Genomic DNA, 72,089 nt, shown 5'->3' on the forward strand with positions numbered 1-72,089 from the left:
CATAACTTGCTAGGGTGAAACTCAGCAACTGCTGTGCCCACAGAAGAATATTTAATTCACACAAGTACCATCACTGTATTTGAAGTGTCTATCTGAGTGACCAGGGATTTATTAAATTGACTAAAGTCTTCCCTTTAGTGAAAGGTAAGCACTAAAGAGCTTAATGTCTGAGACGGAATTCTTGAGCCATTCACTGCATCATACGTGTGTGCTAGCTTAGACAGGGAGTGATCTTTGGAAAAGGCTTTCCCAGATATGTCCCGAACCTGTGCTTCAGATCACTTCAAGAAATGATACACACACATCAAGATGCACTTGAATGTGAGGGATTACTTTTGGTTGAAACTAAATGGAAGGGTGTGTTCCAGCAGCACCTCTAATGCACACCCCAGTCACAAACATGGGCTTAGAAACCAGCCCACAGGACCTCAGTATTGAAGCTGGGCTGAAATAATGATGACTAAAAGCCCTGGAATGTGTAGAATGGAGATACTGAGTCCTTCACATCACCTGTTTTTCCCTGCAGATACACTTTCTTTATTCCTTGCTACTTGCTGATGTAAGTAAGCATAGCCACGGAGCACAGCACGCCATGAGTGAGGGTAATGTTGGCACAGGAGATCTTTCCCAAAAGTCGATGTTCTGCAGCATGTAGGAATGGCATTACCCTTCTTGAGGTCTCATGGCTCGCCTCTTTCTCAGAAGTCCTGTTCTAGTCTGATGCGTTTTTCTTCAACTCTTTTCAGGTCTTTCCCCTCAGCCATAATCTCCCAATGTTCTTGGTCCCACCTTGCCCCATCATTAATTTTTAATTAAAATATTTTCATGAAATATTACTTCAGGGGCTTTGTTGTTTCCTGAAGTTAATCCTTCTACCTGAAATTTTCATCACTATATGGCACAATCATTTCCTCTTGTTAGTTTAAGTTCTTGCATGGAATACCTATTGCTATGAAAAGCAAGAGCAGTTGACCCTATTACTCTATGCAAAACAACATTTTACTGGTTGTCACTTTCTGGTTCCACAGGATGGAAAGACTGGTTGATCCTTTTGGATTTAGTACTCAAGTCTACATGTTAATATCAATTTGAATCTGCTCTCACCAGCTTCGTCTCCATTGTAGCAGCCCTTTGTCTCCCACTGCATCTTTCACCAGTCTGCACACTAAAATGGGCTGGGACCCACCTGGGCCTCAGCCAAAATGAGATAAACTCTGCTCAGCCTTCAGGTTCTGCTAGTTTGCTTCCTCTAGAGAGGACGAATACCTGAAGCTGAGCATTTCCTAACAGGAAAAGCAGGTACAGGGAGACAATACCAGAAGAGTAGGGTATGGTTTCATAACATAAATTTATTAATCACAGAATCACAGAATTTCTAGGTTGGAAGAGACCTCAAGATCATCGAGTCCAACCTCTGACCTAACGCTAGCAGTCCCCACTAAACCATATCCCTAAGCTCTACATCTAAACGTCTTTTGAAGACTTCCAGGGATGGTGACTCCACCACTTCCCTGGGCAGCCTGTTCCAATGCCTCACAACCCTTTCAGTAAAGAAGTTCTTCCTAACATCTAACCTAAAACTCCCCTGGCTCAACTTAAGCCCATTCCCCCTCGTCCTGTCACCAGGCACGTGGGAGAACAAACCAACCCCCACCTCGCTACAGCCTCCCTTGAGGTACCTATAGAGAGCGATAAGGTCGCCCCTGAGCCTCCTCTTCTCCAGGCTGAACAAGCCCAGCTCCCTCAGCCGCTCCTCGTAGGACTTGTTCTCCAGGCCCCTCACCAGCTTCGTCACCCTTCTCTGCACCCGCTCAAGCACCTCGATGTCCTTCTTGTAGCGAGGGGCCCAAAACTGAACACAGTACTCGAGGTGCGGCCTCACCAGAGCTGAGTACAGGGGGACGATCACCTCCCTAGCCCTGCTGGTCACACTGTTCCTGATACAAGCCAGGATGCCGTTGGCCTTCTTGGCCACCTGAGCACACTGCTGGCTCATATTCAGCCGACTATCCACCATCACTCCCAGGTCCTTCTCTGCCTGGCAGCTCTCCAACCATTCCTCTCCCAGCCTGAAGCTCTATGTGTATAAGAAAGATGGTAGAATACAATTTAAGCTGGCAGTTTCATCTGGAAATGCAAAGTTGGAAATAGACCTCATGAACTGGTAATGAAGTCTTCTGCTCATCGGGAGGCAGAAGTGCTGGAGAGCCACGTGTCCTTCAGCTCACCCTTGAACTCCAAGGAAATGCAATTCCCCTGTGCAGCAGGGTCGGCTCTGGTACGTGGCCCTGCCAATCTGCAGTTGGTATGCATCCATTAGGGAGGAGGAGGGACAGAACAACAGTGTGACTGTACACACACGTAATTACTGTCCCTGTCCCTGACCAGGCCTGCCAAGGCAGGCAGCAAGCCCATTGCTTTCGCAAGACTGCATGGGGAAGGGTACTGAAATGCACCGTCTAAACAGTTAAACAAAAATAAAGGCTGTAAGTACAGCTTGTGGCAATTTATAATTGCCATTTCCACATGGCACTAAATGCTAATGTAAAAAATACTGAGGACTCCTTTCTAATACATTTTAAAACAAAATTGGAAACATATTTCTGTGTAACAAGTCACTAGGCACAACTTCTTGGGGAATAATGGTCAACGTTTTATGGGATTGCTTGTTAAAGTTGTTTCTAAATGGGAAGGACCCCGGGGAAGCTGGCACGAACAGTAAACATTCAAAGGAATAATTTGTGGTGACAAGTGATTCCTTCAGTATTTATTTAACATTTAAAATTTGTCCGAATGGAAAAGGAGGCCAAAGACCGGCAAGGTCTGCAATCTGCTCCTGACAGCCTGCCTCTGCTCCACTCGTTGTGGGTGTCTCCAGGTTAAGGGAGCCCATGGGACGCTGGCAGGAGATGTCCCAGCTGGTTCCTGGAAGCCGTCAAGATGGTGCGATTTGCTCATGGTCCTGTGTGGCTTGCTGTGCTCACCCAGAGCTCATACACACCACGGTTTGGGCTGTTCCCCTTCCCCTGGTGAACAACGCAGGAACCGCTTTTGTTTCCCCGGCCCTTCACGGACAGCCTGTTCCCGACTGCAGATGTACTGTGAAGAGCCAGGATGCTGCGTTGCTCCCAGGAGGGTGTTTCTGCAAAAGGTGTGATGAGAGGAACAAAGAACCACGATCCAGCCCCTGCCCCATTCACTGCTGCCCCCCTGGGCCTGCAAGTACTGCACTCGGACCACCAAGAGCAGCACCCTGTGGGCAGGCTGTGGCAAAATGTGTGGCTAACCAGAGGCAGCAGCCCATCAATTAATTCCTCCACGAAAGGTTTCGGCACATTTACAAGCCCCACATTCCCTCTTCCTTCCAAAATCTGTGCAGGGCTGCCCCTTGTCCCCTGGGCCAGCCCAGTGTCTGCCACCTCACAGCATACTGGAAGGAAGACTTCTGTCCACTCTTTCAAATATACTGTATTTCTTCTGCCAGCGCCAAACAGAGTTTGATGGAAAGAGAAAATGTACATGACAAATATTATTTCTTCTCAGAATATACCCCCAAACTGATTAATGTTGACAGTCTTTACAGAAACCCTGAGTTCTGAATGGCTACATTTTAATCAAATTAAGATAAATAAAAAACAGACGTGGAGTGGACAGCAAATACAGAAAGGTTTCTGCAAGGCCAAGTGAGATTCATTTTGAATTTGTAATTAATAGTTAGAGAAGAGTTTTATCATTGCCCTAGATATACAAATGCAAGAAAATAAACCTGAATAAATGATCATCTTCTGAATCATTGGAAAATCTACATATTTAATTAACATGGGTTTACAGGTTTTGTGTTTGTTTTTTTCTTTCATGTGACTGTTATTTTCCAAAAGTTTTCTGGTTCCAAATAACTACAAATTTGTTGGGTGTTGACTTTCTAGTCTGTCTCACTACCTATCCATCTCTCTTCCAGATTACTTGCCTACTTGAACACTATTTAGACATCATAAACAAAATTCAAGTTTAGTGCTTGCAGGGGCTTGTGGTATTTTTTATTTTATTTATTTATTTATTTATTTATTTATTAAGAAAAAAGACACAACAGTGAATCTTTTTTTCAGTTTTCATCAGGACTAGAGGTCAACTGGTATTTGCATCTCCTTTATGTTCAAATTGTCATTCCTTCTGAATTAAACTTTGAGGCTGCTCACAGGTTAGCTTCTGAGCACTTCATTATATTTGTTAGGCAAAAAATCTAGATGGCTAAGTCTAGATGGCTTTTCCTATGGTAACAAAGGACATTTCATGCTCTTTGTCATTGTTTGGTAATTAGTCTTAACTTTTGAATGACCAGAAGCCTGAATAATATTTGGACGGCATGTTCAGAGGGCCACATTTGCCCTCTAAGTGGCAGCCAGAACTTCTGCCCTATGTGCATGCTGTTGAGATACCTGTGTGGAAGGTTTGACCCCATGTAGAGTTGACTTGTCCTCCACTGAAACCTCCCAACATGTGGCAGAGTTATGCAGGAGGGCTGGCACAAGTTCCTCACTGAGTGTATTTTCCAGTTGGTAGAGGCACAGCATTCTCTGAACTACTGTTAGGAACACCAGTAGTGGGGATATTTCTACTCACAGTCCAATCTTCCTTCTCCCTTGCTTTAAATGGACAATATTACACTCACATTTAAACAGGGCACCATGTAACCTGGAATTTACTAAAGATTTGGGTTGAAACCTTCCTCCTCTGATGTCAAAATTGTCCTTGCTTTTCATGATATGAAATTCCTTTCACAGGTAGCCTGCCCCATCAACAGAGAAGTGCTGTGAACATGTGATATGAAAGTACACAGATTGCTTGGACGATATGTGTATGCAGAGAGCCACACAAAGCTCCACTATAATTACCATTAAAGGATATTTATAGTTGTTGCAACTGTAACATCAAGGAAGTGATAAAGATAATCTCAGCCTTTGGCTAGACAGAAAAAGAGCAAAGGAAAAAAATCAGATAAGAACATATTCAGGACTCTGTTAATACCTATCTCACTGTTATGCTGTTATTTTCTGGCCCTGCAGAAAGTCACTTGGACGTATCTGAATAAATAGGGGGCAGAATGGCAAAAGGGAAGACAGCCCTTGGGCTGTCAAAGCCAGCACTTCTCAGGTCACTGAAGGTACAAGTCAGAACAGCCCTGCGCAAACCATGCAGGTATCCATTATAACCACACACATTGTCATCTGTTTTTGCTTCCTCTCCGCACAGACTCCATGGCAGCTCTCCAACATCCTCTCCATGTGTTATTGTACTGCTGCAGTCCCCCGTAGCAGAGTGTGAGGTTCTTTCTCCTTTGAAATGATTTCCCATGCCATTCCCGGACCTTGGTCATGTTCCAAGCCCTCCCTAATCAATCTAGCATTGTAGGATGTCAGCTCTCATTTTCTTTCCTATGAGCTTATGTGACTACACATTTTATATTTGTGGCATAACAGTCTTCTTTCTGTTCCCAACTTTTGTTCATTAGTTCCTTTCTTCCCCGAGAGATTTTCTTCTCTTACTCTTTGGCCTCTCACTGAATCATCACCACCTCCTTCTTCCTCTGTGTAGCAAATCTGTGAGAATATTTTTAAGCAAAGACAAATCAGCAAAATGTGTATTTCCTGATGTTATTGCACTTATCAGAGGTCCTGTGCTCTGTCTTGGGAAAAGGTACATAACAAAAGGAGTAGTCTACAGTTTTACTTCAGGCACACTGCAGTGAAGCCAAAAAGACATAAATCTAGAATAATACTAAGCTTGTGTCAGGCTTTCTGGTGAAAAGGTCGACAGCAACTTGAGGGACAGACTGTGCCTTAGAGAAGTGGGTTCTGTAAAAGCTTTGAGGAAAGGCCTTGGTTTACTTTTACTTGCATTTATTATTATTATTATTATTATTATTATTATTATTATTATTTATTTTCTTCTGTCTGTTTTTATGGAGACAGAAATTCTGTTTCCAATTGTGTGTGGAGGGCAGCAGTGAAATGAGTTCACCTCTGCCTAGTGACTGTGCCAGCAGCAGTGTCACCCCCAGAGACCCTGAAGGACAACAGGAACTTGTATCTTTCTGCTCTCCATCACACCCTGAGGTTGGGCTCTGACCCAGTGCAGAGGGTGCATAAATAGGACCTAAAAATAAGGGGAAAAGGTACAAGCTGATCTGAGAAGGGCCCATTGTCCTGTCTGCCCTTACCACTCACATAGAGATGGCATGCTGTAACACACAAGGCAGCCGTCATTCCTTCTGCCTCCTGCCTCACTGTGCTGCCAAGTGATGGAGTTAATGGATTTTGTACTGGGAGCTTCTCTGCTTCCTGGCTGATGTTGTATGTCTGAGGTGGAGCATTAGGTCAGATGGGTTAATTTTGCAGAAGGCAATCATCAGCCAGCAAGCACTGGGTACAGCGTGTTCTGGCTCTGATCCTTTTCTGCTTCTTTCTTGACTAAGTAGGACTGGCAAAAACAAATATTTTCATTACTTTGTTTGTCTCCACCCCTCCTCCTTAAATGTGTGTAAATAACGTTTCTCAGGATGGTGTCTCAGATCCAAAACTTGATTTTTGCAAGGGAAAAAGAGGCTAGTTTGTTCAGATTCAAATAGCATAATGGAATAACGTTTTGCTTTTCTGGAACAAATTTTATTAGCAAACATTTTCAGTTATCACAGGAGAGAAATAATTGCACCATCAGCATGTATGGAATGAGACATTCATCCCTGATATGATTTTTTATTTTTTTTAACTATTGCATTTCATTTGATTTAGAGCCAATGTATACTTAACAGGGAATTAAAGGGAGGAAATGAGCACAAAGCAGGAGGACTGGTCAATAAACACCATGGTGATAAGGTTTCATGTTCTTCTTCCTTGCTTGGCACATCACTTTGCCGAACCCTGTGTGATAAATTGTACCAAGGAGGACACAGCTTTCATTGTAGTCACAGAGATGTGTATCCTAAGCAAAACTGACATTTTGGCAGGAGGAGAGATGAGGGGAGACATACACCAGCATGTGACGGTGCTTTGCATTAGACAGAAGTTTCCTTCTGTAATCCAAAAAAAATAGTCATGAATTTTGTCCAAGAGAAAGGTAAGTCTCAAGAAGGGCTAAAAGGAAACAATGCAAGGCCTTTTTCACCCTGGTTCAGATTACATACGTCTTTCATGAGCAAATGTTGTAGTGAAATAGTGAAAGCCATGGCAACAGCGAGCAGTGTTGCTGGCGTTGCTAGTGGAAGCAGGCGGCGTGCTCCCAACATGACTCACTGTCCTCTGCAAACAGGCTGACCAAAAGCATCATTCATGCCTGGAGGTGCATACCTGGGTGGGATAGGCCCTTTTCACTGTTACCCTGGTAGTTTTCCATGCCACACACACCCAGGGTGGCTTCACTGTTGGTTGGTGAAGCCCAACAAATGCCTGCACACCAGCTGATGCACGTGACATTGCATGACCATGCCCCTTCCCTCTGCACCGTTAGCTCATGTGGCATCTGTGCTCGGATGCAGGGCTTTTGAAGGACTGCCACAACAAAAAGAAAATGCCCCTTCAACTGTTTTGCTCCTGTTTTCTGGCACAATTAAAAATATTTTTCTTGGACAAAATAATCTGCTTTACCTCCTAGACAATTTCTGTGTTTTTCCCAAGGGCAGCTCACTCCCTTCATTGACGATCTATTTTTTATCAGTGGCAATGCAAGGAGTACCAGAGCCAAAGTCAGTACCAAAGTCAGCTCATGTGAAACCATGTGCTAGATCCTGCCACCCAAGGGTGACATGGATCTGCAAGTAATCTGAGGCTGCTTGAGCCTCAAGGTGTTCAAGAAGTGCAGAGAGCCTGGTCTGGTGCATCCTTGTCCCTGGGGAAAGGGCTAAGGACAGCTCATGGATAAAACGGTTGGCATTGCACTAAAGGGTACCCAGCCAAATAACTAGGATATTGGCACTCACTGTTTTCTACATGTATACATCCATAGGTATCCATACACACGTGTAGATATATGTGCAGGTGTGTAGAGGGTGCATCATCTTTCACCTTGCTTTTTACTTCCGCCACAGTCTATGGACGATTTTTGTCCGTAACGTTACTTCCTCTGGCAGCCATGAGATGGGCTATGTCTGCTTCTTACAGGGTGCTCTGACCAAGGGGAACACTAAGATTGGAGCTTTCTCATACAAAAGGTCTGGGAGAACCTTTTCACAGGAGGTCTGGATTTCATACAGGTAGTGTTTCAGGTAGTGGAAAAGCAGTACTACCAGGCCATGTAGATCTATTTGAGCTCCTTGAAGCTGGGGTTGCAGAACAGTCCAGTAATTCACCTGTAAGAAAAAAAGTTTTTTCTGGTTCCTTGAAAGTGACAAATAAACAAATCTAAATCTTTTGTGGCATATCCAACATCCACACTTCCATGCTTTCTGTTAAAAAAATAAACTAATTCCTTGTAAATAGTCAAGCACTATGCATCACTGTCTGGAATTCTGTCTGAAAGCATAGTATGATCTGTTCAATTGAACCAATTCTGCTCTTCCATCTGCTGCTTTAAATAACACTGACAGAACTTTCATTTTTTGTTCACAAGTGAAGTCATAGTTCCTTACAGACTTACATGTCTGAGAGTTTTCTGGGTATGTCCCCTTTTTATTGACCAAGTCCTTTTTTCCAGTTTCAAATTTCAAGTTTTCTTTGAAGAAAGGATGATAAATCCTAAAATGACACAGGCTGTCATATGAAAAAGTGAGTTTTTAAGCTAAAGCCACAATGAAGCAAATGTTTCTATGCCTCTGAATGAGATATGCATTGATTCTTCATCTTCTTGTGGTAGCATATCAGTTCTAGAAACTTTGCTCTTAATAGTAAGTTTTTAGACATTTGTTTTGACTGAATGGCTCTCGATTATGGACTTAGGGATCTTGGCCTTTCTGATCAGGAATTTATTTTGTTCATCAGTTCAGTTTCTTGGGTGAGAAGTTCAAGCATGCAGGGAACTGCAGGACCCTAATGTGTCTGTATTTATCTCAGTGGCTCAGTTGTTGTGGAACTGGGAGCTATCTGATCCATTGAGATGGCATGGTGCACCACCATGAAGAGATCCTGTGTCTGTAGCCCCTTTATTTTGTTGTCAATACTGCAGGTCTAATACATTAAACATTATATTTCACAAGGTCAGTAAACCTGCTAAAATAATGAGGAAAAAAAATCCAAAATAAATCAAAGTAGTGTAATGGCAAATGTACAAGTGCAAGCCCATATTTCTCACTCATATTCTAATCCAGGTGGAATAATCTATTAATAGTTGTTGCACTGTGAAGATATTCGGTTCAGCAGATTTTCATCACAAGACCTTGAATTTCAATTAGGATGCTATGCCTCAACAAGCATCAGGTCTGAGGCATTCAGAATATTAATAACTATTTCCCAAACGCTCTGTTTGGAAAAATCTTCCACATTTATCACAATAAGAATGAGAAACGTATAAAGGAAAATAGATTCCATTTGGGCTCTAATTTGGTCTGTAATTTATTCCTCTTTTATGATGCAACAATTATCCAGTACCTGTGCCTGCAGGTCTGACATTATTAATATGAATAGTGGTGTTTTAATAAAATATTTCAATTAACTCTAGTCTTTTTCTTATGGCTCATTTGTAATCCTGATGGTGAATAAACCTGAATGCTCAGCTCGATCAATCTGCTGCATCCTGCACATTGGAAATCTCACAGGCAGTACATTTGAAAAACTGCTCTAGTTTTAACGACATTTCTAATTTACTTGCAGTATGACCTCAGTGGTAGGGCCAGTTGTGTGTACTCCCAAACTAAACCAAACATAACTCCCACGTGCTTTTGCTGCGTCTGTTTCCGTACAACTCTGTTGTTTGAGACCCAGACTCTTAGAAACAATGGTCTTTGTTCCCTCTCTTATTTGCATTCTGCTTTTCTGGGCTACTAAGTGTTAACATGTGGGATGAGAGAAGGAGGCTTATGAAGTAATATACCATAACTATGCATGCCAATACACTGGACAGATGTTCACAGAGATAGCTGCAGTTTAAAATATAAGCATTTTTTTCCCTCTGTGATGGGATATACATCTTTATATACATTTTTTGCTTGATAAAATTCAAGCAAAATAGGGAAAAGATTGAAATAACTTTTACAGCACCTTATCAGGATGGTATTTTAAAAGAAGATAAATCTCAGGATTTATTAAAATTACCTTAAGGACTTACTAGAAGGACCACAGCCAAGCTTGTTTATTATGGTGATTTATTTATTTATTTATTTAAGTAGAAGTGTGGCTGCTGCTAAAAGGCTACTTCCCTAATACCTATGTCTTGCTTTAAGCAGACCCCTCTGGGATGAGGGACAATGATCTGCACATCAGGGACTTAAAGTGAACAGGTCTGAAGCTAGCGAAAATGCACATTTTCATTCACTGATATACACACACAGGGTAAAGAGATGCATGCAAGGCATGCATAAAACCTGTTTCTATAACCTTAGTAATTATTTTGAATTTCACCACAGAAATAATTTAGAAAGTGGTAGATCATGATTTCAACAGATCTTAATACTCTTATTCTTAATACTTATTCTGTGACATCTTCAGTAACATCGCAGCAAATTTAGCTGATGTGTATTTCCAAGAACAAGAGAAAAAGTAATTTATATTCATATTTATTCAAATTACGCCACCACTAATTACTCAAAGTCATTAGGAGAAAAGGCATAGTATAATTCATTTGTTAATTGGCAAACCACTGTTTGCCATTTGGATGGCTTAGCTCATTGTAGGCTCCATACAGTGCAGAGATTTTGAAAACTGCTCTGAAATTTGCATATTGATACAGTTTGGAGAACTGAAAGTGAGACAGCTTCTTCTGGTATGTGTAACCATGGATCAACTGGGTTCATAGAAGAAGACTCCCTGAATTAAGTGAGGCATCTCATGTTGATATCTCATAACAACTTTCATATGAGGTATACTGTGCTTTGAGCTAGAGTTTTGGCTTGATGAAAATTGAAGTAATTCTTATTTTCTGTTTCATCTGTATGGCAGTTTGGCATATTGCTTTCCCAAGTCTTTTAAAATAGAAAAATAAGATTTATTTATTTACTTATTTATTGTATCCTAGTTACAGAAATTAGGATTTCAGCCAGGGCACAGCATGGATCAGACTGAGTGACACTAGTTTCTGCATCAAAAGTTTGAAAATAAAGAAAATGAGGGCAGAAGTGGACTCCTAGTGTTGCTTTCCCTCAAGGCAATCCCAATCTCCAACTGGAACTAAACCAGCTAATTAGAATCCTCTCTTTGAAATATTGACTGATTCCCAGATAGTCAAATGTGCATAACAGGCCAGAATAAATTCTTATTAAAAACATATCGATCGCTATTTTAATCATATTGAAATATGGCAGTATTTCAAAGGAAAATGAAATTACCTGCTTATGTGGAAAATAAAATATCAACTGTTTTTATGTGCAGCCACATCTGACTGAATTTGGTTTGGGAAGGCTTGAAACTGCAAAATACTGTTGAGAAAGAAAAAGTCTTAAACAGGAGAGTAGCCAAGGAAAATGTGTGAACATTTAGAGGAGAGAATGATTTGTGAAAGCTATAATTCATAATATCACTGTTAATAATAGTGTTTGTCTAGTGCTCATTCTGTTACTGTAACTATCCTTATCACTGGGGAAGTGTAAGGTTTTAATAGTATGTTGAGAAAAATTTCAGTATACATTTGGTACTTGTGAGATGTTTGTGCAGAAAGATATTTAGTTGATGTGTACACTGATGGTCACTCATGCTCATCCTTTGGGAATGAGCTATGATGAAAAAAAAAAAGAAATGGTACGGGGGAATACCCCTAAATAAATACCCCTAAACAATACCCCTAAACAAAGTCCTTAATCTGCCCTTTCCTCTTAAAAACATTGCCAGTAATGACTGTGAATCTTTGATAAGTTGAGGGCAGAGTATCCTTCGTGTATGGCTGCTGGGTTTATCTCAGTGTCTCCCAGAAGATCCCCTATTTCTTCATACTCCTGATCAAGAGCATAAAGACCAAGAGAGCTGTGACTCAGCTACCACCCCATCCTGGCCTCAGTGTGGAGGCTGAGGCCGTGCTAGTGCTGAATCCAGTGAATTTTTTGGTGATCTCTGTAATAACTTGTTTTTTCAATGACTAGTTAGAAAATACTATCCTGTCCATTAGAAAAAAATCAGATGGGTTTTTCAGGGGCTGATGCAATATATGTTTATTGAGTATTTACTCAGTATTTATTTTTTGCTCAAAATATATGACTGTCAGGCAGAAATCAGAAGGAATTCCTCCCAGGATGGGTAAGATGTGAATCTCCCCCAAGGAAGGCTGAAGGAGAGGTTTTGTCTGTTCACTTCTGGTTCAATCCATGCACTGAAAACAGGAAAATGGAATTGATTCCAAAGTTTATCAGAAATTTTTGAAAGTTTTGCTTTGGGTGGTAAACAGCTTCATGTTTACCACCTGTTTTGCAGCCTTTTGACAAAGGCTGAATAAACAAATGGCAGTGTGAAGAACAAGATGGATTCATAACACAAATGGATGTTGGTTGTCAATTAAAACTGCTTTGTATACAGTTCAAAGGACACTGATGCTGAGATCCAAACTGCTGAATACTCAGAAAAAAAACAAATCTTTTTATGCTTGTAGAGGATAGTTCTTTCCTGGGTTTAATTTTGCACTCCCCACTCCCTTCCTTTCCTTCACAGATATATACCAAATATACCAGATATATACCATTTACCCAAATATATGTGATAGCTCCAGGAAGATGACTGTTATAGACAGCTCAATGTCTTTGGCCTGAGTAAACTTTCTCCTGGAAGCAGGAAGCTGATTTGTGTGGTCTTGGGCTGGAGGCTGTTCTTGCTTAGCAATGGGAGAGATGGGGAGAGACGCTGAATAGAAGATGTCCTTATTCCTTTTCCAGTAAGTGGAAAAAAAATTACAAAAGCAATAGTGCAAAATCTGAAATGACCAACAAGTAAGAATTTCTTTGGCCCACGAGAGCATGAATCTGAATACGAGAGTCTTTCTGAATGGGAATCTTCATCTGAATATGGGAGTTTTCCTAAGAAGCACAGAACTGATGTACAGAACAAGGTAGACTACATGGCTACAGATTACTCGAGGATGTGCTACACTTTCTGCTTGTGGAATCAGCCCTCATTTCCTGACATTTCCTGGTCCATGGGAAATTCTGAATGTCTGAATATGTTTTCCTGAATAATTCATTAAAACCAGAGATATATTCATTGTTCTATAGTAAATATTGCTCATAAATTTGTCAAAAAGGAAAACATTAGTTTTATGATTTTGTAATTTTAATCAGAAAAAAAAAGAAAAAAAAAAGAAAAAAAAAGCATACATCAAAATAACTACCCTACCTTGAGCAATCTTCTGCCCCCGCCCCCAACAAGTAAAGCAGATGAATATCTGGAGTTATCAATCCTGTGAAAGAACTAAAAATATTTCCTCAGCTCCTGGTCTTCAAATATTATCACAAAACTGAACTTCAGCTAGCACAGGTATAGCCTGGAGACCGGTGATAGTTCCACAGAACAGAACAGTTCTGTCCACCCTGTGCTGGTGTCAGTCTGGCTACAGTGACAAACCCAAATAACTGTGCTACATGTTTGGGTTCAGATGCAGACTTGATAACATCCTGAACCTGTCAGAAGAGAGGAATTGCAGAGGCACATTTTCTTTTGATATGTATTTTTCCAGCCCCATTTCTTACCACACAGAAAGCTTTTATACCTAAAAAAAAGTCCATTTCTACTGGAGAACATTAATGCAATTTTCAATGCTGACTACCACACAGCAGCAGACAGGTGACATCGGGGTTAGACTGCAAGGGTGGCACAAACATCCCGAATGGAGATCAAATGCAAAGACTGTCTCCTTTCTAAGCTTGATGCTAGATAACCTTGATAGAGAATGTATTACTCCACAGAGGAGGCAGATCAATGTAAAAGAAGGAAGACCATAACCTCTAAGCCTATGTGGCCTGCAAACTACTAATGCTTGTATTTGTGCCAGTTCTTAGGGCTGTTCGGTAACCGCTTGATCCTAACTCCACTGACAAGCAGGGTCTAAATCTCTGTTTTCAAGCACCTCCAACAACTCTCCCAGTTTATTACTGATTTTTCTGTGTTCCAGCTCCACATTGTCTGCTCTGATTTATTCCATGTGTCTTAAATTGAAATATGTCATGGTATGGAGGAAGTCCATAATCCCTCTCAGGTTTCTGTTGAATACTGCCCGACTCTGTGCGCTGTCTGTTGATCCACACCACTACATCCTGATAAAGGCTGCATTGAAATGGGCCCAAATAGCAGCTGCTTCTTTCTTTTTAGCTCTTGCTTTATCTTCTGATAGTCTACCTTTCAGTATTAAATGCTATAAACCCACAGTCTGGCTTGTATGTAAAAAGACAAGACAAGAAACACCACAAAATCCTTACAGCTAAACCCCATGTTTATCACAGTGCTAACATCAGTGTGGCAATTATCTGCAACCTCAGGAAGAAGTGCTGCTCCCCTGCTGCCCTTCTCCCTGCCACAGCAAGATCAGTGCTTCGAGTGCTGTGGGACAGGGATTGTGCTCACTGCACGCCAGGTAGCTCGATATGGAGCACTGATGTTGCACGTCGTGAAATCCAGCTGCTTGGCTAACAGGGTTGTAGGCATCTCCGCTGTTTCCTTACTGTATGCATTCACTGTTATGCTGGTAGAAAAAATAATACTTTCTGGGCTCTCTCATTTGGAAAAGAAAATATCAGTCCCTACATTACTGCAAACCTATTTTTAAAGTCTTACTTAAAAAACAATCTTAGTAATATTGTTTACCCTGTTAACTGGGCATATAACAATGTATTTTTCCATCCTGGTTATGATCTAGAGGGAACATTAAGGTTTCCCTAGCTTTGAATGTTCTGAAATGGTTTGTAAAGGCCCTTTATCTTTTTTTTTTTTTTTTTTTTTTTTTTTTTTTTTTTTTAAGGAAAAAAGGACTATGGCTCCTGCATAAAAAACTGCTTGTAGGACTGCACTCTTCTATTTGCATTCTCATTTATTCAGGCTATGTGTCCAGACTGACAGCTGGCAAGGGCAAAATGCAAGGCACAGCGCTTTCTCAGGGACTAGTCCACGAATGCAGAATGAACCAAGGGCCTTAACAAGACCCCACACTTGCTGTTCAAAGCGCTGGAGCTGTAACTTTGACTTTCCCTTCTCTAGCAAAAATACTCCACTATTTCCTGGGGACAAAATGAGAAAAATAAGAACAGGAGGGATGTTGCTCCTGTTTTTTAATGCACAGCCAGTCTTGCCCCAGGTGCTCCAGTAATGAGAGCAGTAAGGCAACATGCTTAGAGTAGACCAGAACAAGAACCACAAATATACCTGTTCAAACCACCTAGCATTAGAAGAAGAAATGTCTTATTTAAACATTATTAAATGCAGATGATATTGCCTCATCAATCATCTTGCTGAAACCTATATTAAACTAGCCTTTATCATGAAAGGTTTCTCAACTTGCCTAAATAGATGTTTAATATAGATTGTTATAATATCTGTTATTATTCCATATTTTATTTTCTTCTGAGTTCTCTCTCTCTCTCTTTTTTTTTTTTTTTCCCTATTCTAGGTTTTTCTATTTTAGGTATTTATAAATTTTGTTTCCTTTGGGGGTTGAATTCTGGATTATCATATTCTATTGTCATCACACTTTTGTACATTTTCCCTGATCTTTTTAAGAAACATATATAAATAATAAAGATGAAAACAAAAGTCCCAGGTTGAAGACCTTTTTCTACAAAAGGTCTTTTAATCTGGCATTGAATTTCAGATGGGCATGACACTTCTCTTAGCCCTCCATATTACATCTATTTTAAATGCAGTGCACATGCAGAAGCAATGAATGAAAGACTGTTTTAAATGGATTCATGAAAAACAAATGACTTCGGGGGAAGGCAAGAAACCCCTCAGTAACTTACCATGCATCATAAGAAATAAATCCAGACAAAATCCTCCTGCTATGGTTATTGCAGTCTTTCTTTATGCATTTATTTATTATTATTTGAATAAATCATAAATGGTGATCAGTTTATAAAAAATTAGGACTAGGACAAACAAATTTAAAAAAAATACAAGCCACGGACAGTTGCATAGTAGTCAGTGTTGACAGTTGCTTATGGATCCATAGCCTATTTATCAAACCTGGTCAATTTACAGATCCTAGAATCCATATCTAATTTCTGCGATTTCTTCACAGTGTATGTGAAGGACTGGACAGGAATCCACACAAAGCTACACCTATACCTAACCTTGCTGTTATAGATTATTTAACTAGACGCAGAGGGCAATCTGTTAGAAAAGGTCAGAATTTTTCAGCATATTGCAGCAAGTTAAGCCCATCAAGGAGAGAAAACTTTGGTCCTTATAAACCCTGACATAATTTCTTTTACTCCTGGTAGTAGTTTTTGTAATCATGCACACTAAACTTCTCTACTTTTCATCAAGTATTTTCTCAATATTAAAGAATCCCTTGTAACTCCTTTCAATTAAGGTTTAGTTTAAATCAGCTTGGCTAATTTGGGATCAGCTGAGAAACATTTTACTCAGTGTTTTCCCTTTTTCCAAATTAGTTATGAATATTTGTAATAAACTCATTAAAACTTTCCATCTCTTTTATGTAATATGTATTAATGGACATTAAACATTTTGTGCTGCACTTTATAAATAATTAATATTTATGAAAAATGAGATTTATAAATTGAGAAGATGCATTTTGTGTAACAATGACCAGCATTCTCTTAAGATCATATCGTATAAGATTTATAAAACATAGCATTCTTTTCCTAAGCATTATTCATAACAAGGGTGAGACCTTTCTTCTTTGCTTTAAGTGTTATGTACTATTTTAAGGTGCAGCAGGGGTGTGGTTAGAAAATTATATTTTTATATAATTTATGTTTGTTATGATAGCTGTGATACTCATTCACCATTAAAATGGTTCTTCTCCAGATCCTCTTTGCAAGAATACAGAGACTGTGTAGCTTACAGAAGAAATATATATATATATATATTGATATATATTTTGATATTGTGACAAAACAGGAAAATAAAGGGACATTAATTCCTCCTTCATGATGTCACTTTCCATTTCTACAGCAACACCACTAAATCACTTGACTGTTTTATCAATAAAACTTAAAGGACTTCCTTAATTCCTTACATTTGTGAATTGTTACCTGAGAGGTTGGCTGCAGGTGACCCTTGAAAGCATACAGTTTTATTGTGAAGGATTAATAAAACCTGATGTCTGCTGCAAAGGGCTTGCTCCCTGCAGCTTTTAAAATCAGTTGTTGATATCTAGGCCTGTAGCTGCTGAGAAAAAGGGATGAGGGAAATGTGAATAATTCGTCCTCTCATCCTCCAGAATTCTTGCTATATTTGAAAGAAGGAATGTGAACGTTCCCATTTGTTGTTGTTAGTGCTATTCTTACCTACAGTGAGCAGTGACAGCACACCTGCTCCACTAAACAAGGACACAACAAAGAAGCACTCATGATCATAAGAACAACAGCTCTTCCCTCAAGTGATGCTTCTTATCCTTTGGTTTGAAATAACCTTATTCTCATTCACTGCCTTGATTTCAGTAGTACTCTTGTAAGGTTATATTCTTGCAGTGTGCAAGGACTTCACAGTCTGGCCTTCACTTTGTCTGACACCACTGCATAGCATAATAGACTTAGCAGGTGAGACAATCTAACACTTTTTTTTTTTTTTTTTTTTTTTTGTGATCAAGAAAATCTTGTACATTTTTCTCAGATGTACTTGTTATTATTAACAAGTATTGTTTAATACTGAAACATTTAATGCATATCTAGTTTATTATAACATAGTTGTCCCTAGTGTAAGATACTAGGCTCCAATGCAGGGAAATATAGGAAAAGACAGAGAAATGGGTAAGGCACAAAAAGAGATTAAATTAAATCAAACAAAATCATTACTGTTTAACAAATCAATCATAATTTTTTCAATATATTTATTTATACAGGTTGGAAAAATTGAGGTCGTTTCAGTCTTTTGTCCACACACTAGTGTGCAGGGAACTGAAGCTCTGTAAAATGACACTAATTAGCTGAAGAATGCTAAGGAGAAAGAGCTTTCCATCCACCAGGGAAAGGCTAACACAGCAGCCTGAGCATTGCCAAGACCCAGCACACTGCTGCTCAGTAGTGCTGATGAGTTTTATTAGTTTACAGTATCTAGCTGTGTTTTTATGGTTTGTGAAATGAATGAATAGTATTTAAACTTCACTTTAACATAACAAGATACCACTGTTCTTCTAGTTTGCTTTCCAGGAAAGAATTCTCAGATGTTCTCTTGTAAGAAGTTTTGTTTGTTTTCTGTGGGCTACATCCCAGCTTCTTGGACAGTCCTTCTTATCACTGCTATAGAAGAAGTGCAATAAATGGGGTCGTTCACATTATTATTAGTGATGGACAACAGTCAAAACCTCTAAAAGTCTGGAACGGCTTGGACAGCACTGATAAATCTAGACTTTCTAAACTCCAGGAGGCTCCTTTGACCATCTCTTTAACACCGCACTTTGTTGTAAGCTTCTAGAAAGGAGCTGTCAAAGTCTGTTTGTTTTTACGCTCTTTGACTCACTGGCCTCGGCTTGTTTTCACTTGTTTTCTATGGCAGATAGATTTGGGTTTCAATTGTTGGGCACTGGTGTAAGGCAGCATTGTTTCAGATTCATGAATCTCAGCCTTTAAGCATTTACAAGACCATTACTCTGAGTTAAGACTCTTGTACAAGACAGTGGAAAGGATAACTACAAAACAATGACGACAATGTGGCTTTGCTTACGTAAAGTTACCTGGAATAGCATGAGAAGAATTGACACGATGGCCTCAGCGTACCAAGAAAACGCTGTACTGTAAAAGACTCTGCACATGCAAAACATAAAACCAAACAAAAATGAAAACAAAAATAAACAACAATAACATAATCAAACAAAGCAGCTTTTAAAAGGTCTTGCTTTCAGTTTAGTGGTAAAGTGTTATATGTAGCAAATAGGGAAATAAAAATATTACACATTTATTTTTCTTTGAATGTATTGGAAATGAATCCTAAAGCTTTTTTTTTTTTTTTTTTTTTTTTTTTTTTTTTTTTTTATCTGACTATGTTTAACCTCTCTTATGCATGCTTAGAACTTTTAATAAGTTAGAGCCCTCTATCCGTGGAGTTGTGTGGAGTATCCGTGGAGTTGTTTCTATTTTTAATCAACTTTATGTGACTTAGAGATAGAACAGAAAGATGTTCTTTTCACCGTCTATACGGTGTCCTAAAGGCTATCCTAATGACTTGATTTCAGAGTCTTCCTGAGGTAGAAGAACTTTAGGTGCAGGCATCCTTCTCACTTGCACCTCCTCACATCCTCCTCAATTTTAAGGAGCTTTGCATTTTATGAATGTTCAAAATCTCTGCTGGTCTGTGGTATTCAACAGATTTCAGAGAACTGTCCCACTGATTTTAGGAGAAAGTTTATTATGGATGTCAGAAATTTAAATCACATTATTTCTTCAGTTGGAAGTCATAACATACTGTAAATATTAATAATTACCACTCTGAATCCTGACTGTATTTTTATCATTGGAATGTTGGAACTGGAAATAGCAATGCATGCACACATGCATACATATGAGACAACCAAGGGAAACACTTTCAGAATAAAGCAGTACCAATGAAATTGGAAGCAGTATGTCATTGAGTTTAGATGACGAAGTGAATAACTAACAACCTTCTACTGTCTTTTCTACTTTACAGAATTCAGATTCATTGCTAACATTTTCCTCCTTTTATTTATTTATTTTTCTTAGTGGTACAGTGTAGAATCTAAGATTCTAAACCAAATAAAGTGGTAAATATCTCACCAAAATTACCTACTACTCTACTTTCTCTCTCACCTTCACTTGTGTGATAAATCTTTCAGTAATAGAAAGTTGTTTACATTCAAGATACCTATTCCAGCCTAAGATCTGGTAAATCTTCATCTGTTTAAAAACAAAACAATACAACCCCAATACCAACCAACAAACCAATGAAACATTCAAACCAACCTTACCATTTAAAATATCTCTGGAAAATGAAACATTAACCAAAACATTTATTTTATAATTTATTTTATCTGATTAGATCCAAAATCATTGATATTTTCAGGGGAAAAAAAAAAAAAAGAAAAAAAAAAAAGAAAAAAAAAAGACTGTTTGTAGTAAAGACTTTTCCCCACATGTCTTGATGCAAAAATTCTGACATTTACTGGGGCTTAATAAGGCACAGAGTGGGTACAGTGATTTATTCAGCATTCTCCTTGGGGACATAAACTTTCAAATCACCAGCTAAGAAGAAAACAAAGTGTAAATTCTCTGTTCCAGCAGTGTGTAATAGCTTTGCAAACCACTAGAATGCAATTTCAGGTTTGCATTTAACCTCAGAATCAGGCTGTGCTGAGAAATACACCTTTTGTTCATAACCTATTTCTGCCTTTTGGGAACAATCAATACACATATTTAGTGATAGTTCTACCTGTTCGTAGCATTGGATTTGTTTGCAAGCAAGCCTTCTGCCATTAGGAGCACACTCACCCTGCCCACTTTTTGCTCAGCCGGGATAGTGATCTTGTAAATTCTTGCAGTGCATGCAGTGGCAAGCACAACCCTGCCAACCCCAGCTGCAAGAGTTATAAGTGTGCATCAAAAGGTACAACACCAATAAGCTCCATGTACCCTGACATCAGGCCTCAAATCATCTAACTCGCACGTAAGATTAAATGGTAGACGTGACATTCTGTACCTCAGCACTCTGATACTTCATCACCATGAAGGTGCAAAAGAAAAAAGGCAAGGGGTCAGACTGCAAGGTGGCCTACCATCAGGGGAGAGGGCTGCAGACCCACCCCGAGCCTTCCCGATCCCATACACCAGGTGACTCTCCAACACAGGACAGGGCTCCCAGACCTGCACGCTGCAGGTCTGGGCTCTCTCGGTCCCTGCTCATCATTACAGCAGCTGGCAGAACTGCTACAAATGCACCATCTTGATGAGTCCCTTGTGGGGGCTGAGCAACTAGAGGAGATTAAATCTGAAGAAAGATCGACTCAAATAGCCTTAAAAATGCAGGAAGAGAAACAGAGAACACCTAAGATCACTCCCAGTGATGTATTCCTCACCACTGCAATCTCTCGAGCTGTCACATCCTATTTTGATGATGCATTGGGGAGAAGCAACTAATTAGGCTTAAGCATAGGCTGGATTGCACTTATTAGTCACAGGTTTATATAAACCTTCTGGGGAGGCAGCTGCTCACTGTTTCAGGGTGCTCTCGCTCAGCTTTGCTGGCTGATTTCTGTGGGAAAAGCATGAGATGGAGGGCAGGCTCTCATCATCTTGTTTTTCTGGGATCACTTTAATTGCAAGCACTCCTGAGTTCAGAAGCAGAGACTAGAAACAGGAAATTGTAGCAGGACTGGCAGAAAGAGACACAGCCACATTCTGGCACCTTGTCTATACATATGTGCTGGAGAAACACATACCTTTGAAGATGAACTCCATGTGCTATTTTAGAATGTTTATATATGAAAAAAGCAGTTTCAACACTGGCTTTGGTACCTCTCAAATAAATGAGACAAGAAAGTAAAACACTACTGTTTCACAAGCTAACTAATCTGATTCTGATTCTAGGCACTGCAATATATTTACAAAACTTCACAACATATGGTGTCTAGAGGAAACGCTACCTTCTTTCAACGGTCTGGCAAATGTGTTTTAAGATAGTCTAATGACAGGAATGATTCAAGGGTTTTCACTGTTTTGCTCTGGCACATGGGTAGTCTGGACACAAGTGCTTTTAACTGGCGTATTCAAAACATTCCACAAGATAATGGTGGTTCCTACAGGGTTTACTTCAAAGCAAAACAGATATCTCCATCCTCTCTTACACATCTGAAGGCACCACGTCATACTCTTTACAGTGTGTTCCATGCATCAGAGTTAGGTGGAATAATTCATCTTCCCAATGAAAAGGAATGGTGGGAATTTTGAGGGTTTTGAACAAGCACATCACGCTTGAATCTGAATAGAAGTAATGTTTCCTCTTATTGACACCACATGTGCTGGCTGCTGTGGGAGGTGACAATATATAAGCACACGAGAACAATCATCAGGCAGAACTGGGTTCAACATTGCTGTCATCTGACTTAGCTCAGTTCATGTAAAAGAGTTTTGGACTGTAGATTGTAGCAGCTGGCCCCATTATAATTAGAATTTGTTAGCACCATTGATGGCGCATTGTCTATTTTTATACCACTGGTTTTCTCACTGGAATGTCCGAAAGGTGTTAGCATGTTGGACTGCTCCGTCACCGCCTTGTGAAGGTGAGGCGTTGACGGATCATAAACTGGGTGCCAGTCTTATAATAGGAATCATATGGTTTGGGAGACCTAAGACCACTGCTGGGAAAAACAGAGATGAGATGATCATGGACCCTTTTGGATAAGAAAAGTAAAGAAAAAGCCATTTACAGGAAATATTTTAAGCCTGCTAATTGCTTGGCAATCTGCAGCAGACTTCCATTTGATTACACATTTGGACTGCTTTAAGGCACATACTGTTTCAGTATCTTTGACTCTCAGTAGAGCTCCGATGATGACCTGATGTGTAAAGTGCTGGTTTATTAACTCACACACTTTGCGAGCTCCTGGGAAGCTCAGCAAATCCGCAGAGGGAAAGGAGACGTGCAACAATAGGCAAGATGGGCAGATATGCTGTGTTTTTTAAAAGCACCCTGGGTGCCAGGGATGTCTCATTTGGAATAATCTCTATTGGTATGCTGCTTAAAAGCAGTGTAACATTTGCATACCTTTTTTAAAGGTTTACAGCAAAAGTCAATCCAGTTTGTGAGCAAAGCTGTAGATTAAGCAAGTTTTGTCCCTGTTTCATTTAATGACTTGGGAAGTGCCTAATGAATTTCCCAGTCTGAGTTTCAAATGAGGTGTTGCTGTATCACAAACACAAATATCTCACAGCAAACCCACTAAACTAAAGAACGGTAATGAAATCTCTTGTTTACTGAGTCCAATGCTCTGCTATCACAGGTGCTGAGCCGTATCATGCCTTGAATAAACTCAGGATGATTTGGAGCTTTTGCCTTCACTATTCACATCCTTGAAATTCACTCCTCTGAAGGAAAGTGTTCCCAACTCACTATATCTTTTAGACAGACTTGCACAAAGAAACACACACCAACTTTATTTGAATTAGCTATAAAACAATTGAAATCCATTCTATAGGTTAAGAATTTCTTAAGCATGAAACACTTAGACAAATACCATAAAACAGACAACTAAATGACCAACAAAGTTAAGGAGCATTTATAACTCAAGAAGCTATCCTGAGGCTCAAATACTAAATCTTTGTCAGAAGTCATTGGAAAGGCCATAACAACAAGACATGCATAAAATGTTTCTTTGGAGAAAATGTTTGTAAAATCTTCTTAAAAGAATCAGCCTTCCTCACTTCATTAAATTATTATGAAAATAATACTGTAACATCACGATGGGTTTTTCTGTAAGATGTCAATGGATAATTCAATATGAAATCTCTGTCTTTTATGCTTATGCATTACCTTGCCAAGACATTAGTGGAAAAGTGTCTGCAATAATTACTCTACATCAGTTATTGCATATTACGAGGATTTTTCTCTGTTTGAAGATAAAGTGCACTTGTTGAAAATTAAATATTGCTTTGAAACTCAGAAGAGGTAAGAAAAAAATGGTTGTTGAGATACTGAATGCATTATTTTTCCCCTTAGACATATTCAAGAAGGATATTACTTGTTAATAAAGCAAACAAGCAAACAAGACCATCAAATACAAAACAAATATAATTAGTTTGCAGAGAACAAATTAATTAAAAGACATTGACCGCTTATGCTTCTTTTTTTTTTTTTTTTTTTTTTTTTTTTTTTTTTTCATTCCTTCTTCTTTTGGCTTGGTCAGTAATGTAGCATGTGGTAGATCTTTTATCACCCCAGTTAACTGTATATACTAGAAAGTCAACCTTCCTTGCTGGCATGGATAATCTTGCCAAGTGGAATTATTAGGTCTGGTCAGCTGCCAGAGTTTACTCCCAGACTTCATTATTTAACTGTTTCTTTGTATAGAGCTAGGTTGTCATTGAAGTTGGCACAAATCACTATGCTACTTTTGTGCATATATTCACCAGGGCTGTGGGAACAAAATGAAGGACCCTGCATACACACAGATATTACAATAAGAGGCCTCATTTCCTTTTGCAATAAGTTAACAGCATGTAGAAAGAGAAGCATAGACTGTGCGTGAAGAGCACAAAGAACTCAGGACTCATTTTAAGCAAATGTAGATTTTCTATTAATTTCCTTAAATGCTTTCAAATGCTTCCTGTCAAGGTAGCTCTCTGTCACTTGAAACCTTGCTGTCTGATGGGTCCCTGTTGCTACACAGTGTGATGTATATCGGCAGACAAAACAACTTCTTGCTCTCTTGATTGCTTAAAGAGTTGCCTTTTGAAGAACCCACAGTTCTACAGTAGATAGTCAAAACATTATCCTGGTAATGCTGATGCACTGCAGAAATCTCATAAAACTGCCATGCTGAGCCAAGCTCTGCTTTGTGGTCTTCACTCTAAAGCTTACGCCAGCGCTGGAGGACACATGGCTTATCACTACACTGAGTAAATGGAAGCTCTCTTCCCCAAGCTTCACTGATACTTCAGAAGCTTAAAGCACAGAGGTCCACCTGGAAAATGGAGAGAAAGAACTGATATCCCCCCACTCCTTGCATCTTTATGCCATCGTCTCGTCTTTTATTTTCTTATCACTCTTCTTATTTAAATAACCTCTGTAAAACAAAATCTCCTGGTGCTCAATGTAAGGCATAGAAAAGCAGTTCTGTGAGCTCAGAATATCTCCCACAGATGCTGAGCTCCTCTTTCTGGTCTTTCAAAGCCTTGTTGTGGTCTTCATGTTTCTGGAGCAGTTATTTCAGTCACACAAGGAAAATAACTTATTTAAATTTAGTTCTCTCTCTCAAGGAAATAAAGTGGTCATTTTAAGAATTTTCTTGTTGTATTATTATTATTATTATTATTATTATTAAAAAAAAAAAAAAAAAAAAAAAAAACAAGAAGCAACAAGGAATTGCTGAGAAAGGCACAGAGGGAATAAACGCAAATGCAGGAGCCATGAGCTCATGCATCTTCATGGCTCTGAATTTCTCGGAACTTCAGTGCAAGACTCAGTTCTTGTCCCTCAGTGTCCCTACCTTTCAAAACAACAATTTCAAGTTTAAGTAAAAGCTTTGCAAGGCAACTCATTAGCTGATGAGAAACAGTTCACTAGCTGATTTTTGGAAGGTGGTGTTATAATCACACTGTAGAATGTCTGATTTACCTCGCCACAGGGAAGGCTATTACAGATCACAACTTTAGCATTTTGCTGGCCAGGTTTGCAAGTCTCCGGGTCTGAAAAGAGCTGTGTAGTGATTTGAAGGCTGTTAAGACAGGCACTCAAATTTGTGTGAGCATCAAGGCTTCATAAGTATGACAGGAGAATAAAGAAGTAAGTCATTGCTGCTGAATCTCCCTTTGTGACTTGCTAAAGCTACTCAGAAGAGGAACAATCAGGAACTTAAGATCTCCTCAGACATCATTGTATGGGGTCATTCACAGTGGAGAATAAAGTCAGTCCCTTACGAATTCTGACTCTATTTAAATCTTATAGGTGCTCTGGGGCAAATATTTAGATTGTAAATAAGAATTGTGACCACAAAATTGTGACCACACATTTTAAAAATACATGATAACTTATGTGTTTTCCAACAGCATAATGTAACATTGTAGTTGGAGCCCTTGGGACCAGAGCAATTCAACCTTAGGTTCTGTGGAAAGGGTGAAGGAGATAGAGGCAGAAAGAGATTGATTTCAGATCTCTGGTATAGGGAAAAAGCTGAAATACAACTTTTCCATCTCTCTGACCACTAAATGTTCTTTAAGCAACTGGCCCTGCCACAATCTTGCTTCACAACTGCCTGACCTCCATCACCATTTCAGTGAGTGTCTTGTTCAATTTCTACAGAAAGCTCTTTCTGAGAAAAACCTATTAAAAATATATATATATATCTTAAAATGTCTATTACCCTTGCTTCATCTATTCTTCTTGCATTATAAAACATCATTTCCTTCCCTCTTTCTCCTTTTCCTTTCTAACTCTGATCAAACTCAGAAAACTCCAAGCTTCCCAATACCATTTTTTCTGACTTCTCTTCTTTTCCCTCCACTATTCCCACCACAACTCATACCTTGTCTGTCTTGTGTCTACCAATGTAAGATATCCCCAGGAGTTTAGGGACCGGACAGGAACCAGACAGCAAGGACCATGCTAGTCCTCAGCCTGCTCACAAAAGGGACCAAGTATGTAATCACTGCTCCATGCCATTCCCAGCACAGTTTTGCATGTTCCAAAACACGGTCAATTTGTCAGGTAGCAAGGCAGTCACACTATCTTATCTTTGCAAGTCTTATCCAGAGTCCTTACTCCCGTTGCCCCATGAAGACAGAAGCCTGGAGAAGGCACCTCTTGGCCCTCGTGTTGCCACCAGATGGCAGCCACTGTTGGAGAAGGAGATATTTTCCTCCTCTCTCCCTTGCCGTTAATCTCTTCTGGAAGTTGTGGTTACAGCTTGCTTCTGTCGCTTCAGCTATCTCTCTTGTGATCTTTGGTGAACCTAGGAAAAATGACAGCTGTTTCTTCAATGAGTTTTCATACTATCAAATGAGCCCGGGAATCTGTTCCCAATTGTGGACTGGAAGAGGCTGTGCTCAACAACTTCACCACCTCCAGTTTCTTTCTCTTTTTTTAGAAGAGGGAGGTATCAAATAACTTTCCATTTTAAACCATCAGGAAAATTACACATCTTCTACTCCAAGCATATGACCTTGAAAATCATAGGGCAAGAAGCCTCAGGAACTGCTCTTGTGGATCTCTACATGTAATTCCTCCCTGCCTTATTTGATGATATTGTCACAGTTTTGGTTCTGTTGTATGTGGCATGCAGTATCACAACATCCCAGCCACTCTGCAGCCAAAGACCTGCTACAAGCCCTTGGGTCTGTAATTTCTAGTTTGGGTGAAGTTCTCTTGGAGCACCACCAGACAAACACAGGCACACACTAAATAAAGTGAATTTGAATTTGGAACAATTCAACATTCCTGTGTATCCATATTTAAGCAAGACAGGGCCTTTCTTTGATGCTGGCTCCCCAGAACTTCAGCTGAACTCCTACAAGGGAGCTCTGCAAGGCTGTGTGTTTTGTGAAACTTGAGCTTGAAGTTTTGTCTTTTCATTCACAGAAATAATTGACTGTTATGTACATCACCTTTTCTCATATATCCATGCTAAAGGGGAGTTTCCATTTTTGTTTTGTTTTGTTTTATTTTGTGGTTCTTTCGTGTGTGTGTGTTTCCTTTTTATTTTCTCTTTATGCTGTACTCACTGAGCCAGGGAAGCAAGCAAAGCCATACAGGTATCATCTCTTCACTGAAAACAAGAGGAATAAGTCTGTTTCAAGAGTCTAACAGATATGACAGTGGTCCTACCACACACTGCTTCCATCAATTTTTTAAGTAAGATTCCTTGAGTTACTATATTCACAGAGTTCTACATGTATGTGACTGGGATATCATGCATTACATCCACCAATGCCAGAATACAATAACTCACTAAAGTAATCAAATGCCTCTGTAAAAGTTTAGGGCCAGATCCTTGAGTTCTTTAATGTTCAGTAACACTTTTTGTCCTTGCAGGTGGCTGCAATACTCTGCAGAAACAATACACAGTGTTTTTATTTGTTTGTTTGTTTGTTTTTCCTAAGAGTAATTTGCTAGTTGAATTTGTTTTCTTCTGTTAAGGAAATTTTAGTTACAAACCAAAACTTGTTTAGGCAAGCTGTAGAAAAATGAGTTTTGAACTACAAAGAGAATAAATAGAACAAAAGCAATATGATGGACAATCTGTTTCAGTGGATTTCCCATAGTATTTTTTTTTTTTTCCAGCTATATTCTCTTGCTGATTTAAATATCCAGGGAAGTAGAGTGAAGCACTTACAGCTGAGGCCTAAGTTAAATATACCGTGTGACAGAGAAGACTTGAGGTTATAGAGAGAAAATTGGCTCTGTGATAAGTTTGACAACGTCACAAGCTATTTGGACAGTTAACCTCAGATCTGGAGTGAAAGATGTTGAACTGTTCATCTTACTTTTTATTGCCATTTGGAAGATGTATGTCGTTGGCCTGGATGTCCTAAAGAAGATATGGAGAGATGTCTCAAAAGCTCTTACATGTTTTTCAGAATATACCATAATTTCCTTCCTATCTATGAATTAAAGAAGGGCTACTTTGAATGAGTTTAATATTTTATATTTTTGTTGTGCATTTCTTGCCATGGGTTGGATGTAGCATTTTATTTGTGTTCACATGAGATGCAGCTGTCCTGGTGACACTGAAGCAGATGCCCAAGATCTAGTAATGTAACAAGCAAATCTGAAGCAGAACTAAGTTCAGTTTGATTTAAATTGAAAAATTAGTTCAAGGAAATTTCACAGTTTATGAATTTTGGGAAACTGAATGCTTCTTGTGCAATTTCGGTATTTTTAGTAATGCTGACCTTGAATTCCATGCATGTCAAACATGGATTACTTTTAAGTGTCTTCTTGCTGTTTTGGAACTGCAGATGGGTTTGCTAAGGAAGCACATGCTAATATTATGTGGGTGAAGGGACATGTTTGTGCACTTACTTTCTCCCCTTATGAACAGCACTGAATATCTGAAAGATTATTTTATTTTTCCTGCTTTGTTGATGGCATGTTTATTATTAATATAAACATAGGTCTCACCTAAAAGGAGGTGAATGAAGCTCTCTGTTTTTCTCTTCCTTCCTTCCTTCCTTCCTTCCTTCCTTCCTTCCTTCCTTCCTTCCTTCCTTCCTTCCTTCCTTCCTTCCTTCCTTCCTTCCTTCCTTCCTTCCTTCCTTCCTTCCTTCCTTCCTTCCTTCCTTCCTTCCTTCCTCCCTCCCTCCCTCCCTCCCTCCCTCCCTCCCTCCCTCCCTCCCTTCCTCCCTTCCTCCCTTCCTCCCTTCCTCCCTTCCTCCCTTCCTCCCTTCTCTTCTTCCTTCCCTCCTTCCCTATCCTCCATTTCCCTCCTCCCTTTTCTTTCCCTCCCTTCCTTTCCCTTTCCTCCTTCATTTCCTTTCCTTCCTTTCTCTCCTTCTTTTCCTTTAACACCCTTCCTTCCTTTATCTCCCTTTCTTCATTTCTTTCTTGTTCTTCCTCCCCTCTCCTCCTTTCCTCCCTTTCTCTCTCTCATCTCTTAATTAAAATGAATAAAAGGACACAGGAAAAAAAAAATTAAACTCAAAGCACACTTAAAAAAAGTTAGTTACAGTTCAAAGTGGTTGAAGTTTGAAACTTGAATCTGGTTAAGGAGAATATATAAACTCTGCTAGTCTAATAAGAAACAGATTTTGTGGACTCTGTACTTAACAATTACTAGGAAATCTAATGTAAGAAATATTTAAGCACAACATGAAGATTTCAAAAACAATGCTAACTTGCCCACATTTAAAAACCATTATATGATGTAGTATAACAAAATCTTTATTTGTCAAAATTAAAGGTTAATATGTACTTAGTGGATGACAGAACAATATCCTTACTCACTACACCTATGTTATGAACCTTCATTACTGTTTTTTTAGTTTTCAGTGGCTAGTAATGATAATTAAGAAGTGTTAAGAGATTATCTATTTCTAATGTGCAAAAATCAGATAAGAAACGCATCCAAAACAGGGACAAATTAATGGTAGTGTGAGAATAATAACTTTTGAATTTCTTTTTTAATTCACAAGTCAGATTGTCTTGTGAGTTATATCATGTAGTCTTACTTTCACATTTGCACTATCTTTTCTCTTTTTACCAGCAGCACAGGGAAACAAGTCTGGCACAGAACATTTTTTAAACAAAGGAATCAGATGGCTACATGCACCCTCAGTCTAGAACACCAAGGTAAGCCTATGGTCCACATTAGGGTGCACAACAGAGGAGCAGACAGATAAGCAGTTGGCAGATTTACCAATAACTATCCTTATATGTGCAGAAACAATATATTTGAAAGTCTGATATATATCCAGATATATTTTGCAATTAGTAAATTACTAATAAAAGTTAGCATCAGGTCTTTTGTGCATATACTTAAAGCAATTGTATTTGAGTAAGTGTATTCTCTCTAACACAAATCATAAGGAATAAAATGGAGAATTAATTTTATATACCATACAACCATAAACAGTGTGTGCTCTCCACCTCTTTCAGAGTGCATGAGGAGAGGATGACTGAATGTCCAAACATTACCTCCCTCATATCCAAGGACTTAGAGGAACCCAGATTTCCTTTGAACAGCCTCTGGAGACTGTGACTGCTGAATCAGCATCCAGAGTCTTCTTTTGCTTCTGTCCTTTCCCTCAGTTGCATGTTCCTGGTTCCAGTAGCCTTCTGGTTAGGGAACTGATGAGGAGAACATTACCCCATTGGGTCTCTGACGCATTGCAAAAAGGGAATGAGAGAACTGAGCATTCTTGTCTACAGAGAGAGGAGGGAAGAAATCTACTTGCTGTTCCTGGAAAGGGAAATGATACCCAGTGAAAGGCTAAAGACAATCAAAGGCAGCACCTGTAACTGACATCCAAACTGGAAATCCCTGCCCTGGGCAATATATATTCAGTTGCTACTTTTATGGCTGTAGTGAGCTGAGGGCACCTGTGAAAGACTCAAAAACCATAAAACTAGTCGATATTGGGAGAAACAAAAAGAGGAATGTCTGATTTTCAGTGTATGGTGGTAATGGTATTTACTTAGACTACCTCTACCTAACAGCTTCTTTACCTTAAGCCGATCAGATGTGTCTTTCGTCGCTCACTGTAATCCCCTTTGACCCCATTCTGCAAGGTGCTGATCAACACCCAAAGAGCCTCTGCAGTCCCCTGAAAAATGGAAAGTCCTGTATAAAGTTCAAGAGTTAGTCTGTCCATTTAAACCTGTGCTGATTTAGCAGGGTAAGCCTGTGCTGGAGGCAATTTTAAGGCTTTTTAATCTTAAAATGCTTGATTTCTTAGACACAGGAAGAACTGCTGTTTGAAGCTGATCCAAGGAGGGGGAGGAGGCGAGACCTGGCAGATGTCAATTTGAGCTCCAGTAATAACAACCTCCTCTAAGCAATCTAACTCATCAAGCTAATAGTTACTCAGTCTGCTCCTGCAGTGCCTTGTGTTTTATTTCTCTTCAGGTCTTCCTGAGATAAGATTCTAAAAGGAAAAAGAAGAAAACAAAATAAAACAAAACCAGTGGAAAGCAAAATATGTATAATCAACTGTCTGCAACTTTCTGGCACTATTAGGCCTGGAGTGAAAAGTCTCTAACGTAATTGAACAACTGGTGAATACTGTGAGAATATTTGGTGTCACAAAACCACTGTGATATGCTGAGGAGTCTGCACCCATTAACCTGCTGGAACACTGGACTCCACATACCTCAGAAAGTCTAGGTTTGCATAGTAACTCAGTGATTGCAACTAGAGCAGCAGCTTGCAGGCCAGTGGCCAACAACAGGTACAATTAATATTTCGATAAAATAAATTAGTCTGAAGGAATAATTAAGGCAGAAATATTATGAGGATAGTTTTTCCTGCAGTATAGAACCAATATCACAGAGTATTGTAGAGCCCAGGCTGTTTTCTGTAGAACAACCATCTGGTCAGAGGTCTATTCCTATTGACAAATGCACCATCTCTGACCACCAGGAATTCTGCACAATTGTAAAGTGTGCTGCTAAGAACAGTATTTGACTCGCTAAGGTAACTCCAATACTGTAACTGATTTTGTTCAATTAGGTGGAAATCAGTCTTTTAATATTTGTTGATACTCAGGTCTCAGAGTGCAAGGGAAAAAAAAAAAAAGTGATGGTGCCAGGAGCAATAACTAACACCCAAATGTGAAATCTTGACTCTGTTAAAGTAAGCGTTTCCCCACAGGACACTGTCTAGAAATTTGGTGTAGCCTAGAGACCAGGATGTTACAGTGTCCTCGTAGAGGAATGGAACAAAGAATAACATAAATATAATAATAATAATTAAAAAAAAAAAAAAAAGATAAAATAAAATACTGCCTTTCTGTCCCAGGAACAAGATGGGTAAATTCATTTTTTTTTTCATCTTTTTAAGCTAAAACATCTGTGATGGTCTCGACCACATTGAAGACAAAATCTCTGGGAGTTTCTGTCTGGGTGATGGCTTTAACCAGCTGAACAGTTATTCCCCATTTAATGACTTATGGAAGAGACCCCCTAAAGCATTTGCAGGAAGCTTTTATGCGTTTAAAAATGAAAATTGAGAGTGACTTACAGGTTCAGCAGTTAGTAAGCTATTGCTTGCCTATCAGTTTGAAACACCATTCAAAGAATAGTTATAGCTATTTCATGTGAGTACTTTCATTGCCTCTTCAATGATTACCTACCAAACATGAGGTAGGATGCAGAGATTAAAAACTGTAACTGAACCAATATTTGGTACATGTAGCTACACTTTGCATCAAATTCAAATACTGTATGTGTCTGCAGCTTCACTACAAGGTTTTCCATTCCAAGATTTGACACATTCTGAAGGGAACAGGCATTCCAAAAGCTCTTTTTTAGCTTTTTTTTTTTTTTTTTTTTTTTTTTTTTTTTTTTTTAATCAGATCAAGGTCAAAACTGACATAAGTGTGATTGTCTGTAGCAAGTCCTTAGAAGCTGCAACAAAATACATTAAAATCATCAGACAGTGAAAAAGGGCTGGGAGAGAGATGGCTGGAGCAGTGGCAGGGGGTGGGAGGGGAATGAGCTAATTCACTGTGCCTATGTGCATTGATCCTAGTTTTTACCAAGAACATTTATGTTGTAGAATTGGAAAGAAAGCATTCTCTGTTCAGTAGCATAATAAATTGGGTGGTGTAGGACCATGTGACAAACTTGACAGTTAAGTTACTGCTCTTTTACAGCAGCATTCAATTCATGCACAGTTTGAATTTTAGACACAGAACGTACCACAGACAGAAGAAAAAAATCTGACTCCAGCCTCCTCATTGTAAAGCTGGGCACCCCTCAGTCAGACACCTCACTGGCCTGCTCTGATGCAAACGGACAGAGGAGAGAAGGAAAAATTCTGGTAAAAACAGTTTATGGAGTGTGTTTCTCTCACGTCTTCTTCATAAAGGCAGCACCATTAATAACCAAAACATCCTTATTATGGTTTTGACCCCAAGTGGTCATCCACTGGCAAGGTTCTTCCTGTGAAAAACAACAGTGGCAGAAACAGGAAAAAAAAAAATAAATAAAAAAGTAGGATAAACAAGGCAATAAAACCACAGTGTTGTGCTGCAGATGTATAGATAAAAGCCTCATAAAGGAGGCTTCATATGGTCTGGCAGACCCACCACAGGACCTGAATTTTAACTCACTAAACCTAGAAACTTATAACACTGCAGTAATTCTTCTACACTGGGAGCAAAGCTGTTTGAGATATTACATCCACCCACTGGAAGGGAAGGCAATTTATTTGTGTTTTTGATCTTATGCTTTAAAACAAAACAAAACTCTTCAGACTTCTGGACAAGCAGAACTGGTGTTAAGGTTAAGCTAATGCTGTAGCTCTTTGGTCTAGGAATGCATTTCTTAATTGTACTCAAGCCAAGTTCATTCACTTATATTTTCACTAAAGCCACAGTCTTTGAAGATGCTGCACTTGGACTTCCTCCCTGCCAAGATTCTAAATTACAGTGTGCTGTGTCCATGAGAAATCAGAAGAAGATTTATTAGAACAAGGTGCCAGAATGTTTTGTCCTCCCCTGCATCAGGCCAGAGTACTAGCAGTGCAGAAAAGACAATGTCAATCCATTTTGTCCCACAAATTTATAAAGAAAGTTTTTGCTTGTTTGTTTGTTTTTGTTTTGTTTTGTTTTATTTCTCAACACTTGTTGGAATAACACTGAAAATAGCTTGAAAGCAAATGTTTATGAATCTCTCTGATCTCTTTGTGCACTTCAACTCAAAGGGAACAGCTGTCTGCATCTCCTGTCACACCTTTGTTATCACACTTTTGATAGTAAGCTACAGAGAGCAGAAAGACCCATTACATTAAGGAAATAGAGTATTTATAGCCTTATTCATTAAAGCAATATATTAATTTGGGGTTAGCTAGATGGGTTAAACAAAGTAGCATATGAAAACAAAGCTTCATTTCACACTGAAGAAGACACTCCAGGATGTGAAGCCTATCAAAAAGGTCCATGGTGTTTCCTGAGTTTTGAGATGTTTTGAGAGATGTATTTATCTGAGGGGCAATGTCCCCTTTCTGGTGTCTGCTACTTTCTTGTTGAAATTGTTGTGATGGACCTGCCATTCTTCACATGCAAGTATAATTCTCTCATTATTTTGTTTGATTTTACTAACAGGAGTGTTTTTTCTCTTGAACCAAAGGTCACCTTGAGTTGTTGTTCTGCAGGTCAGATCATCAGGGTCTTGTACAGGTATGATAATTCTCCTGTGTATGGGGTTGGGGAGAGGCAGTTTTTTCATTTATCTATTTTGATTTATTTCTGTTGATAATTAAGCTTTTGTGAAGTTTTTAAAGTGTTGCACAACGTACTGTGATGGCATGATCCTTAGGTACATACTATGACCTATACTAAGGTTATGATAACTGGGAATAATTGCTATTTCATAGCATGACTTCAGAGAGAACGTTTTCCCCTGTATATGATGTAGGAAATAACTGCTGTACACCCAGCATTACTGTGTGGTAACGTTGGATTTATTATGGAGAGTATAGTTCATTAGGTAGCCTGATCGCTTGTTTAACAGAAACACTTTGCCTTTGTACTGAGGTGATTTAAAATTACAAATGTGAGAAGCTCCACATGAAAAGGAGAAAGCTGGAGTGCAGAACACAAAGTATGAGAAAGCACTCAGGTTTTCAAGTGGGACAGGGGTCAGGAATAATGCATTATTGTATATGATACACACAGTTTTTCCTTAAGGCACAGTGGCAGCACAAACTGAAACCCTCCTAGAGAGAATACAGAAGGGTCTTTGAGAAGCTTGAATTGTTAAACATTTGTTACTAATAAAGCAAATGACTTTACCAATTTTCATAAACACAAACTGTGATTATCCTCTTCTAGTCAGGGTACAACTTCATGATTTAATGCAAATTGGTCTTATCCCACAGGCACAGTTGGATTTTAAAGTATGAGGATTGAGTTGCTTCTCAAAATGTCAACAGGTAAAATAAATCTGCCCAGGAAATTTATTAACAATTGCCACTTTCTCTCTCCCTGTTTGTGAAAGGCAGTTCTGACACTGAGTGTGGTGAACACAGTACGAGTATGTATGGTAGATGTGAATAGTTCCTTATTGCCATATCAGCATAATGTCAATAGAGAAGCTAGGAAAATCAATTTTCCTTTGAAACATTAGAACACAAATGGTTTGTATAACAGGGAGAGTTTTGTCGCTGATTTCACAGAGGCCAGTATTTCACCCTGTTTTTTCAGTAGCTCTGTTTTCAAGCTCTGAAACAGATTCCCCTCCCTTTTATTTTTTTCTTTTTGTACATTTTTATGTTCTGTTTTGAGTGCTCAAACAAAGTCCACAAGGTGATGTCTAAGCTGACTGGGAAGTACTAGCCAGATTCTGCTCTCAGGAGTGAATTTGTCTCAGCAGGATTAACATATCAAGCAATGCAAATGATAAAATATCTGTTTGCTGAAGTGCAAATTGTTGTGTATCAGCACTCTGCATAAAAAGTGGGGGAAGGCAGGAGGGTGGGAAGGTGGGGACTGAATCTAGTTTCAGAATTTCATTACTATAGACCCCAAATGGAGCAAAATAATAGTCAGTACTTAACTGACAATCAGTATTTCATCAAAAGATGAAATAAGCTTTAAGCTAGGTAAGGCCTCCTAGCAAAACTTGATTAGTACATTTACTAGAGCACTGGGAGATCACAAGACCCAGGGCCACACTGAACCAGTGGCTGAATCCATGAGTAAATCCCAGATTGACTGCTGTTAATCTGCTGATCTAACCACTGCTTTATATTTCATATGAACTTCCTGTTCAACCTGCTTTTTCAGAACGTATTTTTGGAGTTCAGTTCCTGACATCCACCGATTCAAAGCAGATCAACCACCCTGATGGGCCAACAGCTCCTCCTTTGTAGGATCCTCAGGAGCAGCTTAGCTGGAGAGGATTTGTTGTCTTTGTGTCACCCTCTCTGAGGTGTACACAAAATATCCCTTCAAGTATCTCTACAATCTGTCCAGCTATGTACAAAAACAATCCCACTGGAGGAACACACACAAAGTACATACATAGACACACATCTCCAGAATGTATTCTGGCCAATTTCAGCTGTGAGTTCTGGTTTTGTCTGGTCAGTGATGTATTAAATTGCAGATCACAGGTATAGATATCTGACTCCAAGACAACTTTGACAAAGATAAAGAGGATATATCACAGTCTAGTCAATGAAGGATTGGAAGATGAAGGATTTTCAGGCAGCACTGAAGCAGCAGTGTTGGGTTGGTTGTTCCAAATCTCTAACAAAGCTTCTGGGGAGAGAAATCTCAGAATGGCAGACACACAAAATTAAAAGGCAACATCCATCAATCACTCACATAACTCACAGTTCCTTAATGTTATCCAGCACCACTGATGTCAGTTATAAACATATTAAATAAAATATCATGTTCTGAAAAAAATAACTCTTCCTAAAAGGCATTCCAGATTAGACAATTAATCTTTTCTTCTTTATACATAATTAATTTTTCTCCTCAAACCTTTGTTGAAATTGAGAAAGAATGAAGAAATCTTGTGTAGATAGTCAGAAACTGGTACAGAAAAACCACAATACAGACTGGAAATACTTCCTGAAAAACAAAACAAAAACAAACAAACAAACAATTTTTTGAAAAATATAAGAAATTGCATATAATTTTATCTCCTGTTGTGGTTATATTTCAAGTCAGGATTTCTGATTTGCAGGCAGATACTCAGAAGTTATTTGCATTTGATTTGTTTTTTATGTATTTATTTTTTTCAGAAGAGGAATATATTACTAAATACAACATATTCTCAAAGCATCAGTATCTTAGCTGTCTACTATTTCCTAAAATTTCCAGGGTTGGTTCAGATTACCCGTAGAAGCAGCTTTCCCGCCAGTTGAGTCATTTTGCATGAGTCAGTGTATTTACTGTTTGTGCATGTGAAGTATAGATTAGAATCTGTTTCTGGCCATAAACCCACCAAAATGTGCAAATGGCTGTGTTTGGAGCTGAACGGGAACAAGCAGAATGTGCATCTCCAGTAAGAGAGGCATGGTTCTCCTGGCAATCATGACACTACTCAGGTATTTTCTTTAACTGGATGGTGACATTTTGTTACTGCTCAGCAGCTTTGTCACTGAATTTCACAGAATCACAGAATTTCTAGGTTGGAAGAGACCTCAAGATCATCGAGTCCAACCTCTGACCTAACGCTAGCAGTCCCCACTAAACCATATCCCTAAGCTCTACATCTAAACGTCTTTTAAAGACCTCCAGGGATGGTGACTCCACCACTTCCCTGGGCAGCCTGTTCCAATGCCTCACAACCCTTTCACTGCAACCAGCACACTCCACCTCTTCTCCTTACCCACCTCAACTGTATTTATGTTCATTTTTGTGGTGGTGGCAGATCTAGACAGGCCAGGTAACCATAGGAACGGCCACCATATTTGAGCAGCTTCCCAGTAATTATGTTATGTCAATAAATACCCAGTAAATGAGAAATAATATATTGTAGAGAAGAGAGATTGTAATTCACAAGTTGTGTATGTGAGGGGTGAAATTAAGTAGCCCTGACAGGTGCTTTCCTACCACAGGCAGACAGCTGAAGGAAGGCAAAAGGCACCTCCCATTGCAGCTGCAGACAATATGGAGGAAAGTTTTTCAAAAGGGAAGGTATGAATAAGGTCATGGGAAAAGAAACCTTGTGGTTGTCATGTCTTGTGTGCCCTGACCAAGGACAAAGCTTGCCCTGTTCATGGAGACTTTTGAGGCCCTTGATGAGACAGCCTGACTGCATATGAAATCCATGGGACATCTGGAGAGGCCGTGGGTCAGTTCCCTGCGATGTACTTAACTTTGGCAGGGCCCCCAGCACAACACAACCAGGTCTTCACCTGACAAGTGTTGGTGGAAGCTGGAAGGAGAACATCGAAGGTTTAAACTCCTATCTGTCAGTGCTGACATTAGCTAGAAAGGAAGGGAGAGGCCCTGGGTTCTTCCACTTGTGTTCACCAGTCAGTAAAGACATTGATTCATAGAAATGGATGCTGAGGTTAATGTGGCAAGGTGTAGTGGTTGTTGACTTGGACCAAATGATGTGTTAAGGATAATGCAGAAATTCCATGATGGAGAACAAAATTGAGCCTTAGTTTTCAAAAGTCTAGGAGAAAGTTTAAATTACCACACCCCTTGTTTGAGAGTCTCAGTTCTGTCCTGATATTAAATGCAGCACTTTGCTCTGGCTGGATGTGGTGGTATCTTGGTCCATCGGACCATCATTGCTAAAGGATGTTAAAAAAATTCAATTTCTTTTTATGACCAAAAGAATCCCACTTGGCCTAGAAAACAAACAAACAAACAAACAAAACTCTTTGAGCGTGCTGTGACATTGCTGTAATATTCATGCCTTGGGATGCAAAAAATAGAGACTAATTTTAGTTACATGCATTCATTTCCAAATTTCTCTTGCTCATCAAATGGTAGCTCACCTCATGCTTGCCAGCAAAATTGGTAGTGAAAACATAAGTGACCAGACCACCAATCAGATAGTCATGTAACTGCATATCCTAATATAGGATATAATATAGAGCATTAAGGAGGAAGCCTATATAGGCTCTTCAGGCTGGAAACAGCTATCCATATAAATGAGAGAAAAAGATCAAAATTTTCTCCTTCACCTTGAGATGCAGGTGGGAAAACGCAAGGGAAGAAAGGGTGAATAGGAACATCTGGTTTTAATAAGTTAAAATGATTTCTCCAAGTCTGTATATTTTCATTGTTGTTTTGGCAGATGGGAGCTCTCATGCACAGTCTCTAATCCCTGCTCTGCTGCAGGGTTTCTTTAGAATGATGCAACACTGTGAGAGACCTGAAAACTGTCCAGTTCCAGGCTCTCAGCCTTTGTCTGCTTCTTGGAAGCACAGCTCACCCATTAAGCATCACTGGATTTTTCCAGAAACTGTGGCTGTCTGGACCATATGTAAGATAAGCAGATTCACCTTACAGTGGACTGGACCCTAGAGAAAGAGAACAGACAAACATCTGGCACCTTGCCCTATGTGGTTGTAAATGAAGGTTGTATTTCCTGTTCATGTTACAGTTCCAGGAGCTGGGAGGAAAAAAGAAAAAAGAAAAAAAAAAAAAAGAAAAAAAAAAAAAGACTGCTTTGCCATGGAGAGCACGTTTGAGCAAGGCAGCCCAATAAAATGCTGGCCCAAACCCATATTTTTTAAATCATAAAGCTATAGTTTAAGTACAGTTAATGCAGTATAACTCTAGCAGCTATACAGATGTTATCATACACATCTAGTTTATTACGTGAAAACTATAATAAATCTGTCATGATTGCAAGAACACTAGATTCAAATTCTAGGCCCCAAAGTAATAATGCGGTAAAACATGCTGAAGTGTAATTTTATTCTGGCATCTTCCAAATTTATTAAACCAAGTATAGCTTGAGAATACTGCAATCCCTAAAAGAATGTTATGATTATTGGACACAAATTTTAATTAGTCAGACTAATTTTCATAAGGTGTTATCATACTGCTGGAGATGATGCTTACCTAAAGGTAAAGTAATTGAAGGCATAGTGAGAAAAAGAAGGAGTGTGAATTTGCTCTGACATGTCATAGTTTACACATAAATTTTATGATTGTTTTGTCTACATGTTGACAGTGGATTGCAGTGTTTAAAAAACACGAAGCAGTAATAGGAAGGTATGAAGGAATTCTTTGCTCAGTAGTGTTGCCCCGAGCCTCCATATCAACTGGTATGAGTCCTTTCTCTTGTGTAGCTTGGACTTGGGACATACTGTAATACCAAATCAGGAAAAAAAAAAAAAAAAAAAAAAAAAAAAAAAAAAAAGGAAGAAAAGAGAAAGAAAGAAAGAAAGAAAGAGAAGAAAGGGAAAGGGAAAGGGAAAGGGAAAGGGAAAGGGAAAGGGAAAGGGAAAGGGAAAGGGAAAGGGAAAGGGAAAGGGAAAGGGAAAGGGAAAGAAGGGAAAGGGAAAGGGAAAGGGAAAGGGAAAGGGAAAGGGAAAGATGAAGAGAAAGAGAAAGATGAAGAGAAAGATGAAGAGAGAAAGAGAAGAGAAAGGGAAAGAGAAGGGAAAGGGAAAGGGAAAGGGAAAGGGAAAGGGAAAGGGAAAGGGAAAGGGAAAGGGAAAGGGAAAGGGAAAGGGAAAGGGAAAGGGAAGGGGAAAGAAGGGGAAGGGGAAGGGGAAGGGGAAGGGAAGGGAAGGGAAAGAAGGGAAGGGAAGGGAAGGGAAGGGAAGGGAAGGGAAGGGAAGGGAAGGGAAGGGAAGGGAAGGGAAGGGAAGGGAAGGGAAGGGAAGGGAAGGGAAGGGAAGGGAAGGGAAGGGAAGGGAAGGGAAGGGAAGGGAAGGGAAGGGAAGGGAAGGGAAGGGAAGGGAAGGGAAGGGAAGGGAAGGGAAGGGAAGGGAGAGAAAGAAGGAAGGAAGGAAGGAAGGAAGGAAGGAAGGAAGGAAGGAAGGAAGGAAGGAAGGAAGGAAGGAAGGAAGGAAGGAAGGAAGGAAGGAAGGAAGGAAGGAAGGAAGGAAGGAAGGGAGGAAGGAAGGGAGGAACGGAGGAAGGGAGGAAGGAAGGAAGGAAGGAAGGAAGGAAGGAAGGAAGGAAGGAAGGAAGGAAGGAAGGAAAGAAAGAAAGAAAGAAAGAAAGAAAGAAAGAAAGAAAGAAAGAAAGAAAGAAAGAAAGAAAGAAAGAAAGAAAGGAAGGAAGGAAGGAAGGAAGGAAGGAAGGAAGGAAGGAACTATATTTTAAATTATTGTTAATTTAATATTTCAGGTTGGTTGGTGGTGGTGGTAGTAGTTTGCTGGCGTTATTATTATTATTTTTTGTCTTTTAGTTTGTTTGTTTGTTTTGTCCGCTATTGTCTTTTGTACACAAAAGTAATCCCAGAAGTCTTGAATTGCCCTCCTTTAAATCTTGGTTATGACCCAGTGTCTCCTGTGGCCAGATGACAAAATATCTGTTACAAGTCCAAGAAGTTAGCTAAGAAGTTGCTGTGATGGAGGGAATAATGAATGAGTGGTCATAAGTAAGACAAAATGGTATGTATGTGTAGAGACATTACTACATGTCTTACTGTTTTTACTTCAACTTCATAGGATACTGCTGATATTCAATATATCAAGAAAATCATCTAGTGTCTAAAACTGGATGTGAAGGTACCCATTTAAACTAACATGAATGGTAACGCATACAGAAGCACTTAGTCATCATGTGGTGCTCAAGGGTCTGTGAGCACTTTTGTAGGTACTGGTAAGGCATTCACATTTGAAACTGACAGTAACGTCAATAATTGTGTGTCTGCAACAGAGCCTAAATAAAATAACTGGAAACATTTTAAGCTAAATCTTTAGAAGATGGCAGCAATAGCCTGCAGTCATGGGACAGTAACTGAAATCAGAAGTGGGTTTCTTATTGAACTCTGTGTTGTAATATTCACTTTATAGCTTGCAGTTATTCTTTGGAGATTGTAAAGCCAGAAAGGGGCTACAGGGATTATCTTCTGAGGCTTTTTAAGCATGTGAGAAACTCAGCTTGTTGGGAATATCACAAGGTGTCTTTTCTGAGAGCTCCTGGCAATGAGCTAATTAGTGGTGAGGAGAGGGAGAGAGAAGCAGGCTCAGTGCAGCTCAGCTGTTCCCTGCTTACCCCTCCTCTCCCTCACAGGTTACTGCTTATATCTTGGCTCCTTGAGAAGAACAGTGAACCTTTTGTCTGCTTCCTACTACAGTTCCTTGTAGTTTGCAGTTTGACAATAACTTGACTGTCAGTTCTTCCTCATTGCAGCTTGTTTTTAGTGTTGGAATATTAATATTAATATATTAATACTGTTGGAATATTGATATCAGCTGTGCATAAGAATAAGTTGTGCAGGGATGAGTTAGGGCCCTTTTCCACTTCTGAGGAAGGAGCACCCAGAGAAAGCCTCTTTGTGCACTCCTTCTTCCTATTTGCCTCTTTGTTGCCTTCCTTTCATCAGCCACACAGGGATGACAGAGAAACAGGTTTGCATTATTGCTTGCACCTCTGCATGAAAAAGTGTGGACCGTGAAGACAAGTAAGGTCCTCACTCTATGTCTGCAAATATTTTGATGCATTCTGGTGGTAATATGTAGCAGCAAATGGTCTCTTTTTGCCTGCTACTTTAAGATTAATTTGTGGTGGAAGGCTAAGATGTTGGCTATTAGTTTTTTTATTATAGCCTATAAAAACAGATATTCTCTCTAAAGAATTAAATTGTGTTCTTTCCTGTGTGTATCCTAGTACTTATAATAAGAAAAGACCCTCTCTTTCCATAAAAATCTGTGTATATGTGTTTTTCTCTAATGCAGTTTGGGGTAAACAATGAAGTGGAATCCTATCATTCTGGAAGTGAAATTAACAGCAAATGGAGTGGGGAAAATGCTTTTCTGACACATCAAATCAGGCATTTAAAGGGAAGATAAGAGTGTGAATTAAATTAAATTATTGGGCCTGTCTGCTTGGTTCACTGTTGTGCAGGTATGCTGATCTCTGTTTCTGACTCTGTTCTACCACCCCTTCTGAAATGTATGCAGGGAACAAGAAGTAGATGTCCTCTCTAGTAAATAGTAGTAAGATAGTGAAAAAATGATGCATTTTTGGTGCTTGTCTTACAGGAATAGTAAGTATCTGAAATTACTTTTACTTCTGTGCCTTTTAATAGATCTGTGTAAACAGGCACTGATTCTGAAAAATTATAGATTCCTATTAAACTTCACTAAATTTTTCAGAAAAGCATGAATCTAGACATGGGTCTGGGGATCAGAAGTAGGAGAACACAGCAAGGTTTGAAAAGATTGTTGACAGAGCTGAACCTCAGCAAGAGTTTGAACAACTTAAATGAGAAACGCAAGAATGATTCTTTCTCTGAATACATCAGCCAGTACAACCAGGAGTGCTATGGAGCTTGTAGTTTTTATTGGTTCCACCAATACATTATGAGACCAACAGAAGAAGTACAAGATATGTATTCAGAATCAAAAGAGATACCACATCAGAATCCCTTTTTTAAGGAGGATTAATTAAAGGATAGTCATGGTTTAAGACAATTTAATAAAACAGGAAAGGAAGGGAAAATAATAACAATAATAGTGATAAAATAATATAAAAATAAAGTGATGCACAATGCAATTCCATAAGGAATTCTCACCCACTGACAGCTGTCCAGCCAGTCCCTGAGCAGTTTTATTGCTGAGCATGACACCACTAGGTACAGCACATCCCCTTTGACCAGTTGGGGTCATCTGTCCTGGCTATGTCTCCTCCCAGCTCCTTGTGCACCCCCAGCCTGCCCGCTGATGGGGTAGTGTGAGAAGCTGGAAAGGCCTATGTGAGTGCTACTCTGTGACAACTAAACATTGGTGTGCTACCAGCTTTATTTTTCTCCTGAGGGCAGAACACAGCAACATACCATCCACTATGAAGAAAATTAACTCTATCTCAGCCAGAACGGGGACAAGGATCTATCTCAAACATAAAATGCTAGTAGAAAGGCTGTAGCATGAATAAGTAAAATGGTGTTCATTCATTACTCTTCTTGTTGTGGTTATTCTGGTTGTGTTCTGGTTGTCATTACTCTTCTGGTGGTGGTGTAACCTGGCCAGCAGCTCACCACCCCAAAGCTGTTAACTTACTTTCTACCCCTCCCTCTCTGGGAAGGGGGAAAGAATCAGAAAAATGAAGCCTGTGGGTTCAGACGGAAAGAGATATTAGGGAAGGAAATAAAGGAAAATAATACTAATAATGATAATAGTAATACTACCAAAAATATGTACTAAACAAGTGATGCAAAATACAATTCCTCATCACCCGCTGAGTGATGCCCAGCCTGCCCCCAAGCAGCCGGTACCCCTGCCATCCCCCAGCCAGCCACCCCACAGTACTTGTCCAGCATGACGCCAGCTGGTATGGAATACCCCTTTGGCTAGTTGGGCTCAGCTGTCCTGCTTCTGTCCCCTCCCAGCTCCTCCTGCACGCCCAGCCTCCTCGCTGGCAGGACAGAGTGGGAAGCTGACAAGTCCTTGGCTTAATGTAAGCATGTCTCAGCGGCCAGTCAAACGTCAGCGTGTCAACATTATTCTCATCCTAAATTGAAAGCACTGCACCCTACCAGCTAGTATGAGGAAAATTAGCTCTATCCTCGCTAAAACTAGGTCTATATCTCAGAGACTAATTTTTTCAGGTTTTACCTGGTGGTAATTTCAGGGTACAGTTTAAGGGTTTAGAGAGCTGAAGAGTAGCTATATTAACCCTAATTTTTAGAAAGATTTCAGAGCATACCTAAACCAGTAAGGCTCATGTCTTTATTTGTTCATAAAAACATGGAATTAATGAACATGGGATAAGTCTGATATAAAGGAAGATTTGACATGGTTTTGTTTACTTGTTTGTTTTTAATAACAGACAACAAAGGAGCACAAATCCATTGAAGTCCGCTAACATTTCAACAATGGAGATACATTTTACTATGATTAACATTTGGCACTGTTGAGTAGCATTCGGAAGTTTCACATCACAGGCTCTTAAAGAAGGAACAGTAGGTAAGTGGATAACAAATAGTGTAATTTCTACTCCAGAACACTGTCCCTGTAATCTGTAGGTCACAGACTTCTTGAATCAGGTGTGGCAATTGTTTTGTACAGCTTTTGGAGTTTTTGTTGTTGTTGTTTGTTTGTTTCTTACGGAAATGTACTGCTATTTTCATCCGTGTAAATCTTTAGCCTATGCCATATCTTGTGGTAAAGAGTTCTGTAGTTTGTCTGCATGTTGTGTAAAAATTCATCTCCTTTTGGTTTGTTACACCTGACTCATTTCATCTGATGCCCTCTCAGGCTAGTGCTCAAACACTTAATAACTGTTCCACATCAGGCATGTTTATATTGATGTCAGTCACCTTTCTGTCACTTTATGTCTTCCAGTTTCAAGAAATTTAATTATTTCTCATGTCAATCACTTAAACATTTGACTGACCACATTGTTGTTTTTTTTTGTTTGTTTGTTTGTTATTTTTTTAATTATTTTTATTCTGCTATTATCAAGGACAGAGAACCAGAAGTACTTGGAGCTTTAAGTTTGGAAGTAGCATGGATTTATATATTGACATATATTTTTGTTTTGTTTTGTTTTGGTTTTGTTTTTGTCCAGCCTTCCTTCCGTCTAATTTGGAATGCTCTGTTTTTCTATTTCATCTCTGCTGGATGTTGAACTGATGTTTTCAGAGCTTTGTAACACAAAAGTCCTATCCTGGGACAATAGTAATCAACTCAGCTTATCACTGTACAGGTGAAATTAAGGCTGATTTCCCCATGTGCATCAAATTTATCTGTGTTGACGTTCATCTGCTTTTTATCACTTTGTATTTCACTATTGAGGTCTTCCTGTAAGTCATCACTATTGGACATTACTATCCTCAGCAGAACTGTCAGTAGATCTGCAGACTGGGTTCTAAATCTAAATAGTTGGATGTGATTGTCAGAAGCCATGTGGCATTTTGGTTCTTAGCTATGTGCATCTGAACATTCCTTGTCTGGCAACTGTGAAGTTTGTATTGTTAGAGGTTCACAAATCTGACTTTGACATGTGAGCAAATGCGTGCTGTCCACATTCAGCTTTATCAAGCTTCTTGAATTAAATATAGAAGTGAACTGGAGTATACTCAAATGACTGTGTAAGACAGAAAACAAGCAAACAAAAAACAACAACAAATATTGGCCAAGTGATAGTGGCCAGTGCCAATGTGCAGGTGTATTTTTTGCAGTAATTTTACAGAAGATCAGGTATAGTTAACAATAAGATTTGCTTTTCATAAGGGTTGTGATCAGTTTGTCTGGTCATGGAAAATGTGTCTTTGAATCAGGATGTACAACTAAGTTAATTTTTAGAAGTTACAGTTCAGCTAATAAAGAGTGCCGTCAATGGGTCAGCTCAAAGATCTAACGTATTTCATTCCATTTTCTTTCTTTCAAGTCTCTGACACTGAGTCACTGCATTAAGTTATCTAGATTACAAAGAATCTCATAGAAGCAAATATTGAGCAAGCTAATCTAATTTTCTTAAGGTTTTGCTGACAATTGTCTAGACTAGAAAATAAAATCAGCCGTAACATTTGATTATCACTGGGCTGAGTTCATGCTGCTGCAATTAAGGCAGTGACAACACTTTCATCACAGAACCCTTTAGCAACCCTGTCTTAGTTTTGCAGCTGAGCCATGACACTTCATCCTAGGTTGAAATTTAGAGTCCAGTAAAACAGTACTGTTTTACTATAGTAAAATGGATTTATGTATTTAGTCACTTAAACAGAAATTAAACAGGTAGTTTCTGAACTGGCCTACTTCCACAGTCTCACAGTTGATTAACTTTCATATCTTCAATTTTGGACTGGTCAAGAAAACTGTGGATATTTAAATGTTGAACAACTTTTAAAACATCTACCTAGATTCTGCTTTTGGTTGTCAGAATAAAATCTGTATAACTTACTGTTTCTACTAATAGCTTATTTAAATACTTTTCAAAATGATGCCCTTTGATAGTCTCTATGCAAGTGTAAGAGCTGAGAAATATGCATAGAAAATGAAAATATCTGTTGGTTGAGTACTCTTCCTGTGTGAAGAGCAAAAAAAAAGCTGAATATTGTGCTCTAAAAACTGGGCACAGGAATTTCTGTTGGTCACAGATTTTGAACATAGGTATTTCAGTCCTTGTTTTGGATGTAAACTTCCATTAATGAAAACTGTGTAGTTGGATTCAAGGTAGCATTTGAGTAACTAGTAAAACATTAACAGAATCAACCTTATGATGGTTAAAATTCTACAGGTAGATTTTTTTGTTTTGTTTCCAAGGATCTGGGCACTATGAAAGATTAATGTTAGACTTTTAAGTAAGTTGTATCTCTGTATTCCTTATGTTAGATTCCACCATTATATAGCTATTCCATATAGATATTTGTACACAAATACTGTTATTTGTAACACATTCAAATTTATTTTCCACAGTAGTTAGTACTACACAACGAGAAAAGGACAGAAAGGACACACTGCAGTAAAGGAGAACTGTGACTATTATTACTATGCTAAAAGGTTAGAGCAGGAGACTTGAGGAAGAAGAAATGCCTGTGGTAAGATACCAAGCTGCCAGCAGAAGCAAGTTCAGTGCTGTACCACTAGTACTCATAGACTAATAGGACAGTCCAGGTTAATTGGGACCTCAAACATTCTTGTGGTTCAGTCTTTCATGGAAAAGTGAGCCAGGATGAGATTATCTAACACCCTGTCAAGTCACATCTTGAAATCCTACAATGATGGGGACTCCACCATGTGTCTAGAGAGGTTATTCCAGTGATTTTCCTTCCTCACTATAAAAAATTAAATTCTTCTATCAGAATGAAATCTCTCCCAGTGCAGCTTGTATCCATTGCCCAACCACCACAGCATGTGGTTCCTTGTGAAGAGACAGTCTCCATTCTCCTAGTTGCCTCCCTTTAAGTACATGGAATGTCATGACAAGGAACCCCTGAGCCTTCTCTTTTCCAGGCTGAAAAGACTTGACTTCTTCAGTTGTTCATCACAGAACAGGTTCTCCATCCTTTTGATCATCTTCATGACCTTTCTTTGGACCCTCTTTGTTCTGTTCATGTCTTTTTTTGAATTGTGGGGACCAGAACCAGGCACAGTATTCCACATGTGGCCCAACAAGCGCAGTGTGGAGTGGGATGATCACACCTCTATATATGCTAACATTGCCCATTCAGATGCAGCCCAGGATCTGATTTGCCTTCACTGTTGCAGCAGCACACTGTTGCCTCATGTTCATCTTGATGTCTCTAGGACTCCTTCAACAGGGCTGTTCCTATGATCCTCTCCTATATTGGGCTCTTTCATTACATTGTCCGAAGTGCAGGAACTTGCACTATAATAAACTTCATACATTTCTTGCTTGCCCAATCTTTTTTTAAGATGGCTCTTTATGACATGTCCACCTCACCACTGATTTTAGTAACACTAGCCAACTTGGTGAGGGTGTTTTCAATACAAGCACCCAGATCATTTATTAATATGTTGATTATATGTTAATATGTTGATTATATGTTAATTATATGTTAATATATCTTAATATGTTGACCCTAGGGCCTGGTCTTGATCCCTAGGGAACCCCAATTTTATTGGACTGTTGACCTGAGCAAAAGCCATTGATCCCCACCCTCTGAGTGCAGAATGTTAGCCAATTTCTTAAATACATTGCAAACCACACATCTAGTCTGTAGTTTGCCAGTTTGCCTTGAAGGGGGCTGTGGGAAACAGTGTGGAATACTTTGCTGAATTCCAGGTAAACAATATCCACTGTTCTACACATGTGAGCCTGGAGAAAAGAAGGCTCCAAGGAGGCCTTATATCAACCTCCCACTACCTCAAGAGGGCCTAAGGAAAGGTGGAAAGGGACTCTTTATCGGGGAGTGATAGGAAACAGAATAATGGCTTTAAACTAGCAGAGGATAGATTTATTTAGATATTCAAAAGAAATTCTTTACTCTGAGGGTTGTGAGACACTGGAAGAGATTGCCCAGAGAAACTGCAGATGCACCATCCCTGGCAGTGCCCAAGGCCAGGCTGGATGGGACTTTGAGCAACCTGGTCTGGTGGGAGCTGTCCACACCCAAAAGAAGGGGGTTGGAACTAGATGTTCTCTAAGGTCCCTTCCAACCCAAAACATTCTGCAATTTGATGTTGACAGAAGATTGTAGGTTGTAGTCCTTGGTGTGTATTTGGCTGCCTTTCCATAGCTGATGCATATCAGTTTTTGTTGTTTTGGGTTTTGTTTTTAATCACACCCTGAAGCTCATTGTTAATCTCTTAAGAGTGTAGTCTCTTGTTCTGCCTTCTTTCCCTTTGTAGGGGATGCACTTGTGCTTGTTCTCATGTTTCCAGGAGTCTGCTCCTCAATAACACCCAGCATTTGCAAGCTCTGTCGCCCTTTTCCATCATATTCATATATAAGAGTCCAGATGCCTTCAGCATGATAGCCTGTTTGTCATCATGAGTCATGCATTGAGGATGATATTTATACTACCTAGCTTTGAACACTAGGGACATGGTGTCTAGTCTTCTTGAATTGTCATTCTTCCAGGGGAGATTAGAAACAGGAAATGACTTAGCCCATTGTTCTTTGACCACAGTCAAATTTAAGGACTCTTAAGAAAAAAAATAAATAAATCCAGCACTCCAAGATGTATCTAGTCTCCTATGTTAGTTAAAGCTGCCCAAAACTTTAAATATGTTTCTGGAAGTGAAGTTTTCTACCATTGCCTAACACTGGCTGAATAGCAGAGCTCAAAGAATTATAGAAAATGGGGCAATATCGGGCTGGCAGCTGGTCACTAGTGGTGTTCCCAGGGCTCAGTTCTAAGTCCAATCTTCTTCAACGTTTTTATCAGTGATCTGGATGCAAGAGTTGAATGCATCCTTGGGATGTTTGCTGATGATACCAAACTGTGAGGTGCTGTTAACTTCTAGAGGGATGAGAGGTCTTGCAGAGAGATCTAGATACACTGGAGCGCTGGAGAATTATCAGTGACAAGGACACATGAATGGCACAGAGCTGTGCCAGGGGAGGACCAGGCTGGGCATCAGGAAGCATTTCTTTACCCTGAGGGTGGCCAAACACTGCAACAGGCTTCCTAGCAAGGTTCTGGATGCGCCAAACCTGACAGTGTCCAAGAGGCATTTGGACAATGCCCTCAGTACTGGGCTTTTACTTCTGGTTGGCTCTGAAGTGGTCAGGCAGTTGGACTTGGTGGCCTTTCTGGATCCCATGCAACTGAACTTTTTTATTTTTATTTTTATTTTTATTTTTATTTTTATTTTTATTTTTATTTTTATTTTTATTTTTATTTTTATTTTTATTTTTATTTTTATTTTTATTTTTATTTTTATTTTTATTTTTATTTTTATTTTTATTTTTCCTAGCACCAATGTACCTTTTGGTTTGAAGGATTTGACTTCTTTTTGCCTATCTTGTGTCTTCCACTCCCAATCTGGACAACAGTTCTTCAACCACTAAGTGAAAGCAGTACACAGACCTCCAAGCAGTCTTTAACAGCATAGTTCTACATGTGTGATGTGTCATGTCAAGAACTCATTTGCATGGGTGGAACAATATCTTCAATACCTTTCTTGAACTCTGTTTGGCAAAAAGTATTTCCAAGCTAATGCTTTTTCAACAGGTGTGCCAAGGTATCTCAGGTTAGTTCGAGGTCTGTCACATTGTGCCTCAAATGTATATGGCAATTACATGGTAATCTGTAGATGTGGCCTGGGTGTGTTTTAAGCTAATATACAAAGCTCCTTCCTTCAAATACAGAGTATTCTTCAAGAAAAACTGAACTTCTCAGTTTTGGTGGCTTTTTTGTTGTTGTTTTGTTTTGTTTTTGCTTTCTTTCATTTTGGTTTTGATTCATTTGCAACTGGAACATGGATATGAGGACTAATTCAAATGCTGGTATCCCTGTTCCCCTTCATCAACCAGTCCTTTTCCACAGTTTGTTTTCTCCTTTTCATTTTTTTAAATTTTTTTATTTTTTTAAGGTACAGCCCTGTATGTTCACCAATGGTAATTTGTACCACCAAATGTTTATTATAGAGGTTTTTATTGACATGATATCATGCCATGTTAAAGTATAAAGGTTACCCCTTGAAAACCAATGCAGATACAAATTTTGTGTGTTAATGTTTACTCTGCATCCAGCTCACCCAGAAATTCTTTCAGTCATGTCTGATATAACCTTGCTGAATGAAAAATTCTAGCTTGTAGGTAATGTGTTAGCTCACACAAAATGTTAGTTGAAGATTATCAATAAATATATAATTATTTTTCCAATTTCTTCATCTTTCTTTATCTTCTTCTGACCTTTGGGTAGAAACGTTTCTCAGTTCTAACACTAAAATAATGCTGATTTTGAACATGAGTCCCCTTCAAGAGAGATAGGAGCAGTTAAGTACTTTTATCCCAGACTTGGTAAAAGAGAGGTGGACATTCATTTGTGCTAGACTATCTTTATTTATTTATTAATTTAATAAATAAAAACCCTTGCTGTTTATTCACCTTTTCTTGGTTTAATTTCCATAATCCCTAGCTGGATTCTGACCTTTTTGGTGTGATAGCTCAATTTCATCACTGGGTGCAGCATATAATGGGTCATACTCTCAGTTACACCCCTGTAATGCCAAGCACATTAGGTCAGTGGGACTGCAGGGGTGTAACTGAGAATTTGTTTTGACCCATCATCACATTCTCTTTGGACAGCAGATAGAGGCACAGGCTGGTGATTTTAATATGAAATATCAGGTAGTAAAAAAAAAAATATATATATATATAAATATACAGATCACTGTGTGCTTTACAACCTCAAATCATCTGATGAACTTTACATGGATAGTTTGTTAAGAAATATTTTTGGATTTGATACACATTTCAAAATTGACTCTTCATTATTCATTATTAGTAGTTTGTTTTTCTATGGTAATTCCTTAGATCTGTAGTTTGCAGTTCTACTAAGTTATAGTAATCACTGGGACATGACTAGTTAAACAGATTCATCATATTTTGTACTCCCTTATATGTACACAGCAGACCTTAGTTTTCCTTTAAGATGTTGGTCTGTGATAACAATGTCCCCAGGCATAACTGTTTTAAGACATTATTTATTTGGTAGTGATCTTATAAAAAGTAGAAATATAAAAAATATATGGATTCTTTTTTATTTTCTTTGAGCTGTACAATATGTCACCCCAGAATCCACTAATGCAACTCTGGGTCAGTAGAGGTGTAAATAGGGTCTATATGAGGCCTTTGGTCTTTTTATCTAACAACGGCATTCAGATTTGTTTTATATTTCCTGGAAATACATACTTGTACATACACATACACATACACATACACATACACATACACATACACATACACATACACATATATATTTAATGAGGTAGCTGAAAACAAACGAGATTCATGAGGATTAGCTTATCACGTAACAGCAAATTTCTAGCACAAGAAGATTGTGTGGGAAATACATTGTTTATGGCCGCTATCCTTTACAGCCCTCCTGCTATCTGTAAAACAGTTAGAGGCTCTCACTGCTTCTCCATACTTGTATGTGCTTCATCTCACAGATTTGTAATGCTAACTGTGAGCAGAGGGAAGGAATTTGAAAGCATTAACTACAGCTTGTTGTAAGGAAGTTCAGCACTACTATTCGTTTTCTTTGACTGTGAGTCATCTGATACAGAAATTGACCTCTGGCCTTTTTGTAACACAGAGGGTATAGATCCACTCCTGGCCTTGTCCAGCCAACTCCTCTTCCAGACAGAGGTCACTGCTTTCCCAGACTGCTCCCTGGGATGTGAGCTAAATCTATAGGTCTTCCCAGGGTAGTCAGGATCCACAGGCAATTTGGAATGCCCTGATGCCATAACATTGTTCAGGTAAGTCACTGCAGTGATCTAGTCCATATTTCATCAGAAAGGATGAAGCCTGAAAGGTTCCTTTATACCACTTTTCACTCTCCTTGTTGCCTCAGACCACATACTGATGGCTTGTCAGCCCAAGTCTGAAGACTTGAGATTAAAACATTTAAGAGACTACTCAGTTTATCATGAAACTAATGTGATTGGAAGATCCCGAGTCTTTGCTTTATATTTCAGATATTTGCTCTTATGTGAATGATTTGGGGAAGCAAAAATAATAGCTCAGGGAGGAGGAGGGGATACCTTTGATTTGGTTCTGAATAAATTTAGGTTCAAAATCAGTGAGACTTCCCCCAAGCAAAGTACCCCACTGTCAGATCTGACATAAGGTTTCTCTGCTAGCAGGGCCCTAACATTTTATCTGGCAACTAACCCATCCGTTGTTTTTATGTGTGCTTGTGTTTCGGGGTGAGGTGGGCTGTTGGCTTATGTGTTTGTTTATTTTTTCCCAGAGAGCTCTCAACTTTATATCGGGATGTTTAAATGTGAAAATTTCTTCAGGAAATGGAGCTATCAGCTCAGCTGTTTGCTCAGCCAGAGAGGTTCCCACTTTTCCACATTAGCTATGCTAGTACATTTCCAGTCTGCAACAGAAAATGCAAGACTATTGTTTCCCTTGACACTCTAGGCATGTAGCTTTGCAGCACAATGGCTGGCACCCTGCTGGAGGAATCTTCTTGTTTCTGATCCATGTTCCTACCTCCATCCATGTAGTCTTTATGATTACGGTTAGAGGTCTATTTCAAAAACCGAAAAATGAATGAAGGACTAAATTGTACCAGTCCAAAAGGTTTTGAATCCTTGTCTATTTCCTAGCTAATCCCCCTCATATAAAGTTTAGATGGTGGTTTCTGTTTTGTTTTTTAAAATAAATTAATTGTCATATGTTTTATGAAAGTCCTAATCCTTTGTTAAGTCTCAGGTCCCTTCAAAGTCTTCAGATTTTGTCTGTACAGGTGTGAACCAGATACAGGTTGCTCCAACAGCTGCATGCAGAGAAGAAAAACTCTGTTGTCTAGACAAGAAAACAGCAAGAGATCAGGTAATGTGGTTAGGCAACAGCCAAGAAGAAATGGATTGCCATTTTGTGCTTGCATGCTTTATTTACAGATAGGACATGCCAAAGTAGGATTTGACTTTATAAACATGTTAAAATGCACAGGAAGACATACTGTGTTTCTCAACTGTGACTGTTTTTTTTTTTGTTTGTTTGTCTGTTTTTTTGTTGTTGTTGTTGTTGTTGTTTGGTTTGGTTTGGTTTGTTGTTTTTTTTTTTGTTTTGTTTTGTTTTGTTTAATCTGAAGTGTGCATATGGTACTGTAGAAGTGATTTAGTGGAAATGACAAGGATTCTGGAGACTATTTTGGGTTATGGTGAAGCATGAAATGTACTAGTATTGCAAGTTCCAAAAACACTTTCACCAACATTTTTGGTTAAATTTTCTTGGGTACACATTCTCATTACCTCAATGGGAGTCACAGATTACATACTGAATCATGGAATTTACTGTTATGAGTCACTAAAAAAAATAAAAAAATAAAAGAAAATATTTTTACAATTAGGCTTTTAAAACTTCTTTGTGTGCTTTTTCTTACTGTTCACTCCACACAAGAAAGCTTCATTTGAAGTGATCAGTTCAGTATAAGAAGTGTGGTAGTTTGTATTCAGGGAAAATATGTTAAATTTAATCAGAATGAAATTTTTACCTAAAGAAATTACCAGAATTCTTCACAAAAAATATTTACACGGGGAGGTTTTGCTTTAAGTGACAGTATGTTTTTATAAAGTTGGAAGGAAACAAGGATATCGTTGTTTACACTAACACAAGGAAATTAATGTTGAAATCAAGATACACATGATATTTTATTAAAATGTGATTGTACTTCATTTCTTAGAACATGTTTGAAATCAGTTTTTAATATTCTTGTTATCGAAGAAAAAACAATGAATGACTTCTCTGCTGGTGGAAGATGCTTCCTTGCCATACAGTGCTGAAGCAACTGCTCTAATTGAGCTAGTGAGTCTTAAATGCTTTTGTTACTTTACTGCATATATTTTGATCCATCTTCAGGACTATGTTCACTTAGATAAATCTGTGGTTTTAGCTAGAAATTACTAAGCATCTTATGTTAAATACCACTACCTTTCTCATGAAGTGACTCAACACAGAAAAAACTTTCAAAGACAAATGTCCGCACTGGTAGTTTTATTTCAGAATATAGAAAAAAGGTGGTGAAATCTGTGTAGATTGCCAGTTTAGTAAGTCTTTGAAACTCTATTTTGTGAAGTTGGAATTGAAAAAGAAGTTGTGGTTTCTATCTCCTTTCAGCGTTGTTTAGAAATGATATTCCTGAATATGCAAGTAAACAGATGAAAAAAGGTGGCAAAAGTCCTATTTGTGCCACTTGGAAGCTCAGCCTGATTTGAGAAAATCAAGCTGTTTCGTTCAGTTTAATTTGTTGTCCTTAAAGAGTAGGAGAAGTTCTATAAGCAAATCAAGCCCTTATTTAAATGTAAATTTAAAAGAATGCTTCTAATTTCAGTGGATTTGTGTGCTAGTAATGAATAAAGACCAGGGTATGAATCATAGTCTGCTAAAAGCATTGAGCACAGCAGTCTATTGATGATACACATAAAATAATACACTTCACTCTTCTTTGTCTCCTGGTATCCTTGAGGATTAGAAAATAAGACCAAATATATACTTTGGTCCATTTCTAAGTCAGATACATTATTTGTACATATGTATCTGTACAGATATATATTATACAGACATTCTACAACAGTTTCTGATTACTCTGTTGGGATTGTTAATATAATATCTTATCATAGAGATGTAAACTTTTTGTGAGACATTTATGCACTTGTCTTTACTACCAGGAATCCCTTTCTATAAAATGTACCTGGATTTTTTTATCTTTAATTCTGTCTACAAAACAACGACATGAAAAAAAATATGAAAGAACAAATAAAATAATATAAAAAGCAATAATTACCAAACAAACAAACAAACAATTTTCATTAGTTCAGTATTTTAAAGCTTGTGCAAACAGAACAGGTTGAATATGTTGAAAATACAATGAATTCTGTCTTAAGTTTGAGCAGCCATTCCATATATGACTTGGATATTATAGACCATCATAGCTGTATGGGATGAAAATCATTGGAGGCGATAAAGAAAGGAAACTTACACAAACACAGTACTGCCAGAAAGATTCTTGCCACATTTGTTTTATAGCCATACAGATATGCTCTCTATCTGTAGTTTCTGGGCTTAACTTTTTGCTACGTTTTGTCTAAATGTTCACACAATCTGCTTAATTTCAAGAGTACTACATGGAATTAATTGGTTTTGTTCCCACAAGTGTGGGGAATTCTGGTCTATATCCATAGGATCCGTGAGCATAATATTTTTAGTAGCACTGCATTTCAAATTTCCAGTTGATATGAAAGTACTTATACTTTGACTGAGTGGGTGAAAAAAGGGCAGATCCTGACTTCTAAATTGTCCACAGTTGCCACATCATATGGAGGACACAGTAATTTACTCCCTGAAGTTTTACTTTATTCAGAAATCCAAGATATTTAAATCCACAACAGTTTTTTATTTGGATTAATATGTGGTAACTATTGCTTTATTGCTTTCAATGAAAATAAATTCAGATACAACAAATAAGTAGTGTGTATTTTACATGCTTCAAAATTTGGTTTATATTTATGAAACAATTCTGACGAGTTCTTATTGAGACAATATGGAAGGACAGAATCTACCTAAAGCAGTAACTGAAATAATTATTTTTCTGTGATTCTGGGAAACTTCTTGAAATCCGTGGAATAGTCTGGACATCATTATAATTCTATTGATCAAAAAGTAACTTTCAAATGCAATGTCTTGTCTCTTATTGATTATGTTCAGCTTTTATATTTACTCTTTTTTTTTTTTTTTTTTTTTTTTTTACACTTATATTTACATTCTATAGCCTTGGCTTCCTTTTCTTCCTCTTTTCTTCCTCTCATTTCAACACTACCAAAGGAGTCTGAACTTATACATGAAACACTGTCTGACCCTTTCTGAAAATCAAGCTGTTATGTTATTCACAGGGCAAGAGAACATTACTTATAATATCAGGTGAAAACTGTCATTTGGATTCAATTTTTGCCTAAAACTGAGAGCCGTGATTTTACACAGAGCTTGAATGTGTATTTACATTTGGAGTTAATGGGAAAGTGATTTTCTTGACAGGGATCAAAGCACATAGTATCTTCTTAGATCAAATTCATACAAAGTTAGGTAGTTGGATGCTACCAGAGTGCTGCATAATGCAAGAAAAATGAAAATGGCTAATATTTTTTCGCTTCTTATGGTTATGTTTGCTAGAAGTCTTTATTTCAGGGACACTTTGGCAAGAGTGTATATTTACCACAGATCACAGGAATGTAATAGCAAAGGTCTTTTGGTTGACAAGCCTATTTCATAGCAAATAGCTGTGATTTATTAAACTTGCCAAGAGGCAGACCTGATGGCAGGGATTTTGAGTTGGGCTTACAGACCTTGGTAATACAAAGGACACACGATAACATCTCTTCCATTAGCAGCTATTACGATAGCTTTTCCTGCTCTCCATGGTATAAATAGAGTCTTAATACAATAATCCCATTCCATTTCCCTGCTACTGTGTTGCATCCTCTTGCACATGTTGTAAGAGATAAGAAGGAATGAGACTGGGGAGGTGGGGCTATTTTCCCCCTTGTACTGTTTTTAAAAGATGATGCCATTCCCTTTGTTACATTTTTGCAAGAAAGTGCTAGAGCCTCAATTAAAATAAATAAGGCAACATTTGTCCTTGAGAGTTCACTGACTGCTTCCATTTAGTTGAAAAACAGAGGATGTAGCATAAAAGATACAGAGGATACTAGCCTTATATACTGCTCAAAAAAATACTATTTCCAGACAAGCAAAATATTTTTTTAAAAACTGATCTACAGCACATTTAGGAATAGCACATATGGCATCTCTACATGGCTTCTACAGCAGGTTCAGATGGTGTGCTCAGATCTGTGAGCTGTGTTTTATCTCTAACACAGTGAATCTTGCTCTAAAAATAAAAAGTAAAATAAATGGTTAACACTGAAGGTGAGACTAGTTGCACCACCTACTAAGGGTGTCTGTATTTTCACTGTTTTCTATTCCCTGTTGCTTTAAACACTGCTGAACATTAATCATTTGAACTTCAGCTTTCCAGGTAAGATGTGTGCCTTCAGGCTAACTATAATTATGAGGAAAAATACTTTTTTTTTTTTCTTTTTTTTTTTTTTCCTTTGAAAACAAGAATGAACTAAACCATATTATTTTGTTATTGCTGGAGGAATTCTGGCAGCTTTTCCCTGAGAAGCTCCAGGAACTTGAGCGCTAGAAGCAAAAGCTCCTTTTATGATGCATGTGCTTTTGAAAATCTTTGTTAATTAGAAGTATTTTAAAGAAATTATTACTGAAGACGTAAAATTTTTGTCCATGCTGCACATGTCAGAGGCCAGAATTTGGCAGAACTTCTGTTACAGTTTCACTTGGTTGAACACTAGATATGATATGGGAGACTACCTCCTGTGCTTCCTTGATGCACTCCAACAGTATGGCAGAGACTGCTTGACATAGATGTTGAAATGAAGGTACAAAACAATGTTGATAATGAGCCCAGGAAGGAGAGGACAGAGGTGGAAACTGAGCAGAGGTGGAAAAAGGTGAATGGGAAATAGAAATTGGAAGTCAGCAGGTGAGAGGTGATGAGCAGTGGAAAAGATGAAACAGTCCTGAACTGGAAAACAAGAAGTGTAGGACCTAATGTGATATGGAAGAAAAGAAGCAGAGCTGATAAAGGTCTGAGGTATACAGAAACAGTGAGGCTTACCTGAATAAGAAGTCAGACCCTTGAGCACAGAGATTTTGAAGAAGGCAGTAATTGTAGGCCATTTGTGATGAGCACAGGTCAGGAGGAAAAAAAGAAGTAAGAGGACTTGTTAACAGGACATTCAAGGTGGCCAAGCAAAATGGAAAAAAAGAACAGTTGCGTTTGGAAAGGGAATCTGGAAACTGGACAGGAATACTGCAAATAGTGAAAGACATTGTCATGACAACAAGGGTGGGAAGGCAGAGCATAAATTAGAGGGAAAAGAACAGAATAGAGAGAGATTGGGTAGAAAGTAATGTGATGCATGGGATATTCTCTGCTATGGAGCCTCCAGCAGAACCGAAGGGTGCGTCTCATCCCCCATCAGCAAGTGTTTGCAAAATCTCCTATTTCTGCAGTGTTGCTGAAAACAGTGCAGTGGTTTGGCTGCTTCTGTCAATTCTGAGCTTACCTTAAGTGGCAAGCTGGGTGTTAAGTGACTCAGAGGGTCTCAGTGTGATGACTCATTCCAAATGAAGATATGATGTCATACTTCAAGCTTGCTTTTTTCCCAGATCTGGACTGTACCAGAAGTGTTTCTTGAAGAGTGGAAGCTAAGGAGGTCCACTGTTATTAATTGTGATACTGTCTTTAATCATAGGCACAAGCTGCTTTAAGCCTTAACTTTTCTGATTCTCAAGCACATGACCTTGCACTCTCACTGATTGTATTTTACTGCCAGTTTGTACGTATGTTTGTGCAATACGCAGATGGTTAGATAATACCCAGGCTCTGATTATGAAATACCTGTTAACAAAATGTGTATACTAGTACTAGAATGCCTTTCTAACCACCGTTGGAAGGAAAACATTGGAAAAATTTTAATAGAAAAAGCAGAGTTTTGGGGAGCAGCTGATTTCAATGAGGTCCAGCAGAAGCTGGCAGGGTGGCAACATGCAGTCACACACTGGTTATGGATGAAATCTAATCCACTTAAACTAGAATTTAAAATAAATAATAGCAGAGAAGAGAGGAAAGGAATAATGGTGGAAAGGAGCTTGTATAAACAACTTCCTTTATAACCAGTTTGTATTATTACATTTCATCTGAACAATAGATATAATCCAGGTTTTTCTGCATACAGAAACCAGACGGTTTTTAAAGCAAAACATTAATCGCAGTTATTTACTTCTACAGTGACAGTGCATATTTAAACAATGCATCTTTTGTTTTCTTTTTCAAAGATTTATTGTAGTAGACAACTGTTAGTGACTCTCAGGAACAATTGAAAGAGTCAGATTCAGAGACCAAACTTGGTGAGGAAACCAGAGGTGTCCTCCAATTGTCACCTGAAAACAGAATGACCCTACAGGGGCATCACCAGAGTGTTAAGGAAAGATAGGATTTTTCATTTTGTTTTATTTAAAAAGGCAACTAAGAGGATGCTGATTTGGGATTCCTTTCTGAAATTTAATGTTTGGTTGGTCTGTGACCCCTCATAAGTTTATTTCAGAGTATCTTTAAATGGTTCTGGAATCCTTTTTGTCTGTTTAGTAATCCATTAGGTAGCACAGATACCCATTATATGCATTGTGCTGTGGCTCAGATATTTGTGATTGTTTATTTGTTCAGTTTTTATATTTAGGAGAAAAAGTTTATTACACTTATTCTTGCCATCAGAAATATTTAATAGTTAAATTTATAGATTTTAGACTGGAAATCCTGCCACCTGACAGAGCATCTTGGATTCTTGGCCATGCTATGAGAACCCAAACCTGGCAACAGTCCTGAAGGAACAGGAGAACTGGGAGAGAGATGGAAGGGAGCATAAATAAGGTGGAAACTTGCAAGCAAAGTTTAATGCCATTATCCAGGCAAATGGAACCATTTGCTCAACAATTCAGCTGTTGCTGAGAATTACTCATATTTTTCTGACTGTTTTTTTTTGTTGTTTGTTTGTTTGTTTTTTCCTTATGTATAGATATATTTTCTTTTCCCTTTCTCCCTTCCTTTCCCCATTGGGTATGGAATGAGTGCATGCTATGCTTTCTGTAAAGTAAGCTAGTCTGCTGAGCACCACGTGCAGGATCTAGGTATTAGTAATTTATCAAGCTAGATAGATACAGATAACTTTGTTGAGACGGGTGCTGTCAGTTTCCCAGAGATACTGCTGCAACTCTATCATCAGCTTAAGAATTATGCAGGGGGAGGAGTAGGTAAATTGGCAGAACCAGATTCATCTCCATGGCAATATGCTGCTATTTTCTGCTTGTACATGTGCAGTTCTGTCAATTTGTATTTGAATAGCCTACTAAGGCTACTTCTTTGTATCTAAGAAGGAAAAAAAAGAAAAGAAAACACATTATGAATTAATCTGGGAAACATTTTGTTGAGTGATTGAACAATTGTCCTGTTTTTTTTCTTACTCCACTTGAAAATCATGCTCCTAGGCTGCAGAGCCTTCACTAGAGTAAATAGTGTTGCTGAAAATGTACTATATAAAATAAGCGTGGTGGGTGGCAAAAGTTAGATGTTAAAACCTGAGTGGGAAACTGTAAGCATTTGTTGTGCAAATGGACTTGGCTTCAATTAGGCAAGCATAAGTTTGGCTCTAGCAAGTAATTTTCAGAATGAGATGTCTTTAGGGAATAGTAAATTCCACTTTTATTTCAGCATTATTTTTCTAGGGAAGGTGCCTTTATTCTATAGTAAGAGCTCTGCTGAACACCTCCCATGAAGCTACGAATTGACTTCAGAAAAAAGCATAATGACTACATGTCAGATAAGACAGTGATGAACTGTGTTTCTTCAAAGAGTGAGAAGGAAACTTGCTTTCCTTCCGTTGACATCAGAAGCAAATCCATAGCCCACAGGACATTTAAAAGCAGATCTTCTGTTTTCAAAGGAGGATATTACTGCTAATACAATAATTGCCTCTGGCTAGTTTCCTTTGAATTCCTTTCTAATTTTTTTTTTTGCTAGACAAGTTAATTATTTCATCATTTAAATCATAAGGTGGTAGCAATCTGCTGCATAACACACGAAGCCTTTACTGTAACAAACTAACAAGTAAATGTGCACAACTTCTTTTAACATCTTCTGTGTTAAAACCAATCTACCCTGTTGGATAAAGTTTTGTATCACACAAAGGGCTTGTTTAGAAATCCTGCAGGTCTGGTTGTGTGATGCAAGAACATAATTTTGAATATTATATTAAAAAATGCATTTTTGTTGGCCACTTACATTAGTACAAAGTACATATAGAATGTTAATAAGAACACAAGATGACTCTAAACCAAATTTGCATCACCGCAGAACCACAATAACAAATCATAACAGCAAGTTGTAAAAGAGACCTTGTGCAGGGTAACTATAGTACTCAACATTGGTCCTAATGTGCATTACCCGAAAATCATCAAGAAAAGGCTTAACCTTCAGATGATTTTCTGAAGAAAAACATTGAAAATAAGGTGATGAAGTATTTAAAATACTTTGAATTTTGAAGTTTTCCTTTTCAAACAGTATATGTACATATATAAATCGTATAAAAGAAGCTAATTGGATCTGATACTTTACTCAGTATTATATTGGTATTTCGTGATAAAAATAGATAAATAAATAAATAAATACTTCAAATGTACTCATTTTTCATACAGAAGAATATTTCAAATCTAGAGGTAACAATGATTTTTATATCTTGGAAATTGTTGTAAGCCACGGTGGAATGAGTGGCAAAGCCTACTGGCAGAGCTATAATTTTAGAAATATTTGTTTAATTTTTCCTTTAATCACATACAGGGATGAGTTGTTCTCATTCCTTTCTATGTTTGTCCCAGTAAACTTTTACAGTTTCCTGGTCTGATACTGTGAGCACTTTGGGCACTGGTCTGGGTGATACTTATCTGCTTCAGATTATTTTATTTTATTTTATTTTATTTTATTTTATTTTATTTTATTTTATTTTATTTTATTTTATTTTATTTTATTTTATTTTATTTTATTTTATTTTATTTTATTTTATTTTATTTTATTTTATTTTATTCTCATGAAAATGCCTGCTTAATCAAAATTGAGTGATGCCAAATAACTTAGCAGGTTTATGTTGGTTTTGATGGTTTGGTATACAGGAATTCAAGTCAAAAGATCCTGATAATTTTCATATTTCCTAGGAGGTTTTCAGTTTGTTACTACCAGGGCAATTTTTCAATGTTTCATCTGGAAAGGAAGAGACACTCTTCTAAGGGGTATATATTCATGCATTGAGCATTGCTGCTGTTGGTTTAAACAGACACATTGTGAAAACTGTCTGCACCAGTCCAGGTGCCAAAAAGCAAGCTCTTTGGTAGCTGGGTTTTGTTCTCTTGGTGGGCTGAATTAGATGAGGAGCACTGAAATAGCACTGCTTGTGACAGGGATGAGAGGAATGGGGGGACTCTCATGCTGCCTGAATCAAAGGTCTCCCTGGACTGGATCTGGTAGAGGATATTAATCATCTCCCCTTGTTGTGAGCTTGGTTATAGAAGTTTAGCCTGCACAGAGCATAAAAAGATGTTCATCTATCCTCTTCTGTTTCCCTGAATGTACAAATTCATGCCAACTGTTGGGCAATACACCCAAAAGCTGCTCATACAAGTGAAACAGATAAGAAGCATGCTGCCAGTTGGTACATGGTGTTGCTTCAGGTACAGTAATAGGATCAACAGTGCAGGTTTGTTAATTCATTCCATCCAATTTATTCTGCTGGATATTTTTACTGTTGTTTGTGTGATTTAGTCTTTCAGTTTATAATCCCTGAACAGCAAGTTTTATAACTGATTGTTCTGTGGTTATTCATATAACTGGGTGGGGGGTGTGGGGTTAGGGTGTAGGGGGAGTAATTAAAGCTCTAAAGCACTCTGAATCTGAAATCCAGATCCAGTTTTTTCCCTTTATAGGTACATAGATGTTTTTCTTCAGTCAACAGAAGTGAATGGTAACTAAATCAATTGTGGAAGCCATTGTTGAAGAATAGCACAGAGGCCAAAAGTATGAATGGTTTTAACAGGATTAGACAAATTTGCAAAGAATAAGTCTTTTAGTGACTGTCATTGCATGGGACAGTCCTAGTGTCACTTAGGGCTCAATGAGGCTCAGAAGTGCCAGGGGGTAGGAGCTGGGAAGAAGGTAGTGCTCCTCCTGGCTCTGGTCTCTTCCTGCAAGCATCTCTCCCCAGACACATCTCTCTGTTAGATTTGGGGCTCCTTGGTTATTTGGCCAGCCTCAGCAAAGTTTCTGCTGCTACATTTTGACTATCTGTGTTATTTTGTTTTTCAGGATTTTATTTTTTTTTTCCCCTGTTAAATTAATTCATCCTATATTTAGAAAGCTAGCCTGGAGGAGGAGCTGCAGGGGGATAGGTTCTACTGTCCTATTGACTATGAAAGACCTTAATTTCCAGATATTTCTACACCTTACTTGTTGATTTCAATACTAATTCTCATCATACCAATTCAACAACTCTTACTTGCATTTTTTATTTTATATATGTTTTTAAGAATGCATTTTGTGTATGTATCCTCTTGATTTTTTTTTACATTCTTGATTATTCTCTACTTCAATCAATAACGAACATGCAGTAAATCAGAAATTAATTTACAGATTTTAGAGTCCCCTGCATTAGTGCTGCAATTACAGATTACATGGTGCTGGATGGAATGGTGTAAATGATGGATTTCATAGTGAAATTGTTTTTGTCATGGTCCTCAAGGTATCATAATCCTCTAAGTGCCTGCTGCCCAAATGCTTTCTTTGCATGAGCGACTTCAGGATAACTACTTGCAAAGGGATGAAAGCCAATGAGGAGTGAAGCAACCTCTTATTCCACAAACATCAATAAAATTGCCCAATGTCTCATAGGACTGGGCTGCATTATGTTGGTCAGTCTGACTTGCAAGATTTCTGCCTCTTGGGTTCAAACTCCTTTCAGTTTGCCAAGAGGAATATATCACAGGAGTGCATGTGAGTCAGCATCTCAGCTGGTTAAGGCCACAGTGTTAATGGACCCAACAGTGTGCTTCCTGCAGAACATTTTCATTTAAAAATGTGTGAAAAGGACAAAACACTTATTCATATATTTTTTAAAAAAGGAAAAGGGCGTTGTCTTTTTCTCAAAATTGTGCATGACAGTGCAATTAGTTTAGGAAATGGTATTAGTAGCCATTCAGAAATGCTTCTGTTGGGGTTTAGTGCAGGCAGAGCATGCAGGAAACCTGTAGGTTGGAGAGGACTGCTCCATATGTGTCTTTACAATTTGTTTTATATGTGGAAGTGACACCCAAGCATTTTTTTGCTGCTTGTAAAAAAGAAAAATGGTGCAAAATGTTATTGCTGATCTGATTAGTTTAGAGCTGTGGAGTAACTCAGCTTAAGACGTCCTCTGGCAAGTCTCAGCTCTCATCCTGTCAACAGTAGGGGGGCTGCTGAAAACTAAAAGGATTGGGCAAAGCTAGCTGGTCCTCGCCAGTGCAGCCACTGGTGCCTGTTCCTGTCCCTATTGTTCAGTGTGAGCAGGCATAGCCAGGGAGGGCCTGGGGAAGGATGGGATGGGCAGCAGGAGACTGTGATAAAAAACCAAGGAGGTCACTCTTGGTATCTGGGATCTTCCTTGGACCATGCTTAGCCCCTGGGTCAGTGTTCAGTGATTGTGCCCTGGTGCTGAAGGGCAGAGCAGCAGAGCTGTGGAGGGTGGCACATTTGGGACGTTTTCTCAGAGGCTTAAAGTGGATTACAGTGTATGAGGGAAGCAAAGCAGCAAAGGGAAGGGCTGGTTTACCAGCAGCCACCTCACCCAGTGGGACAACAGGACTCTTCTCAAATTAGCCCACTTGGAAATGGATGTCATGTAGCTGGGCTGCTTCCAGTTCCAGCTGGGTCAGCGCTGGAGGTAGTGCCTGATGCTGCATATGCGTGGACCTACAAAGTAATTGGGAAATTGGAGAGAGGATTTTGGTCTATGCCAAAAAATGGTGAGGAATCAGTTTCCTAAGCCTCAAATACACAGAGGTTCTCCCTGTGCTGGTGATTCATGGAGTCTTCTAGGTTGGAAAGGACCTTCAGGATCAGCAAGTCCAACCATCAACATGACCTACCAAGTCGCATCACCAGCCTATGTCCCTTAGTGCCACAATTGCTAACCTATGTGGCATTTTGCTGGCCACTTGCAAGGAAGGAAGCCACTGGTCAATTTCCATGTGATTTTAGTTCATGGTAAAATAAAATGTATAATGAATCACTGGGTATAATTTTTCCATCATTAAATTATTGAATGCTGGATTAACAATTCAAATAAATAACTTTTAGTTTTAAAGTTATAAGGAGGATTTTTGCATGATATATTTTGCATGATATATATATTTTTTCCGTAGGGGCTCTTTATGTAATTATCAGGTTGAGTAATTTTATAAGAACCTAAAACATACTTTTAAAGTATTATTTTTTGAACTTTCCTAGAGTTCATGGCATGGCTCACAAAGATTTTGTCTTGTTTTTCAGATTTTGCTTCCACTGGAGTTTTAAGAAAAAAAAGTAAGATACGTCCAGCTATCCCATCATAGAGTGATGTATGTCCATAGTGGTTGCCACTTCTAAATAACTCATGGTAAGTGAAAAGAGGAAAATATCTTTTTGGTGCATTTCACTGAAGTCTTTTACTTTGAAAATAACACATTTCTAAAACGAAAAGAGATTGGATTCATGTGTGTAATTCTAGGTCATAGAGAGGTGAAAACATTGAGCTTGTGATCGTATGCCCTTCAAAAGTGAAGAGGAATCAAAACCTAAGGGCTTTCCAGTTGCAGCCAGTTATCAGAAACCAGAAGAGGTTTATGTAATGGCATCGTATGTTGAAGATAATGGAGATCTAGAGACCTGTCTGAAATATAAGTGCAATTTATATCCAGATAAAAAAAATATATAGGTGGAAACATTCAACCTGTTGTCCTTGCTTTTGACCCTAGTGGGAAAAGAGAGGAGATTCCTTTCTTTTGTCTCATGTATTGGAAAAAATAAAAGGAAAAACAATCTAGTATGTTCCCTGTAATCATTAAATATGTATATATATTTAAAAAAAATCATATGTGAACATGGAAAAACAGTGTTTGCTATCTTTTTTATAAAAATGTTCAATTATAATCATTTTAGCACATTCAAGGATAAAAAAAATCACAACTAAGCCACAGAACTGCTGTGAAAAGTCAGCTCAGACTCAGTGAGTCCATATGTTTAGGTAAAGGAAAAAATATTATATATATAATTCACATAGAAAAGTGTTTTCTCTAATGAAGAAAACAAATGCCATCATTTGGCATTAAAACTTGCACTTTTTCTGGAATCCAAAGGGTATTTATTGCTGCCAGTCCCTTTGATAGGTAATCCATCACCAGAGAGAAAAAGCAGCCTCATAAATCTATCTTTCTTTCCTTCTTTCTTTCTTTCCTTCTTTCTTCCCCCTTTCTTCCTACATTCTTACTTTTCCAGGAGGACCATCCTTCAAGGGATTATATATTTTAGAAACAGTGGTTTGAAGTGTTTAAAGAGTAAAATAAATACAATAAACCATAAATTATCTTCTTCCTAATATATGTATTTTAACACTTATTGTTTTCCTGGTTTGGAGAAGATAAATATAAGATTTCTGTAACTACTTAGACAGGCAGGGTGAACTGGGAGCTCAGAGAAGTTATCCTCTGTTTGCCCTACGCTGGTTTCAGTTTGGTTAAACGTGCTTCCATACCTGCAGTGCATGAAACTACCTCTCAAGTAGTTTGGAAGTTCTCCCATGTGGTTCCTCAGTCTGCTTCGGGAGATTTAACATCAAACCCAGAGTGGTTGTGTGTATACCCACTGGGTCTTGCACGCTACTGGAGGTTTTGGACCTCCTTACTTCCTAGTGACTGCTTTCTCATGCAGCTCAAAGACCTCATGACAAATAATGCGGTAAACAAGTGTTCTTTGGATTCTTCTGGCTTCCTCTGTTCCCATCTTTCATCGTGAAACAATGTGGCTGCTGAGGCTGATGTTCAAATGTACAGTCACTTTTGAGTTTTCTTTTTGGAGCATCTCTGGGGGGAGTTGAATTGGAAGGCTGAGAAAGACCTGAATATGCATATCTGAACTGAATTACCTGTCAACAGAGCTTTCAGATTGCTTGCAGTCTGCTTCTCATGAGAAAATGTCTACTTTCACTGAATTGGATAGTGTTTGAACCCAGAATGTGCTGAAGCATTGCATATCAATTATCTCCTGTGACCCGAGTTCATCTGTTCTTGGAGTGGTTAACATCTGAAAGTGCATTTGGCCATCCTTTTTTTAGCTCTGTTTATTTTCCTGACAAGCTGCACAGCAGACTGGCACAGTTGGCAATCGCTGCTTGGCAGAGGCAGAAAAGAAAAAAATGGTGGGTGAATTAACATTAAGGGCATTAGCAAAACTGAGACAGAAAACATATATGAGGCTCCCTTTGGTTATGCCTGGATCTCGCCAGCAATTAGCTCAAGCTGTGAATTTGGTATGGCTCCATATTCAGCCCTGTAAGACGCCAGAGGTCTTTGGCTTCAGGGGTTCGATTTGGGCTATTTCAAAGACAGAAGTCAATTGAAAGACTGTAGATCTGGGCTAAAGTTTAAATCTGAACTGTCTGAGAGTTGAACAGCATGTGAACTTGTAGTTATGGTTGAAGCCAGTATTATGATAAATATAAACTGACACACACACAGGGGGGAAAAAAAAAAAAAAAAAAAAAAAAAAAAGTGAGATATATATGAGAAACAAGTTGTAATTAAATGAGAAACAGATTTGTTGATAGCTTAAATTAAATTAAAAGGATATGGGTGCAAGCCATCAAATATATCCCATTGTGAGAAAAATGTTTAATTTCCCATTTGTGATAACACTGAGAAATTAAATAGGGCCATGGTATGAATGTTACTTCATGCAACACTTATTGTCAAGAGCTGGCAGTGCACGAAGACTTCCTTCTCTAGGCTGCTTGCCTAAAACTTCCTATCCATTCTTTCCTTCTGACACGATATTGCAGCAGTCCTTCTGAAGGCTGTAAGACATTCTTTTTTTAAAAAAATCTGCAAGAAAATTATTAGGATTTTTATTCAAATCTAGTTGAGATATCAGCCACAACATGTAGATGTTTTACCATGAAAGACATGTATCCATTTTAGCAGGGGTTCCTTGTAGTATCAGCTCCTGAAGGCGAGATGTGAAAATTGTCATTCCGAATGTTAACATTGTAGGACTCATAAAAAAGTGATTTGCAAGTAGTAGATGTTTACCTACGATAGCCTACATGAAGAAAATGAATGCTCAGGTCAACACTTAACTAAGAATAAAGGGTGATCTTTACCCCCTTTTTCTTACTCCTGTACTCTTCTTCCCTTCCATATCATTTATTTCTTTTGTGTTTTCTAGTCATCATGAACTACTGGATTCACTGCTTAAACTCTTTAGGGTTAAAAGTATAGCCTTCCTCATATTTCTGAACTTTCTTCCACAAAAAGCTTAAGAAGATGATCTCTGATTTCACTTCCTCAGCATGAAAAGTAAAACATCTGGTTGTCTTAGTTTCCCACCCCAACAGCTGACTTTCAAGAGAGCAAGTAAGCAATGACATGCTTGAGATTAAAAAAACAAAAATCTGCTATGTACATGCTGGCATGGGAGAGCAGCCGTGTGATGGAGAAAAGCATACAAGCTTCTATAGCACTCATTATTACAGAGCATAGATAACAGCTTGCAGTTAACACTTGAGTGTATCCTGGCCCCTGCTCTATTTTTTCTGGCCATTGTCAATGAAAAGTTGATGGTAACAGCTGGTTGGGGATTCCCCTTAAATGAACATACCCAGCTGCTTCATGCTGGTTCCTGCTTCCCCCTTCCTCACATACACAGGCTTTGAACGTGTGTCTGGGACAAGAGAAGACACTACATGAGGATGCTTCTGACCAGAAGAGCAATCAGTAGGGACCTCTAACAGGACTAAGCATAGAGCAGTCTGGAAATAACACTTTGAGCATCAATGCTGTCCATACCAGCCTTAAGGATAGGGAAGTTGCGGGAGATGGCTCTGTATGCTTCATTTTCTCATCATCAGCTATTTTTTGGGCTCAATAGAGGATAAAACTCTTAATTTTCGCTCTTCATCTATTCCACTTATATGTCTGAAATAAGCTTTTTTTTTTTTCTTTTCATACTCTTTTTCCAGGTTCCCTTTGATGGACACTGTTATTATGATGACCTCTAAAAAGGGATATTCTGCTTGCTTCAACTTAGTTGTTTGTAATAGTCCCCAGCCAAGACAATCTATTCTTTACCTGCGTGCAGTATCTTTAAAGACAAGGAGAGTTACAAATATCTTCCAGTCTTCATGCACTGCCCGTATTCTTACAAGCGTGAAATTGGGATCCTCTCAGTAATTTCTTGTGACCTATTTCTCAGTGACAAATACCTTGAAATACACTTAAGATGAGAGTCTATGATATCTGGTTCTCCACGGATACTGTGATTACTTTGGGACCATACATCATCATTTCCTATAGAAGTCATTCTCCTGACGAGGGCCAGAGAATCCATAGGGCCATAGAATAATTATTCAGGCTGGACGAGATCTCTAGGCCAACCTCCTGCCCAAAGCAGAAGCAGTTCAGAGGTCAGACCAATTTGCTCAGGGCTTTTTCTAGTCAAGTCTTGAAAGCCCCCAAGGCTGGAGATGGCACAGCTGTTTCAGGCAGCCTGTTCCAATGCTTCACTGCCTTCATAGGGGAGGTGTTTCTCCTCGTTCGGGCTGAACCTTTCCCATTTCAACTTCTGTCTGTTGTCTGTCATCCTACCAACATGTGCCACTGTGAAGAGACTGTCTCCATTTTCTGGTACTGGGGAGATGTTACTGGTACTGGGGAGCTGTGCCTTCTCCAGGCTGAAGAATCCCAGCTCCTTCAGCCTCATGCTGCAGACCCTGGTCATCATGGTGACCGTTCCCTGGATTTGTCCCAACTGATCAGTGACTTCTGCTGGGGGATCCAAAAGCACAAGCAGTATTCTAGCTAAAAGACATCCACTGCCCTCCTGATGCAGAAAGTCAGCCATTTTATGGCAGAAGTCAATCAGGTTGGTCAGGCATGGTTCACCCAAGCTAAATCCATGCTAGATGCTCCCGGTACATGCCTTCTCCTTCCTCTGCCAAGAAATGTGCCCGGTGAAGACTTGAATGACTTCTTGTGCGACCAAAGTCTGCCCATCCTCCAGATTCCCAGATACTCATTCTAGGCTCTGCAGAAGACATGTCAAAGGTTTTTCATTCTCCACTCCCTAGGTACCTCTCCCAAATTCCATGGCCTTTCAAATAAGGCAGAAAGTGGCCTTACAATACTATTCACTTACATGCATGTGTCCTCTGCTTCCAACACTTTCTCTAGTTTCCTCCTCCATTACTAATGCGATAATACAAGAATTAGCTCGGGGAGGAGGGGATCTGTTAGCCTTTCTGTTCCGCAATATGGTCTGAACAGCATGCATTTATCCTTCATGAACCTCTTTAAAGAGTGTTGAGTGACACTAGGAATAAATTTGTCTACCCCTCTCTGGCTGATTTCCTTATCTTGCTTATATGTGTGATAATGTAATCACTCTGGCATTCTACTGTCTCTATGAAATGCCAAGCAAATTTTGTATTCATTATTTTGCTCTTCCTCCTTTCTTACATGAAAGATTTCTTAATTATAAAAATGTACGTTGGAGGTTGTCTGCTTTTGTGTGCATTTCTGCAGGTTCTTACTGCTAGGGCTGACAGTGTTAGCAGTGATGATAAGATTATCACTAATGATTTGGTAGCTTTATCATTACGCATTCTCCTGGATTTGTTAAATAGATACAGGCACCACCTCTGTTCTGCATAACTGACCTAAAATATAACTAACATCTATTTTAATATTGGAGTTTTTCTATTTAATTTTTGTATTTGCTTGGTTTTGATCAAAAACAAAAGTTACCATCTGACTGAAGGGG

The sequence above is a fragment of the Aythya marila genome (assembly GCF_965140915.1).
Source record: "Aythya marila genome assembly, chromosome: Z".
In the NCBI taxonomy this organism is placed as follows: Eukaryota; Metazoa; Chordata; class Aves; order Anseriformes; family Anatidae; genus Aythya; species Aythya marila.